At 45.1% G+C, this 72089-nt stretch overlaps 1 protein-coding gene across 6 annotated transcripts; it reads right to left on the reverse strand.

Moving 5' to 3' along the window:
* Positions 1–26905: 26905 nt before the first annotated feature.
* mettl27 (methyltransferase like 27) lies at positions 26906–47544 on the reverse strand. Of its 6 annotated transcripts, XM_041197872.1 has the most exons (7): positions 47459–47544; positions 47221–47306; positions 39457–39577; positions 38411–38539; positions 36093–36228; positions 30913–31005; positions 26906–27221 (listed from the first exon to the last, which is right to left on the reverse strand). In XM_041197872.1, the coding sequence occupies exons 3-7, from the start codon at positions 39574–39576 to the stop codon at positions 26995–26997; spliced, it is 705 nt and encodes a 234-aa protein (XP_041053806.1). In that variant the 5' UTR covers position 39577; positions 47221–47306; positions 47459–47544; the 3' UTR covers positions 26906–26994. The 6 variants fall into 6 exon arrangements, with proteins under 6 accessions (XP_041053806.1, XP_041053807.1, XP_041053805.1 ...); XM_041197873.1 differs by lacking the exon at positions 47221–47306 and having other exon boundaries at positions 47459–47543; XM_041197871.1 differs by lacking the exons at positions 47221–47306; positions 47459–47544 and adding an exon at positions 46860–46923 and having other exon boundaries at positions 36129–36228.
* Between the last annotated feature and the right edge of the window lie 24545 nt (positions 47545–72089).

The following is a 72089-nucleotide window of genomic DNA, read 5'->3' on the forward strand; positions in this document are numbered from 1 at the left end:
TCCTCTTCACCATGCACGTCCAATCCTACTACACCTTCATCCCCCAACAGGATGGTCTGAGGGCTCTCTGCTTCTTCCTTGAACAGAGGCCCAAACAATCCCCTTCCAACACCACTCTCCTTCGTCTGGCTGAACTTGTTCTCTCACTGAACAATATCTCCTTAAACTCGTCTCACTTCCTCCAAATAAAAGGTGTGGCCAAGGTTACCCGCATGGGCCCCAGTTATGCCTGTCTCATTATGGGGTATGTGGAACATTCCTTGTTCCAGTCCTACTCAGGCCCCCTCCCACACCTCTTTCTCCGGTACATCGATGATTGTTTCGGTGCCGCTTCATGCTCTTGTCTGGACCTGGTTAAATTAATTAATTTTGCTTCCAATTTCCACCCCTCCATCACTTTCACATGCTCCAACACTGACACTTCCCTTCCCTTTCTTGACCTCTCTGTCTCAATTTCTGGTGATAGACTGTCCACCAATCTTCATTAGAGGCTCACTGATTCCCACAGCTACCTTGACTACAACTCCTCATGCCCTGCTTCCTGTAAGAACTCACACCTTCCTCTCCCTCCCAGAACCATGATAGGGGCCCCCTTGCCCTCACTTTTCACCCCATTAGCCTCCGCATTCAAAGAATCATCCTCCTCTATTTCTGTCAACTCCAGCATGATGCCTCTGCCAAACACTTCTTCCCTTCACCCCCTCCATTGGAATTCCATAGGGACTGTTTCCTCCAGGACACTCTGGTCCACTCCTCCATCATCCCCTACACCTCAACCCCCTTCCACGGTACCTTCCCATGGAATCACAGAAGGTGCAATACCTGGCCTTTTATTTACCCCCTCCTCACTGTCCAAGGGCCCAAACACTCCTTTCAAGTGAAGCAGCGCTTCATTTGCACTTCCCTCAATTTAGTCTACTGTATTCGCTGCTCCCAATGTGGTCTCCTCTACATTGGAGAGACCAACCGCAGACTGGATGACCGCTTTGCGAACACCTTCGGTCTGTCCGCAAGCATGACCCAGACCTTCCTGTCGCTTGCCATTTCAACATACCACCTTGCTCTCATGCCCACTTGTCTGTCCTTGACCTGCTGCAATGTTCAAGTGAAGCTCAACGCAAACTGGCGGAGCAGCACCTCATCTTCCGATTAGGCACTTTACAGCCTTCTGGACTCAACCTTGAGTTCAACAACTTCAGATCATGAACTCTCTCCTCCATCCTCACCCCCTTTTTGATTCCCTTTCTTCAAATATTTAATTTAAAATTTATATATATATATATTTCCCACCTATTTCTATTATTATTTTTTCAATTTATTTCCATTCGTTGTTTTATCCTCACCTTTTAGCCTATTTCGATCTTTTCTCCCACACCGTCCCCTCCCCCCATCCCATCCCCACTAGGGCCATCTGTCACTTGCTCATTCTGCTTTCTACTCTTAATGTCACCATTAGCATCTCCTTTAGCCAGTATCACCATCATCAATACCCCTTCGACCTTTTGTTTATAACATCTTTTGTAATCTCTCCTTTGCCTCCACTTATCACTGGCCTTCTATGCAGCTTCATCTGACCCACCCTCCTTAAAGAGTATATATTTCACCACATTTCTACTTCTCTTTAGTTCTGAAGAGTCATATGGACTCGAAACATTAACTCTGTCCTTCTCTCCACAGATGCTGTCAGAGCTGCTGAGTTTTTCCAGCAATTTTTGTTTTTGTTTCAGATTTCCAGCATCCGCAGCATTTTGCTTTTATCTTGGAGTAAAGTCAATAGTCCCTCTCTGATTTCCCCCTTTTTAAAACCAATGACTAATCTCTATCCTGCCTTCTGACTACAAAGGGGTTTACTTATCTTCCTGTACCCAGTTCCAACCAAGACCTGCTGTGTATTTCCACCATTGCTTTTCAAAATCACAGTTTATTATTTGTGCAGTGTGTGGGGCCTCTCTTTTGCTAATTCTGACTGGAAACCTGCTCTTTCATTTGTTTTAATGGGGGAAGGGTGCGTCAGATGCTGTGTCAGATTTCCTTTTATGCTGTGGATTGCTGTGGGTGAGGGGTATGTGACTTTTCAGGTTTTTCTGCCTGTCGTAATGCTTTGTTCTAAAGTTAAACAGGCAAAGACAAATTAGGCATTCGAGCTTTAAAGTAAAATTAGCTGAAAGAAATCAATCAAAAAGCAAAAAAGACTACAGCAAAAAGCTGAAAACCTAAAAGCAGAAAATGAATGGAAACAGTAAGCAGGTCAGGTGACAATGTGGGCCCTTCAATGAAACTGGAGAATATTAGATAATTGCAAGACAGAAAATATGTGAGTAGCTGAATGAAGTGGCAGATGAAGCAGATAGAAATGAGAGCAGAATAAATTTGCAAAGGTGTTCATCTGTAATTTGCTCCAGTTTTTACAAAGAATCCACACCAGAACAAGTTTAAACCATCCGCCAGCTAAATTAAACTTTCAATTTCCTGCTGCTTGTTCAGCTAGACTCTTGTTCAGCTAGCTAGACTCACACTTGTTATTGGCTGATAAAGCTTGGGTTATATGGCTACCTGGGCCAGATTTTTACGTCTTGCAGGTGGGCACATGCCGGACCTGAATGGACATGAAATAGCGTAAGATGATGTTGGGCGAGCATCCCACTGTCATCCTGTATGTGAGCAATCTTCAGGGCAGTGGGAGCGTGCGGGTGTCGGAGCCGCACCTGCCAACAATGAAAGTGCCACTTAAGGCCATTAAAAGAGATCAGTCATGATCGTATTGAATGGCGGGGCAGGCTCGAGGGGCTGACTTGCTTACTCCTGCTCCTAGTTCTTATGTTCTTATGTAAAAAGTCAATTGTGCTTGATTTTACATTGCCCACATGATTTCATGCTCATTGCATGGGCAAAGTGGGCAGGTAGAGGATAAAACGGGTGTGCAGCATTGCCAGTGTGAGTAGTGAAGAGTTTAGAGATAGTTTGCTGCTGGTTGCTTATTGAACTTGACAGCTTCATCTCTGTTCTGAGTATTTCTGGGCTTCATTTCAGGACTCATTGATGTCTCCAAGACCGTCAGCGGATTTTGATCATGTGGACCATGCCAAGCACCAAACAGTCTTCTGTTACCCTGGTAATGGGGATTGTGCCCTCCGCTAGTGGCACCTCCTCTGCGGAGGAAGAGAGGGGCAGAAGAGAGAGGAGGCCAGGTGTCCCTATGTAGCTTCCAGAGAAGTGACCTGTGGGAGTAGAGGCGCAGGCACAAGGGCCACAGGACCAGCAGATAGTCCAAGGTGGAAGAGGCCACAGAAGACGCTACTATCCTATTGCCAGGGTTTATAGGCAGCGATGCAGCTACCTCATGTCCAAAGTGCAATGCCAAAGGAAGCTCCATCTCTTCAGGGAGACCATGACCTCCATTTGTCAGATGATTGGGCATAAGCTCAACTCCAACTGTGTGGGTGGACACCCCATGCCAGTGGCTCTGAAGGACACAGTGGCTTCAACTTCTATGCCTCTGGCTATTTCTAGGGGTCAGTGAGGGATCTTTGTGGAGTTTCCCAATCAGCTGTCCACAGTTGCGTCAAGCTGGTGACTAATGCTCTGTTCAGGCGGATAGTGGCATTTATTCATTTCTGTATGGACAAGGCCAGCCAGGCTGAGTAAGCCAGAGGGTTTGCAGTGACTGTTGGGTTCTCCTGCATGTAGGGTGCAATCAACTGCATACAAGTGGCCATCAAGGTGTCAGCAGAACAGCCAGGTGCCTTTATCCACAGGAAGGTCTTCCACTTGAGGAATGTGCAAATATTTTGTGACCATGCAGATTTCGCAAGTCTGTTGAAGGTACCCTGGCAGCTCCTATGATGTTTACATCCTCAGACACTCACAGGTGCCAAGGCTGTTCACTGCTCCAGCTTGAATGGATGGATGGCTGCTGGGAGACAAGGCTATCCCTTTAAAAAGTGGCTTCTGACGCATCTCCGCTACCCAAGAACAGAGGCAGAGTAGCATTATAATAGGAGTCATGCCTCCACAAGTGGTGGTGATAGAGATGACCATAGGTCTTCTGAAGATGCGCTTCCGAGGCCTGGATTGTTCAGGGGGAGCACTTTAATTCCCTCCAAAGCAGGTGTCACAGAGAGTGGTTGCATGCTGCACTCTCCATGATCTGGCTCTGGCAAGGGGGCACCCAATGGAGGAAGAGGATCTTGAGGCAGCTCCACAGGCCACAGGTGATGAATCCAGTGGTGAATTAGAAAAGGAGCTCAGTGACTACATGGAGGCAGACCTCTATATCCTTTATTGAAGCAGGGATACCAGGGGCACCTTGATCCAAAGCTCCTTCAGCTAGGCTGCCAAAGATCTACTACCACCTCATACCAGGGGTGCCGCCTTCATCCTGGATGTTTGAAATGACCCTTTCCTTTGAACCCAAAGTCCACTCAGGGCCTGTGCACTAAAGTTTAGAGCCATTCACGTCCAGCATGAGATACTGGTGTGCCCAGCACCTACAAAACAAGTGAAGCATACTTAGGCCATTTAGAGAAAAGCAAAATTTATATCATGTTAGCACTCACATCAAATGAACATAACAATATATGGTGTTAATGATCACACCTGTAAAGAGATTAACAAAACATGGCAGAACAGAAGCCTCCATGCCTAACATAAACAGGTGGAACAAAACTCAACATTTTATTCATCCTTAAAATTCATGGAGACTCTTGAGAGTAAAGGCAATTAGTTAACTTTGCTTCATTAATGAATGGCTGAATGATTAGATCAAAGATTTAATTCCACCAATGTTTAACTTACTACAATAAGTTAACTGAGAAATTATTCAAATTTTCTGTTCTAACAAACTGAAGCAAGCCTGCACAAAAGTGAATTGTAATGTTTTGGTGGTAAAATGGAGAATACGGCAACTAAAGAAAAGACACGAAGGAGCAATTATTCAAAGAGAAGAAACAGAATTTCTGTTACATTTCCAGCAAGAGGCATGGCAGCAGAGCGAGAGTCCCACTGAGAAAATTCTTGATCTTTAGGATTCACCAAGGATACAATAGCATTTTGGTACGTTACTGGAGTAGTTATCCAGAGAAGATCGGCTGACGTTTCCAGTCGCTGATACGACCATTGTTCCAGTCTCCTGGACAGATTCTGAACATTCTCCCCTGGCAGCCTTCAGGGAGCTGCGTCTGCTGGTTTTAGAGTGCCCACTGGGTTGCCATTGGACCTGGCGCCTGACAGGCGCCTGCCCCTGCCTCGCCTTTCTTGACCATTGAGAAGGCGCATTTCACGCTGGGCAGACCTTAATTGGCCATCCAGCATGAAATCGCGTTTGCAATGTGACCGTGGCCGGGAGTGAATTCCACATCCACTTCCGCCGAGTTGGCCTGCACGTCAAGCATGAAATTCAGGCCCTGGAGTCAGGTGGGAAGAGTCCCAGTGAGAGGCCTATCCCTACATGTGGAATTTGTGAGCGAGACCAGCTGGTCTATAAACAAAAGAGCCCTGGAGTACATACGGATGATCATGTTTGTTAGACGTGTCATATTAGAAATATATTTACAACAGAGATCCTGTTTATCTCCTCACCCCACCCCACCCCCCACCCTCTTTAATCCAGATAGCTATTGGTTTGATCTTTCTCTAGGTATATAGTAGATATAAGGAACTGTTCAATAGTAGCATGGTGAACGGGGTAACTTACTGTAAAATCAAGTTGTTGCTCCCAGCCTTTTTCCCATCCCTGCCCTGAAGCACTCTGTGTGACTCACCCTGCTCTTCACACTGCACTTCCTTTGAAAGACTTTCACATCCAGGACTTCAACAACATGAGAATAGCAATGTCATTATTAGTAAAAATTGTTCATGGCACTTCATAGAAGGGTATTCAGATAAAAATTTACAATGAGTCAAACAAGGAGATATTAGTGTGGTCATAGAAGTATGGTTTTAAGAAGAGTCTTAAAGTGGGTGGTGGGGGCCAAAGTTGGAGAATTTACTAAGGGATTTTCAGGATTTAGGGCCCAGATTATTCATGGCCCAACTACCAATGCTGGACAAAAGGTGTGGGAAAGGCCTTTGACAAGGTGCCGCACTTGAGACTGCTCAGTAAGATAAGAGCCCATGGTGTTAGAGGCAAGGTACTAGCATGGATAGAAGATTGGCTGTCTGGCAGGAGGCAGAGAGTGGGGATAAGGGGGTCCTTCTCAGGATGGTGGCCAGTAACTAGTGGAGTTCCACAGGGGTCAGTGTTGGGACCACAACTTTTCACTTTATACATTAATGATCTAGGTGAAGAAACTGAGGGCATCCTGGCTAAGTTTGCAGATGATACAAAGATAGGTGGAGGGACAGGTAGTATTGAGGAGGTGGGGAGGCTGTAGAAGGATTTGGACAGGTTAGGAGAATGGGCAAAGAAGTGGCAGATGGAATACAACTTGGGCAAGTGTGAGGTCATGCACTTTGGTAGGAAGAATAGAGGCATAGACTATTTTCTAAATGGGGAGAGAATTCAGAAATCTGGAGTGCAAAGGACTTGGGAGTCCTAGTCCAGGATTCTCTTAAGGTTAGCTTGCAGGTTGAGTCGGTAGTTAGGAAGGCAAATGCAATGTTGGCATTTATTTTGAGAGGATTAGAATATAAAAGCAGGAATGTGCTACTGAGGCTTTATAAGGCTCTGGTCAGACCACATTTAGAATATTGTGAGCAATTTTGGGCCCCGTATCTCAGGAAGGATGTGCTGGCCCTGGAGGGGGTCCAGAGGAGGTTCACGAGAATGATCCCAGGAATGAAAAGCTTAACATATAAGGAACGTTTGAGGACTCTGGGTCTATACTCGATGGAGTTTAGAAGGATGAGGGCGGATGTGATTGAAACTTAAAGAATACTGAAAGGACTGGATAGAGTGGACGTGGGAAAGATGTTTCCATTAGTAGGAGAGACTAGGGCCCAAGGGCACAGCCCCAGAGTAAAGGGAATACCTTTTAGAACAGAGATGAGGAGAAACTTCTTTAGCCAGAGAGTGGTGAATCTATGGAATTCATTGCCACAGAAGGCTGTGGAGGCCAGGTCATTGAGTGTATTTAAGACCGAGATAGGTAGGTTCTTGATTGGTAAGGGGATCAAAGGTTACGGGGAGAAGGCGGGAGAATGGGGTTGAGAAACTTATCAGCCATGAATGGCGGAGCAGACTCGATGGGCCGAATGGCCAAATTTCTGCTCCTATGTCTTATGAGTCACAATTGAAGGAATGCCGTGTGCTTGCAGGTTATGGTGGACATCACAGAGATAGGGAAGGGCATGGTCACGAAAGAATTTGAACATGAGGATGAGAATTTTAAACTGGAAGCACTGGGCGACTGGCAGTAAACGTAGGTCAGAAAGCATAGTGTTGAGTGAAATTTTGTGCAGGTTAGGATATGGTCAGCAGAGCTTTGAATGAGCTGTGCATGGCCAAGGCAGCAATGGAATAGATGAGATTGGAGATGACAAAGGCATAGAGGAAGGTTTTAACAGCACCTGGGCTGAAGCAAAAACAAAAGAAAAAAACTTGCATTTATGTAACACCTTTCATGAGGTCATCCCAAAGTGCTTTGCAGCCAGTGAAGTACTTTGTAAATGTAGTCACTGTTATAATGTAGGAGAATGTCACAGCCAATTTGCACATTTCCCACCAATAACAATATGATGATGACGAGTTATTTTTTTTATTGCTGTTCATTAAGGGATAAGTATAGGATAGGACATCAGGAGATTTCCCTCTCCTCTTCAAAGTAGTGCCATGCGAAACTCCTACATCTATCTGAGAGGGCGGACAGTGCCTCAATTAAAGGTATCATCTGAAAGACAGCACCTCCAACTGTACAGCAGTCCCTCAGTACCACTCTAGGGGGTGTCAGTCTAGATTTTGCACTTAAGTATCATGCTTTTCCATTCATGAAGTAGGACTTGAACCCACAACCTTCTCAGAGGCAAGAGCTCTACTACAGGCAGGCTCTACTACAGACAGATTACCATAACAAAAACAAAAATACCTGGAAAAACTCAGCAGGTCTGACAGCATCTGTGGAGAGGAACACAATTAACGTTTCAAGTCTGAATGACTCTTCATCAGAACTAAGGAAAAATAGAAAAGAGGTGAAATATAAGCTGGTTTAAGAGGGGGTGGGACAGGTAGAGCTGGATAGAGGGACAGTGATAGGTGGAGATTGCCAAAAGATGTCATAGACAAAAGGACAAAGAGGTGTTGATGGTGGTGATATTAGCTAAAGAAATGTGCTAATGGTGACATTAAGGGTAGAAAGCAGGACAAGCAAGGTACAGATAGCCCTAGTGGCGGTGGGGTGGGGGGAAGGGATCAAAATAGGCTAAAAGATAGAGATAAAACAGTGGATGGAAATACATTTAAAAATAATGGAAATAGGTGGGAAAATAAAAATAAATATAAATTAGTGGAAAAGGGGGGATCGGAAAGAGGGTGGGGATGGAGGAGAGAGTTCATGATCTAAAGTTGTTGAACTCAATATTCAGTCCAGAAGGCTGTAAAGTGCCTAGTTGAAAGATGAGGTGCTGTTCTTCCAAGTTTGCGTTGAGCTTCACTTGAACATTGCAGCAGGCCAAGGACAGACAAGTGAGCATGAGAGCAGGGTGGTGTGTTGAAATGGCAAGCGACAGGGAGGTCTGGATCATCCATGTTTGTTAGATGTGTCATATTGGAGGTATATCTACAACAAAGATCCTGTTTATCTCCTCCCCCGACTCTCTTTAATCCAGATATCATTGGTTTGCTCCTTTTCTAGGTATACAGTAGATATAAGAAACTGTTCAATAGTAGCATGGTGAACGGCATAACTTACCATAAAATCAAGTTGTTGCTCCCCAGCCTTTTTCCCATCCCTGCCCTGAAGCACTCTGTGTGACTCACCCTACTCTTTCACACTGCACTGCACAGAAAAATTCCCTATTTCTTTGAAAGACTTTCGCATCCAGGACTTCAACAGCAAACAGAACAGCAATGTCATTATTTGAAGAAAAATTGTTTCATGGCACTTCATAGAAGGGTATTCAGACAAAATCTACAATGAGTCAAAGAAAGAGATATTAGTGTGTGGTCATAGTTTTTGAGCCACAGCTAACACCACAGAAGAGGCACCCATGATGATGTTACTGAAGTAGATATAAAAGGTCTGCTCGTTGTGTATTCATTGGGTCAAAATCCTGGAACTCCCTTCTTAACAGCACCGTGGGTGTACCTACACCACAGAGACTGTAGTGGTTCAAGAAGGCAGCTCACCACCACTTCTCAAGGCCAATTAGGGATGGGCAATAAATTTTTGAGTTTTTCCAGGTAATTCTGTTTTTGTTTTGGATTTCCAGCATTCGCAGTTTTTTTGTTTTTATCTCTGTGTTTAATTGACTGCCACTGCTCTTCAAGAAATGCCTACCTCCTTGAAGAAGTTCTGTTCTTCTCTGCGACAAGATTTCCGTACCTCTCTTTTGCCTTGCTCACCTTCATTGCTTTCCATTTCCCTCCTGGTGTTTGACAAGGTGTTTACTAAAACCCGCTTTCATAGCCATATCTCCTTTCTCAGTGACTGTCTCCGTCTCCGACTTACCCAACGTGGATTTCAACTGAAATTCCACCCCTCATGTTTTGAACCCACCCAGGATTACAGGTATCTCCGGGACATAAAACGCTTCTCGGACTGCTGTTCCGGTCACATTCTGAAATCCACACTCAGTGCCGTGCGCTGCCATATGAACACACTCGACCTCTCCCTCCAGCAGCACCACCGTACCCTTTTTCAAAGCTGCGCGTGCCCCCAGTTTCATTTTATTCTTCGGCTCATCCGACGCCTCACCAAGAAACTTTTTTTCTTTCTCTCAAGTGCTAAGGAACGCAAGCTCCAACAACTCATCGACACCAACACCCATTTAGGATCCTCCACCCCTGCCTGTCCCTCCGTCCCCACCCCATCTTCCAATCCCAGCCCCAGCCATGTATTCAACATACCCCCTGACCTTCCCCTCTCCGATGCTGAACGTTCAGTGCTCAGCAAAGGACTTAGTTTCATACGCTTACGCCCTCACCTCAATGAATTTCGGGCTCGGCATGATGCTGAACTCTTCTTCCGCCGTCTTTGTCTCCGGGCTCACTTCTTTGGGCAGGAGTCCTCTCCCCATTCAACGCATCCTTTCACCCACCTCCAATATTCTCCCTCCACCTGGACCCCTCCCTCTGGATTCTTACCTTCTCTTGATCTTTTCATTGAGAACTGTCGGCGCGACATTAGTTGTCTCAATTTCTCTGCTCCTCTCACCCATTCTAATCTCTCTCTCTCTGAACTTACTGCACTCCATTCTCTCAGGTCCAACCCTGACGTAGTCATCAAACCCGCTGACAAGGGTGGTGCTGTTGTTGTCTGGCGCACTGACCTCTACCTCGCGGAGGCTGAGTGTCAACTCGCAGACACTTCCTCCTACCTCTCCCTGGACCATGACCCCACCACTGAACATCAAGCCATTGTTTCCAGGACTGTCACTGACCTCATCTCCTCTGGGGATCTCCCTCCCACAGCTTCCAACCTGATAGTCGCCCAACCTCGGATGGCCCGCTTCTATCTCCTACCCAAAATCCACAAACAGAACTGCTCCGGTAGACCGATCGTCTCAGCTTGCTCCTGCCCCACAGGACTCATTTCTCGTTATCTTGACTCCCTTCTCTCTCCCCTTGTCCAGTCCCTTCCCATCTACATCCGTGATTCCTCTGACACTTTACGTCACATCAACAATGTCCAGTTCCCTGGCCCCAACTGCTTCCTCTTCACCATGGACGTCCAATCCCTCTACACCTCCATCCCCCATCAGGATGATCTGAGGGCCCTTAGCTTCTTCCTCGAACAGAGGCCCGAATAATCCCCATCCACCACTACTCTCCTCCGTCTGGCTGAACTTGTTCTCACACTGAACAATTTCTCCTTCAACTCCTCTCACTTCCTCCAAATAAAAGGTGTGGCTATGGGTATCCACATGGGCCCCAGCTATGCCTGTCTCTTTATGGGGTATGTGGAACATTCCATGTTCCACTCCTACTCCGGCCCCCTTCCACAACTCTTTCTCCGGTACATCGATGATTACTTCGGTGCTGCTTCATGCTCTCGTCAGTACTTGGAAAAATTTATTAATTTTAATTAATAAATTTATTAATTCCAATCTCCACCCCTCCATCATTTTCACGTGGTCCATCTCTGACACTTCCCTTCCCTTCCTTGACCTCTCTGTCTCAATCTCTGGTGATGGACTGTCCACCAATATCTATTACAAACCCACCGACTCCCACAGCTACCTCGACTACAGCTCCTCACACCCCGCTTCCTGTAAGGACTCCATCCCATTCTCTCAGTTCCTTCGCCTCCGTCGCATTTGTTCCGATGATGCTCCCTTCAAAAACAGTTCCTCTGACATGTCCTCCTTCTTCCTTAACTGAGGTTTTCCACCCACGGTCGTTGACAGGGCCCTCAACTGTGTCCTGTCCATCTCCCGTGCATCTGCCCTCACGCCTTCTCCTCCCTCCCAGAAACATGATAGGGTCCCCCTTGTCCTCACTTATCACCCCACCAGCCTCCGCATTCAAAGGATCATCCTCCGCCATTTCCGCCAACTCCAGCATGATGCCACCACCAAACACATCTTCCCTTCACCCCCCCTTATCGGCATTCCGTAGGGATCGCTCCCTCCGGGACACCCGGGTCCACTCCTCCATCACCCCCTACTCCTCAACCCCCTCCTATGGCACCACCCCATGCCCACGCAAAAGATGCAACACCTGCCCCTTCACTTCCTCTCTCCTCACCATCCAAGGGCCCAAACACTTCTTTCAAGTGAAGCAGCATTTCACTTGCATTTTCCCCAACTTAGTCTACTGCATTCGTTGCTCCCAATGTGGTCTCCTCTACATTGGAGAGACCAAACATAAACTGGGCGACCGCTTTGCAGAACACCTACGGTCTGTCCGTGAGAATGACCCAAACCTCCCTGTCGCTTGCCATTTTAACACTTCACCCTGCTCTCTTGCCCACATGTCTGTCCTTGGCTTGCTGCATTGTTCCAGTGAAGCCCAACGCAAACTGGAGGAACAACACCTCACCTTCCGACTAGGCACTTTACAGCCTTCCGGACTGAATATTGAATTCAACAACTTTAGGTCTTGAGCTCCCTCCTCCATCCCCACCCCCTTTCTGTTTCCCCCTTCCTTTTGTTTTTTTTCCAATAAATTATATAGATTTTTCTTTTCCCACCTACTTCCATTATTTTAAAATACTTTTAAATCTTTTATGCTCTCCGCACCCCCACTAGAGCTATACCTTGAGTGCCCTACCATCAATTCTTAATTAGCACATTCGTTTTGATAATATCACCAACTTTTAACACCTATGTGTTCTTTTGTTCTGTTGTTTGTGACATCTTTTGATGATCTGCTTCTATCACTGCTTGTTTATCCCTACAACCACACCAACCCCCTCCACTGCTCTCTCTCTCTCTCTCCCCACCTCCCCCTCACCCCTCCTCCCTCCCCCCCCACACCTTAAACCAGCTTATATTTCAACTCTTTCTTGGACTCGAACTCAAGTTCTGTCGAAGGGTCATGAGGACTCGAAACGTCAAATCTTTTCTTCTCCGCCGATGCTGCCAGACCTGCTGAGTTTTTCCAGGTAATTCTGTTTTTGTTATGGGCAATAAATGTTGGCCTAGCCAGCGTCACTCACAGCCTGTAAATGAATTTTTAAAATCATTGTTTTGCTGTATATTTTATATATTTGATTTGCTTCAAAATGATGTCACTGGTTTCTAAGAGTGCAGCAGGTTTATTTACATGAGTTGCAAAATATTTCTGCAATCACAAAATGTCTTCATTCAAGCCTATCCCAGCTCCAGCTTCTAGCAACTTCTATAGTGTCTGTTTGCTTTAAATCAAGTGTTCACACTCAGGCTTAACCAATCAGGCATAGATCAGTTACCAGACTCTCATAATCAAACATAGAACAATTGAACACTACAGTATAGATGGAGAAAATATGGCCCAGAACTTCCATGAATTAGCAATCACTGTCAGATTGCTCCTCCACTCTCTTTTACTTACCTCAATCAGGAGCTGCACATTTCGCTCCCAATTTTCTGATCTGGGCCTGGTGAAAAATGTGCAATGCAGCAGCTCCAGAGTCCTTCCAGCGCAGGGCAGTAGCATCAGGGGAGCGAAGCCATGCCCCCTTTTTACAGCAGTAGTTGCAGTAAACTGGGTAAGTTCAAAGGTCCCAGCCATTTTGATCAGCCAGGGAGAAGGTAAATGTATAAGATAAGTGGGTGAGAGGTTAGGGTGGTCAGATGGTTAGGGAGGGGTTCGTTGGATGGTTGATGGGGCTGGTCAGGATTGCGGAGGGGTGGGGGGTGTGGTTCAGGCTGATCCCTGAGTTGAACATCAGCCGAGCAGGGTGAGCACATTGACATTTTGACATTCTGAGAATGACCAAAACCTGGCTTGCAGGTGGTGAATCTTTCATGCAACTCTCTTCTTCATATTCAATTTTGGATTGTTCTCTTCCCCCAATGATTCAACTTTCCTTTCTGACCCCCATGCTGGATGATGTTATAAATGGCCCAATCACCTTCCAAAATCTCTGTGCTTCTCCAATTCCGACCTTTTGTGCATCCCTGAATTTAATTGCTCCAACATTGACAGCTGTGCCTTCAGCTGCCGAGGCTCTAAACTCTGGAGTTCCCTCTCTAAACCTCTGTCTGTTCTACCTCCCTCTTAAAACACTCCTGAAAACCTAGATCTTTGAACAAGCTTATGTTCAGCTGTCCTAGTATCTCCTTAAGTGGCTTGGTGCCTAATTTTGTTTGATGACTTTCCTGTAGAGCACGTTGGAAGGCTTTTCTACATTAAAGGCATTATTTAATTCAATTTGTTGTTGTTGTTCCCTCTCCTCAGGCATTATCCTTGTCCCTTTGAAAACTGCTGTTGTTATTCCACCTTATTAAAAAACCTATTCATAACTTGCTAACCATCACTCCATCTCCAACTTTTATTTCCTTTCTAAGATTCTTGAATGTGTTGTTACCTCAGTTTAATTTGTGCCCCTCTCTTTTGAAATATTCTGTTACATGCTCCAATCTGGCATCTACTCCTCTCAGAATCTCAGGTTGTTTAAAGTCATGAATAATATTTTCTGTAACTTTCCAGCATTTTCAACTTGGCCAACCACGTTCCACCCTCTGCCTCTCCTTCGTTGTTCAGCTGCGTGGGACAACCCTAATTCTCACTCTTACCTGTCCAGTCATGGCTGGCTATGTAGCCTCTTTCCACCACTCTTTGTCAAATTTAAAATTCCTCAAGGATCTGGCATTGCCCCTTTTCTCTTCCTGATTGACATGCTGCATCTTGGCAGAAATGTCCTCAGATATCCTTACACAATTTCATCCCTCCAGGACCTCTCCTGAACATGGCTCTGCCTTTGTTCTGTTACATTATTGACTGATATCCATCTTGGATGAGTCTTAACTTCGTTCAGCTAAACACTGACCACACAACCCCCCCTTCCCTCTCCCAAACCTATGTCTTCTTCCAGTATTACAGAAACCCTCAACCCCTCCCCACCATTCATCATTCCTCTGTTTCGTGTCTATTATTCCAAGTCCAAGTTGGTGGCTATACTTTCAATTAATAACAGTACAACAACAAATTGCATTTATATAGCACCTTTAACATAAACTCTCCCAAGGGTGCTCTTCAAATTTTATCAAACAGAAAATTGACACTTAGCCAGAGAAAGAGCAAGTGACCAAAAGTCAGGTCAAGAAGATAGGTTTAAGGAGCATCTTAAAAGACAAAAGAAAGGTAAAAAGGCAGGGCAATTTAGAGGCAGGAGAATTTCAGAGATTAGAGCCTGGACAGCTGAAGGCACTGACACCAATAATGGAGCAATTAAAACCTGGAATGCTGAAGAGGCCAGAATTGGTGGAATGCAAACATCTTGGGGTGGGGGGGTGGGGATTAGGCTGGAGGAAATCGCAGAGATAAGGAGGGTGATACCACCAAGGGATTTGAAAACAAAGATGAGTTTTCAAAATCTAGAAGTTGCTTAACCAGGAGCAAAAGTATGTCAGTGAGCGGGACTTGGGCAACAGAATTTGAATGACCAAAACTTGGCAGAGGGTGGAACTAGGGAGGTTGGCCAGATGTGAATTAGAATAATCAAAAAAGTCTAGAAAGGAAGATTTGAATTTATATAGAGTCTTTTATGACCACAGGATGTCCCAAAGTGCTTTACAGCTAACTAAGTACTTTTGAAGTGCAGTCACTGTTGTAATGTAGGAAATGCACAAGTCAATTTGCACACAGCAAGGTCCCACAAACAGCATTGTGATAACAACACCAACAAATTATATTTTTCTAGAGCCTTTAAAATAATAATGCACCCTATGGTGCTTCACAGAAACAATATAAAACAAAATATGACACCGAGCTACATAAGGAGATATTAGGCCAGATTACCAAAACCTTGGTCAAAGAGGCAATTTTAAAGAGTGTCATAAAGGAGGAAAACAAGGTAGAGAGGTATAGGGAAAGAATTCCAGAGTTTTGGCCCAGGCAGCTGAAGGAACTGTCACCAATAATTAGAGGGATTAATATCAGCGATGATTGAGAGGCCAGAATTAAATGAGCACAGAAATCATAGAGGGTTAAAGAGAAGAAAAAATAAGACTTGCATTTGTATAGCACTCTTCATGACAACATGATATCCCAAAGTGTTTTACAAATACTTTTGAAGTGTAGTCACTGTTGTAATGTAGACGATGCAGCAGCAAATTGGCGCACAACACAAATTTCTGCTCCTCCAGTACTTGATGCCAGACAAGTAGCCTGACACTTTAGAGACAGTTGAATGATCAAGGGAGGTAGAGGTGAGGGAGAGATCTCTCATTCCAGGCCAGAATTTGATGAACATTAAGTTCATGGAGCATAGTAGAGCTGGAGGAGGTTACAGGGTAAGGGAGGTAATAGCCCATGAGGAATTGAACGATTGAGCACGAATGCAGGTCAGTGACTGTCAGGGGTGATGGGTGGGCTGAACTTGATTCGGCTTTGAATATGTGTACCAGAGATTTGAATATGAAGATGGATGATGGAAGACCAGGCTGGAAGGATTTGAAATATTGGAGTATAAGTTCCCTTCAGCTTTGTAGATTGCAAGAAACTGAGTTCTTAAGGAGAAGCTAGCCTGAAGTGTTTGAGCTGTGGGTTCTCTCAAAAAAAAGGCAACTGGCCTGCTTTGTGTTTGTAACATTTCTATTTTTCATTTCAATAAGCTTACATTCTGGTACAGTGCAACACTGACATCTTGTGAACAAAAGTTAAACTACGACAGGTGCTAACATTTACAATGCATTGGGTCCTTTTACATGCACAGTAGTGGGGACCCCTTGGTTCAAAATGAAAAATGTCACAATGGTTATGTTTATGTATGACAAGGCTAAAGATCCTTTGAATTTCCAGGGAAATTTTTTGGTACATAGTGCTGATTCTGGCACTTTCACAATTCATAAAGCTTAAAAGATCAAATGACCATCTTAATAGACCTTCTTAATAAAATAGAAATAAGGAAACTTTGTCTAATAGCGTGAACAAATGCACTCAGTCAAATCACATATTAACACAGGTTTTACATCTACCACAGATTTTTATGCTCCAGCATTGGGCAAATTTTGGTTAATTGACCGTGGAGCAAATTTGAATACCCATTGCTGAATGTCCTATAGGCATAGGTTCCTCCTCACTCTGCTCCTTTCTCAGTGTAACATTAAGCTATACAAGCCTAGGTTTGATTTATAGTTTATGTTAAGCCAGGGCAGCATTTGGGAAAATACAAATTCCTTTAGCATCTCTCAACTAAGGAGAGGGAAGTAGATTGAACACCCTGAGTTCTATGCCTAATTGCTGTCAGTGATCCCAGCTCGAAAGTGTGTGCCTGCTTGTTACTGTACTCGGTTGAAAAGCTTGCTAACCCTCATTGTCTATGCTCACACATGAAAAATCAGCAGTAAATTGAGATATGAGAGAAGTGCTGGTATCCATGGAACCAAACCTCAACGCAAATCGGCATGTACCAGAGAGGACAAGAGATATTGGCAAAGATATTGTCATTGTAATTCATAATACTCAAATTACCTAAAGTTTAGCATGTTGACAAATAGTTGGTGAAATACAAATGTATCTAGCACTATCTAGCTGTAATTATTAGCCACTTTATCAAAATAAAAACATTGGCTGGAAATTTATGCTTCTGCACTTTTACACCCATTCATTTTAAACTGAAGTCATGTGTTGATGAGTGTAGAAGTGGAAAATTTTCTCCGATATTGCAAATGTTAGAATTTATACTAATTCAGATAAAAGATCAATTATCATCATTGTGGGTCTTAGATGAGGTTCTGCTTGGTCAGGATTGATAGAGACTGCTGGAGGAAAGGTAGGCTGTTGGTAAACTTTACCTTTTATTGAACTTTCTACTAATTATGTACACTACAGGCTTAGCATGGAGCTTCACATATCTATCTCAGCATACTCTCTCATGTGATCTTAAATCACTGATGATGTAGACTATTCTATTTACATGTTTAACATTAACCCTCTATACTGCATCTCCCCTCCCAATTCTCTGACTCTATTAGATACATTATTTACATCACCCACATCTCCCCCAAAATCTCTGCCTTCGTCCCTGGTTCACAGGGGTAAGCATTGTGGTGGATTCACGAATCTCCCTGACCTTGTTCTCAACTCTCCCAGAGGTTATATATAGTTCAAGTTCTCCATGTTCTCTCTCGAACTTGGTAGGGTAATATGTGAATCATCACAGACTATTGGCTATCTGTTCAGGTTGTCTTCCTGATCTTCTGGGTAGTTAGTCCATTCCATTGATGTTTGTCTTCTTGTAGAAACAAGTGAGCTTCTGTTTCTTCTCACTATTCCATTTTCAGTATCTATAAGATAAGATCAAGGATTAAAATTTGGCCTTCACGATTGTGGTCACATATCCATACTGATTCACCAAGCTGGAGGTAAATCATGCACTCTATAGCGTTGATTGTAGTTTCTGGTTTGGTTTGCATGATACTCATCCTCCTTCTCCCTTACTCTCTGAATATCTGCTGCTTTGAGATATGGCATAAACATGTGTAGAAGAACAGAAAATTGAGACACTCGTCGTGTTCCCATTAGAAGTTCTGATGGAGCCAAACCACTCTGGAGTGGTGTAAAATGGTAGTTCAATAGGTCTAAGTTGATTTTAAAAAATTTATTCATGGGATGTGGGCTTCGCTGGCTGGGCCAGCATTTATTGCCCATCCCTAATTGCCCTTAAGAAGGTGATGGTGAGCCACCTTCTTGAACCACTGCAGTCCATGTGGTATAGGTACACCCACAGTGCTGTTAGGAAGGGAGTTCCAGGATTTTAATCCAGTGATAGTGAAGGAACAGTGATATATTTCCAAGTCAGGATGGTGAGTTACTTGGAGGGGAACTTCCAGGTGGTGGTGTTCCCATCTATCTGCTGCCCTTGTCCTTCTAGGTGGTAGTGGTCATAGATTTGGAAGGTACTGTATAAGGAGCCTTGGTGAATTCCTGCAGTGCATCTTGTAGGTGGTACACATTGCTGCTACTGTGGGTTGGTGGTGGAGGGAGTGAATGTTTGTGTATGTGGTGCCAATTAAGCAGACTGCTTTGTCCGGGACGATGTCCAGCTTCTTCAGCTTTGTAGGAGCTGCTCTCATCCAGGCAGCGGGGAGCATTCGATCACACTCCTGACTTGTGCCTTGTAGATGGTGGACAGGCTTTGGGGAGTCAGGAGGTGAGTTACTTGACGCACGATTTCTAGCCTCTGACCTCCTCTTGTAGCCACAGTATTTATATGGCTAGTCCAGTTCAGTTTCTGGTCAATGGTAATTGTTGATAGTGGGGGATTCAGTGATGGTAATGCTTTTGAACATCAAGGGGCGATAGTTGGATTCTCTCTTGTTGGAGTTGGTCATTACCTGACACTTGTGTGGCGCGAATGTTACTTGCTACTTGTTAGCCCAAGCCTAGATATTGTCCAGGTCTTGCTGCATTTGGACATGGACTGCTTCAGTATCTGAGGAGTCACGAATGGTGCTGAACATTGTGCAATCATCAGTGAACATCCCCACTCCTGACCTTATGATGGAAGATCATTGATGAAGCAACTGAAGATAGTTACGCCTAAGACACTACCCTGAGGAACTCCTGCAGGGATGTCCTGGAGCTGAGATGACTGACCTCCAACAACCACAACCATCTTCCCTTGTGCTAGGTATGACTTCAACCAGCGGAGAGTTTTCTCCCTGATTCCCATTGACTCCAGTTTAGCAAGGGCTCCTTGATGCCACACTCAGTCAAATGCTGCCTTGATGTCAAGGGCAGTCACTCTCACCTCACCTCGGGAGTTCAGCTCTTTTGTCCATGTTTGAAGCAAGCTGTAACAAGGCCAGTAGCTGAGTGGCTCTGGCAGAACCCAAACTGGCCATCAGTGAGCAGATTATTGCTAAGCAAGTGCTGCTTGATAGTATTGTTGATGACTCCTTCCACTACTTTATCAAAGATGGAGAGTAGACTGATGGGGTGGTAATTGGCTGGGTTGGATTTGTCCTGCTTTTTTGTGTATAGGACTTAGCTAGGCAATTTTGCAAGTAGCCAGATAGATGCCAGTGCTGTAGCTGTACTGGAACAGCTTGGCTAAGGGCACGGCAAGTTCTGGAGCACAAGTCTTCAGTACTATTGCTGGAATGTTGTCAGGGCCCATAGCCTTTGTAGTATCCAGTGCCTTCAGCTGTTTCTTGTTTCATGTGTAGTGGATCAAATTGGCTGAAGACTGGCATCTGTGATGCTGGGGACCTCCGGAGGAGGCCAAGATGGATCATGTACTTCTGGCTGAAGATTGTTGCGAATGCTTCAGCCTTATCTTTTACACTGTTGTGCTGGGCTCCTCCATCATTGAGGAGTGGGATATTTGTGGAGCCACCTCCTCCAATGAGTTGTTTAATTGTCCACCACCATTCACAACTGGATGTGGCAGGACTGCAGAGCTTAGATCTGATCCGTTGGTTGTGGGATTGCTTAGCTCTGTTTATCACTTGCTGCTTACACTGTTTGGCACACAAGTAGTCCTGTTTTATAGCTTTACCAGTTTAACATCTCATTTTTAGGTATGCCAGGTGCTGCTCCTGACATGCTCTCTTGCATTCTTCATTGAACCAGGGTTGATCCCTGGCTTGATGGTAATGGTAGAGCTGGAGGTATGCTGGGCCAAGGGGTTACAGATTGTGTTCGAGTACAATTCAGCTGCTGCTGATGGCCCACAGCACCTCACAGATGTCCAGTCTTGTGTTTCTAGATTTGTTTGAAATCTATCCCATTTAGCATGGTGGTAGTGCCACACAACACGATGGAGGGTATCCTCAATGTGAAGGTGGGACTTCGTCTCCATAATGAATGTGTGGTTGTCACTCCTATCATTACTGTCATGGACAGATGCATCTGCGGCAGGCAGGTTGGTGAGGATGAGGTCAAGTATGTTTTTCCCTCTTGTTGGTTCCCTCACCACTGCCGCAGACCCAATCTAGCAGCTATGTTATTTAGGACTTTGCCAGCTCAGTCAGTAGTGGTGCTACCGAGCCACTCTTGGTGATGGACATTGAAGTCCTCCACTCAGAGAACTTTCTCTGCCCTTGCCACCCTCAGTGCTTCCGCCAAGTGATGTTCAACAGGGAGGAGCACTGATTCATCAGCTGAGGGAGGGCAGTATGTGGTAATTAGCAGGTTTTGTTGCCTATGTTTGACCTGATGCCATGAGACTTCATGGGGTCTGGAGTCAATGTTGAGGACTCCCATGGCAACTCCCTCCCAACTGTATACCACTGTGCCACCACCTCTGCTGGGCCTGTCCTGCCGGTGCAGATGGTGATGGTGGTGTCTGGGACATTATCTATAAGGTATGATTCCGTCAGGATGACTATGTCAGGCTGTTGCTTGACTTGTCTGTGAGACAGCTCTCCCAACTTTGGCACTAGCCCCCAGATGTTAGTAAGGAGGACTTTGCAGGGTCGACAGGGCTACGATTGCCGTTGTCGTTCTGGTCAATGCTGGGTGGTCTGTCTGGTTTCATTCCTTTTTTGTGTCTTTGTAGCGGTTTGTTATAACTGAGTGGCTTGCAAGGCCATTTAAGAATCAACCACATTGCTGTGGGTCGGGAGTCACATGTAGGCCAGACCAGGTAAGGACGACAGATTTCCTTCCCTAAAGGACATTCGTTAACCAGATGGGTTTTTACAACAATCAACAATGGTTTCATGGTCATAATTGCACTTTTAATTCCAGATTTTTACCATCTGCCATGGCGGATTTTGAACCCGGATTTGGATTCACCCCCCACCTCCCCCCCGCACCCCCCGCCCCCTGAAGCATTACCCTCGGTCTTTGGATTACTAGTCCAGCGATGAGATCACTCTGCCATCACCTCCCCATTTTTCTTCAACAAAGCCTTTACAGAATTTCCTCCAAGTAAAAGGTGTGGCTATGGGTACCCGCATGGGTCCCAGTTATTCCTGTCTCTTTATGGGGTATGTGGTGGCCCTTGTTCCAGTCTTACTCAGGACCCCTCCAACAACTCTTTCCTTGGTACATCAATGATTGTTTCGGTGGTGCTTCATGCTCTTGTCTGGATCTGGAAAAATTGATCAGTTTTGCTTCCAATTTCCACTCCTCCATCACCTTCACACGGTCTATCTCCGACACTTCCCTTCCCTTCCTTGACCTCTTTGTCTCAATTTCTGGTGATAGACTGTCCACCACTATTCATTACAAACCTACTGATCCCACAGCTATCTTGGCTACATCTCCTCACACCCTGCTTCCTATGAGGACTCCATTCCATTCTCTCAGTTCCTTCACCTCCGTTGCATCTGTTCCAATATTGCTACTTTCCAAAATGATGCTTAAGGCATGTCTGCCTTCTTCCTTAACTGAGGTATCCCACCCATTGTGGTTGACAGAGCCCTCAACTCCCGCACCTCTGCCCTCACACCTTCGTCTCCCTCCCAGAACCTTGATAGGGACCCCCTTGTCCTCATTTTTTACCACACCAGTCTCCGCATTCAAAGGATCATCCTCCACCATTTCCACCAACTCCAGCATAATGCCACCACCAAACACACCTTCCCCTCACCCCCCTGTCGGCATTCCATAAGGACCATTCCCTCTGGGACACCCTGGTCCACACCTCCATCACCCCCAACACCTCATCCCCCTCCCACGGCACCTTCCCATGCAATCGCAGAAGGGGCAACTCCTGCCCCTTTACCTCCTCCCTCCTCACCATCCAAGGGCTCAAACACGCCTTTCAGGTGAAGCAGTGCTTCACTTGCACCTCCTTCAATTTGGTCTACTGCATTCGCTGCTCCAAAAGCGATCTCCTCTACGATGGAGAGACCCAACGCAGACTGGCTGACTGCTTTGTGGAACACCTTTGGTCTGTCCCCAAGCATGACCCAGACCTTCCTGTCGCTTGCCATTTCAGCATACCATCCTGCTCTCATGCCTACATGTCCATCCTTAGCCTGCTGCAATGTTCCAGTGGAGCCCAACACAAACTGGAGGAACAGCATCTCATCTTCTGATTAGGCACGTTACAGCCTTCCAGACTTAACACTGAGTTCAACAACTTCAGACCATGAACTCTCACCTCAATCCTCACCCCTCTTTTTTACCCCCCTTTTCCGTACTTCATCTGCTTTCAGCTTCTTCATTTACTTCATCCACCTGGGTGAAGTAGCTGGGTGGACAACTCCATAGTCTTCCATGAACTGCTTAAAACATTCGTTTGCAAACTGCGGACCATTGTCTGAAATGACTATACCTGGAATACCATGTGTGGCAAAAATTTATTTTTGTAATTTGATGACTCCTTCCCAGGTGGGACCATGAAGATGTTTAACCTCAATCCATCTGGAGTAATAGTCAACAACTATGAGGAATGACTTCCCTTCGAGCTCGAAAAGGTCCATTCCGAGACGTTCCAATGACCTGGATGGAAATTAGGACACCATCATTGGTTCACCTTACTCCTGGCAATGGATTGCACAGGTGATACAGCTTGAAATCATTTCCTCTAATGATTTTGAGATTCCTGGCTACCGAATGGAATTTCACGCTCAAGCATAGCACTTTGTGATGCCTAGGTGTTGTTGATGTATTCTTTGAAGGATCTCGAGCCTTGAGTACGCTGGGTATGACCAATCTCTCATCATAAATCAGCAAGTCATCCATGACACTTAGATTTCTTCATTGCTCGAAGTATTGCTTCAGGATGAGATTATTTGGACTACAGAACTGGCCACTCATTGATGTAGTATTCCCAAATTATAGCACATTCTTCATCTGCTTTTTTTGCCTTTCAAATTTCATTTAGCTTCTGCGTTGTTGCTGGTAGAAATTTTGTGGTTAATGAGGTATATGACTTTACATCTTCAAATAAATTGTCATCATGTTCAGGCCTTTCAATAGGAGTGCATTTGTCATCAAGCTATTAATGTATAAATTATTGGAAAATATTTTTCTTTTAAAATAGAGGTTTAGTTGGATTAAATTAATTGCATTAAAGCCAGCTAGTCTGGGTGCTTTGATGTGTACTAGTTTTGAGATGTAAACAGAAAGGTAGAGTGTATTTGCATTTTTTAATAGAGCATTCAAGAAGTGGGGTGAATTCTGGCACTTAGAGAGCAGAGACCAAGCAATATGTTTATATTGCTAATAAAATTGGTACTATGAAAAAAGGTTTTATTGTTAGAAGTGGCTGGTGATATAATGAGATTTTACATTCAATGGGCTGTGCTAGGTATAATTTCAGCGGTCATGTGTGTGTAGAGCAGAGGCAATGTGGGATCAAAAGCAGCTGTAAGCCTCCAACTGTTTCCACAGATACCAAAGTGAAAAGAATGTCAATTTGAATTCGTAAGGTGAAAATGCTTTGCCTGGTGGCTGGTTAAGTCAATGGATTGCTGTTGCCTTAATGGAGATTAGTTTGGGAACTTATTAAAAGTTATGATAGTTGTAATTTGTAGCCATGTGTATATATATTTTAGCCTGTGTAAATTAATAAAATGTTTCATTTAGTTTAATGTAAAACCTTGAGAATTGGTGGATTGACTCCTGAATTTAGAGTCGCTTCTCAAACATAACACTTAAAATTATAGGCTATGACAGTTGTTTAAAGTTTCCCTCTGGGATTTTTAAATAACTCAGCTGCACCAACTGCATGGTCATAACACATGGCCATGCTTCCGCTGTTTGCCTTGCTCAAATTTATCCATCTATTTCTTGCTTGTTGCAAGCTCCCCCTCCAGGTAATGAAGCTGTGGTTCCTTTGCTTGCAGTTCATGGGAAATCTTCTGTCTGGTTCTCTCAAGGTTTTCAGCTGGTTCTATTAGGTTCTGGTATTCTCGCTTCAGAGTACTTGTTTCAGTCCTCTCAACATCTCTAAATAAAGTTTGGATATTCTATCCTGAATCTTTCTTCCCAATGCATCTACTTTATAGGTAAGTTGTAGATCTGTGTAAACATTTTGACTTAACAGTGGACACTCTTGGCTTTGGATCACAGGCAAAGTTTCTGTGATTTATCTCCCTTTGTACTGAAGTTTAACAGTCAACAGTCCCTTGACTTTCAGCTGAATGCCTCCTGGATCATGGAGTCGATGGATGGAAGAAGCCTTGCTTTAGCTACTATTCTGTGTCTGAAAGAACTGAAACTCCTGCTTGTGTCTACTTTGAAGTTTGTTTTATGTCTGTTGACCATAATGTCTGTGCTCCAATAGCTCCCATTTGATCCTGTAATTTCTCCCAAGAATGGCACTTTGTTGTCTTTTTCATCTTCAATTTCTTGACTGCTACATGTTTTAATTGGTTTCTCCTTAAATTTCTGTGTTAGGAGCTTTAAGCTGCAGCATGCCAATTTAAAATGTCCTTTCCTCTTACAGGAATGGCTCTCCACATTTTTGGCAGAGCATTCGACGTGCTGGTGCGGCTTTTTCCCACCACAATGAGAACATGAGTTTGGCTACCTGGCTACTTCACTCTTTCCCTGTTTTGGAGTAGGTGCGCAACTATTTCTACTTACTGCACAGTCAATTGTTTTTCTCCACGAGATCTCTTTGTTACCTCACATAAATACCTGATCATGCTTTCTCACTTCTGCCTGCCTTGTTAACTGCACAGCCATCAATACCTTTAAATCCTCCTTCAACTGTAGAAAATCTGATAAAATCCTATCTAAGACACCTATAACAATGCGACTTAGAATTAATTCTTCTTTCAGGGCTCCGTATTTACAATTCACAAAAAGCAGGACCAATCCAACCTGGCCAATTACCGCCCCATCAGTCTACTCTTGATCATCAGTAAAAGTGATGGAAGGAGTCATCAACAGTGTTATCAAGCGGCACTTGCTTAGCAATGACCTGCTCACTGATACTCAGTTTTGGACCTGCCAGGATCACTCAGCTCTTGACCTCATTATAGCCTTGGTTCAAACATGGACAAAAGAGCCGAACGACAGAGGTGAGGTAAGAGTGACTGTCCTTGACATCAAGGCAACATTTGACCGAGCGTGGCATTAAGGGGAGCCCTAGCAAAACTGGAGTCAATAGGGATCAGGGAGAAAACTCTCTGCTGGTTGGAGTTATACCTAGTGCAAAGGAAGATGGCTGTGGTTGTTGGAGGTCAATTATCTCAGTTTCAGGGCATCATTGCAGGAGTTCTGCAGGGTAGTGTCCTCAGCACAACCATCTTCAGCTGCTTCATCGATGACCTTCCTTCCATCATAAGGTCAGAAGTGGTGATGTTTACTGATGATTGCATAATATTCAGCACCGCACCATTTGTAACTCCTGAGATACTGAAACAGTCCATGTCCAAATGCAGCAAGACCTGGACAATATCCAGGCTTGGACTGACAAGTGGCAAGTAATATTTGTGCCACATAAGTGCCAGGCAATGACCATCTCCAACAACAGAGAATCTAACCATGGCCCCTTGACATTCAATGGCATTACCATCGCTGAATCCCTCACTATCAACATCCTGGGGGGGGTTACCATTGACTGGAAATTGAACTGGACTAGCCATATAAATACTGTGGTTACAAGAGCAGGTCAGAGGCCAGGAATCCTGCAGCGAGTAGCTCAACCTCATGACTCCCCAAAGTCTGCACAGCATCTACAAAGTCAGGAGTGTGATGGAATACTCTCCACTTGCCTGGATGAGTGCAGCTTCAACAACATCTAAGAAGCTCTACACCAGGACAAAGCAGCCCGCTTGACCGGCACCCCATTCACAAACATTCATTCCCTCCACCACCGATGCACAGTGGCAGCAGTGTATACTATACAAGATGCACTGCAGGAGCTCACCAAGGCTTCTCAGACAGCACCTTCCAAATCTATGACCTCTACTACCTACAAGGACAAGGGCAGCAGATGCATGGGAACGCCACCACCTGGAAGCTTTCCTCCAAGCCACAGACCATCCTGACTTGGAAACATATCGCCATTCCTTCACTGTCACTGGGTCAAAATCCTGGAACTCCCTTCCTCACAGCACTGTGAGTATCTACACGACATGGACTGCAGCTGTTCAAGGCTGGTCACCACCACATTCTCAAGGGAATTAGGGATGGGCAATAAATGCAGGCCTAGCCATGCCATGACTGAGTAAAAACAAAGTTTTTTAACTTCCCATTCCAATTTAAAAACATTGCTTACATTAGAATAGTAGTTTTCCATCAGCCTGCCAATGCAATGAAATTTAAACTTTTATTGCAGACCAATTTAGTGCCAACAGAATCTTGATGAAGATTTGTTTTAATAATTCTCGGTTGTCATTTTAATCCTGACACATTGATTTTCGGTACATATAAATTATCCCAGAGATGTACTTAGAATCTTGTTCATCTTCATGTACAGATGTTGATTTTTCCCAATGTTCTATTTCTTGCACTCCAACTCTTTCCCATAACCCTTTCTGCTCCATTTTCTCTATTACAGCCTGCAGCTGTTTCTTGTAGAGTTGGTTTGAGGTGTTGGTTCGGGTGGTCATGCACACAAAGCCTCCTGAAGAAGAGAACAAAGTTATATTCTCAGCCTGTCACAACGTTCTGTAAAGTTACTGTTCAAGTAATTTAGCAGTCCCAAGTGGCCCTGAAAAAATTCTTCCTGATTTTCTTCAAAGCATTCATTAATCAGCATTAAAGCATGCACAAATGTGAAAACAGAAACAAACATTCTAAGATTGAAAAAGTACAGATTGGAAAGTGTTTTGAAACAGTAGGCTTCCTGATGGCTTAGTGATTTTGGTGGAACAGGTGGTGCAAAGTATGCCAATATGGGGAGACTACAGTAAGGGACAAGATGTCACAAGTTCAAGTTTCAGTCAAAGGCTGGATGGCCACACAGTCCACTACAATGATGTAACGAATGATCATGATCTAGTTCATGAATGAACCCATATTTGCAAAAAAATTCAAGAGGCATAACACGGTGACCGTTGATCATTGACATGGTCAAAAAGGTGTGACAGTTGTGTTGGGAAAAAGAGGTGGTTTTAAGTAAATAATATTTGTATTTGTGGGTGTTAGGAACACGTTTTAAGTTTAATTTATATTTCTGTATATGTGTGTTAAGGGAGCCTAAGTTTTAGTTTCACTTTAAACTGATGCCTGCAACTCTGAGGCAGGGAGGGGAGTGGGGGAGGGGGGTGGGCAGGGTTTGTTTGTATACCTACATTCTAACGCACAGACTCCCAAGATATCTGCCCTTTTAGCAGTCTTGTGGAGTCCGTGGATATTGTAGGCTGCACTCCCTTTTCAGTTATTTACAAAACCTTTTATTATTGTTTTGTCTGCACTTCAGCCCCACGCTCCTGATCTACGGGCACCCGGTGTGGAGGGGGGGCAGGAGGGAGGAGGACCTCCTCGTGAATCTGCTCCTGGGCCTGGCCAAGTGAGCCATTAACAAGTCCAGGCAGCGGGTGATCGAGGGCGTCGTCCAACCCGACTGTCTGCCCCTCTTCCGTGGCTACGTTCATGGTCAGGTGTCCCTGGAGAGGGAGCACACGGTGTCTGCTGGCACCCTCGAGGCCTTCCGTGGCTAGCAACAGGGGGTTCAGTTGGAAGCTAGATGTTCACAGGAGAGGGAACTGCAGGAAGCAGGTTCCAAAGAATGAATGGAAAAGTCCCAAAACCAGGGAGTGGAACAGGAGAAAGGTCCCAGGAAGGCAGTGAAGTCAAGGCAGAAGAAAAGAAATCCGAACGAGGTCCTGTTCAGTGAAGTTAAAGTAAGGAGAAGGCTCCAAATTAAAGAGAGAAAGCTGCAGGAAACAATATTAAAGCAAAATAGGCTTGTGAGAAGCCAGAAGATCTGAGGAAACAGCCAAAGGTTGGTGACTCTTTACTACAGGCCTGTGAAGCAATGGTGTTCTGTTGGCATGGCTGAGTATCTGCGAGAGAATGCATGGAAGGCGAAGTTTGAATGCATGTAGCGATCCAGGGGAAAGGAACATCAGAAGGAGAGGTTGAAACCATGCAGGTGATTCCTTTTGAAAGATGACCAAGTGAAAATGTTGTTTGAGAGAAGATTCCATAGTGAATTCTTTTGAGCGTTGAGATTGGAAACCCTCGGGAAAAAGCCGGAGTTCCGTGAGACCGGTTGACTCAAGGTATGACTAGCATCTGGAGGGAGTTGATGAAAGATCTATAGCATCTGCTTGGGGTGGCATCTGTCACTTGGTTTTAGAGTCTGATGTGTCTGACCACAGGTCGCCTATTGGTTTATATCAGTGGTGGGCAACCTGCAGCCTGCGGGCCACATGCGACCCATCAGGGTTCTGAGTGCAGCTCACTAGACATTTTGTTGACCACTGCACATGCGCAGGGCTGCCAGATACCACTGGTTTCTGTCCTGGTATTACTAAAGTGATATACATGCAAACCAAGGGCACGTGAAGTGAGGTTCGTGCTGACTGCACATAACATTGGCTGTGAGAACCGTGCGCTCCCTCTGCGTCCTAAAGTGCTGCCTGGGGAGGTGGTGGCATAGTGTTATTGTCACTGGACTAGCATTCTAGAGACTCAGGGTAATGCTCTGGAGACACGGGTTCGAATCCCACCATGGCAGATGGTGAAATTGAATTAAATAAAAATCTGGAATTAAAAGTCTATTGATGTCCATGAAACCATTGACAATTGTCATAAAAACCCACCTGGTTCACTTGTGTCCTTTAGGGAAGGAAATTTGCCATCCTGGCCTACACTTGACTCCAGACCCACAGCAATGTGGTTGACTCTTAAGTTCACTCTGAACAAGGACAACTAGGGATAGGAAATAAATGCTGGCCTAGCCAGCAACACCCACATCCATGAACAAATAAAAAAAAGGTTCAATCGGACCGCCCCACAAATTCTTATTCCTGGGGTCATGGTTAATGCACATACCCGATTTCAGTCTTGCAGCCCACTGAGATAAAGGAGGGCCACACATGCAGCCCACTCACTAGCCTAGGTTGCCCATCACTGGTTTACATGGGCTGTGTACTTACTATGAACATTAGAGTATACGATAGCTTTTGTAATTTGTGTTATCGTTACAAATCTGTATATATCTATAAAGGTATAGTTGTGGGTGAAGGAGTATTGTAATACAGTTCATTTTTTCTTGTTTAATAAATGTTTTATTCTTGGTTAAAAGTTCATCACTGACTCCTGTGACTGTTCAGTAGCTGCCCTCCATGTTTCTAAATGGAAAATAAGAGTTAGGATCTATCAAGCCAGATATCTGACTTGTCCGGTAGTAACATCAGCTGGGATCATAACAGTTGCTCAGGTGAGCAAGATGGGAATGAAGTTGGTGAGGTTAGCTCCCAGGAGTCATGCAGAGTAGGAAGGTTCATTATATGGGAGATTAAGGCAGTTGGGGATACTACTTGCAAGGAGAAGCAATGGGTTCCTCTATGGGCCCTTCAGGGAACTGCAAGATGCACATGGGTAAAGTTTATTCAAAGGGGATTCAAGCTTGGGACAGCAGAAATTAGAAAGGCAGAGGAGTAATGAGGCAAAAATTGGGCTTCTGGGTTAAAAAGATAAACATGCTATCCCAAATATCTCCTCAGTCTCGTCTTCAGACAGATACCTTTGCCGGAAGCTGAATCAAACTGATTTACTCACATCAGCTTGGTACCTCAGCATTGTGCCCAGTGGCTAGCTATCATTCATAATTCTCCTCAATTAGCTCCACACTCTAGGTCACCAGACACCGCATCCATTTCTTCTCTGATGAGCATGGTATTTTAAGACTAACATCTAAATGCAAGCACTATGATTTTGAGGGTTGATGTCTGCTCAGCACTATGGCTAGTAACCTTGGTAACATTGGTTCATTACTTAGGATTGTAGTTAGTGACCAAACTATCAATACCTACTGTCTGCTCAGTGGCCTGTTAGCAACTGGCAACTCAGTCCAAGGTAAGTCGAATATCTGCTGAATGTTGAATGTTAATATGCTCAAAGCACAGGTCAGGTCTAGATTAGCTTTACAGTGACTGTAACAGAATCTTACCAGCACATAGCTTGAATATCTAGTTTATGGCAGCTTAATGTAAAAAATCAGTGTGATGCTAAGCACCCCAGAAAATAAAGAGAAAACTGTGTCATATCTTGCCACTCCTCTTTACTTGGCCAATCCCAACTTAGTCTAATAGAAGATAAAGATAAACTCTTTGGTTTTAGCAAAGGACCTGAAATTTTCTTACCTGGCTTGGTAACTCGATGGAGTTCAGGAAGGATGGTATATGGCACCTGCCCTTCACTTAATGCCCCAACAATCACAGCAACATCATAACTGCCTGAAACAGAATTTAAGAAAAAAGATAAATCCAGATTAATTTCTGTAAAATTTGGCTTTGCACTAGCGAGGAAATAATTTCCTTCCTGATGTGAGAAAACTAGTTTTGCATTAGAAATTAAAGTCGGAGTGCTGGGTAGCACACTGGGGGGCATTTATGATGTAATAAGAACTTCATATTGTAAGTTTTTCACACTCCCTTGTGAATGGATTATTAAAAGAAACCATACTTTATGTCCATTATTTCAATGAGATTTCTCATTGTTGGACTGAACTATTGAGTGTCATCACAAATCCAATTCATATTTTCTTTCACTTTCTTAACTCCTTCATACAGTCGATGGTTCTTAATAATAAGTGAGGTTGTCATTATTAACTGACTTGATCTTAGCAGTATCACCATTCTAATGTCTTCTGATTGGCAAATGTAATTGAAACAATTTTAAATGGTACTCGGTTATACCAGCCACCAAATGTGGCTGTTATAAGTGATCTGGACTCAGACTTGACTTGTACCTCAACCAAGTGGCTAATCTTCATGTGTAACCTTAGGGAACAAGTTTGGGTCAGCTGCTTGACCACAGAAGACAACATAAGGAGCCAAATCTAATGTCACCTGACAATAACATGGCTATACTGTTCAGATTCCATAGTTTAATGACAAAGTTAACTGAAGCACTCCAACTGCTGCCTTGGACAGACTAGGAATCAAATCGGTGACATTTTGAACCAGTGAGTGTTGATAATGATCATTCTACTCTGTTTCATGCCTTGAACAAAGAACATAAGAAATAGAAGTAGGCCATTCGGCCCTTTGAGCCTGTTCCTCTATTCAATAAGATCTTGGGCAGAATTTACTGCTCATCGGGCTGGCATGCGCCCGACCCGAATGAATGTAAAATGATGCACGATGATGTCGGACAAGCATCCTGACATCATCGCGCACTTGAGCAATATTTCGGTTAGCAGGCATGCGCAGGAGTTGGAGTCGCGCTTGCCATTAATTAAGAGGCCAGCTAAGATCCTTAAGAACCCAATTGATGCCAATTTAATGTTGCTCGTGTGATTTTTTGCTTGTCACGTGGGTAAAACAGGCAGGCAGCCCACGATTTGCAAAACCTCATCCATGGGCGGGATGAAAAGGGTCAGCAACATTGTCACTGTGAGTAGTGAGGAATTTTGGAGATAGTTTGCTGCTGGTAGCTTATCAATACTTGGCAGCTTCATCTCTGTTCATTCTTAGCATTTCCAGGCTTCATTTCAGGACTCATTGATGTCTCCAAGGCCCCCTGAGGATTTTGACCATGTGGACACTTCCAGGTATTAGGCAGCCTCTGTTACCCTGGTAATGTTGACTGTGGCCTCTGCTGGAGGCACCTCCTCTGAGGAGGAAGAGAGGGACAGAAGGGACTGGAGGCCAGGTGTCCCAATGCAGCTTCCAGGGGAAGAACTTGTGGGAGGAGAGGGGCAGACACAAAAAGCGCAGGGCTAGCAGGTAGTCCAAGGCGGAAGGGGTCGCAGAAGACACCACTATCCTGCTACCAGGGTTATAGGCGGCAATGCAGCTACCACAATATATCTGAGGTGCAATGCTGAAGGAGGCTCCGGCTCTCAGTGGCCTCCATTTGTCAGATGATCGGATCTGAGATCAGCTCCAACTGTGCGAATGGGCAGCGTCCCTCAATTTCTATGCCAGCAACTCTTTTCAGGGCTCAAGGGGGAATCTGTGTGGAGTGTCTCAATCAGCTGTCCACAGTTGCATCAAGCTGGTGACAGAAGCTCTTTTCAGGTGGGTATTGACTTTCCTTCATTTCCGCATGGATGAGGCCGGCCAGGCTGAGCGAGCCAGAGGCTTTGCAGTGATTGCTGGGTTCCCCCACATCCAGGGTGCCATCAACTGCACACATGTGGCCATCAAGGCGCCAGCAGGTCAGTTGGGTGCGCTCACTAACAGGAAGGGATTCCACTCCATGAATGTGCAGATAGAGTGTGACCACAAGATGGAGATTATGCAATTCTATGCAAGGTACCCTGGCAGCTCCCATGACGCGTATATCCTCATACACTCCCATGTGCCGAGGCTCTTCAGTGCTCCAGCTCAACTGGATGGATGGCTCCTGGGTGACAAGGGCTATCCCTTGAAAAGGTGGCTCACGACACCTTTCTGCCACCCAAGAACACAGGCAGAGCAGCAGAGCCACGCCTCCACAAGGGCGGTGGTAGAGAGAACCATAGGTCTTCTGAAGATGCGCTTCCGATGCCTGGACCGTTCAGGGGAGCACTGCAATACCCCCAGAGCGGGTGTCACTGATAATGGTTGCGTGTTGTGCCCTCTACAATCTGGCACTGGCAAGGGGGGACCCATTGGAGGAAGAGGATCTTGACGCAGCTCCACAGGCCACAGCTGATGAATCCAGTAGAAAGTCAGAAGAGGATCATGGTGAGGAGAACGCTGAGGGTGTGGAGCCACACCTCAGTAACCTCCAGAGAGGCAGGGACACCTTGATCCAATGCTCCTTCAGCTAGGCTGCCAAATAAGCGCTACTGCCTCATGCCAGGGCTGACGCCACCATGCTGGATCTCAGAAATGATCCTTTCCTTTACCCCCAAGATACACTCAGTGCCTGTGCAATAAAGTTTTGAGCCACCCATGTATAGCATTACATACTGGCGTACCCTGCACCTACAAAGCAAATGAAGCATACTCAGGCCAATAACACAAAAGCAAATGTTGGCACTTACAGATTATGAACAGAACAATATCAGTTGTTGATGGTCACCATTAAAAAAAGAAAAAAAGAATTGGAGAACAAAAGATCACCCATGACCAGTCCCTCTTCCACTTATGGTGCTTTAAACTTACATTTAGGGATGCTATGTCTAGGTGCTCTTCCCTCGCTAGCACCGGCATTGGAGACAGCCTGCTGACTCTGGTGTTCTGTTGGCCTTGATGACCTTGGCAGTCGTTCCCTCGCCAGTGAAGCCTCTACTGGCCTCGACTGGGAGAGAGTGGCCAGTGCCACAGCTGGCATCTCCCCAGTTGCTGCAGCCTCATCAGATACCACAGTCACTGGCAGAGTGGTTGCTGCCCTCATCCAGCGCGCCCTGACAGGAGCCCGTAGAGATGACAGGGAGCTCGTACACTGACGTCAGGTCACCATGGACCTCCCTGCTCGCCATTGTTGGATGGACAGCTAGATGGGATACTGAGTGCCTCATCCATCTCACACACAGATACTGACCACCTGAGGTCAGTGCCTGTGTGAGGGCTTGCAGGTGCAAGCGCATCTCCAGGAATCCCTGATTCTGTTCCAGGAGCAATCTCTCCATGAGAGTCACCACTCTCTCAATGGAGGAGGCAGTGCGCTCGGCCGTGAGGGTCAACACAGTGCTCATGCTCAGCAGGGACTCCTCCACAACAGAGACCATGGCATGCATACCCTCGTGGATCTCTGCCAGATCCTCCCGCACACCCCGCTGGACCTCCAGCATCTGATGCCTAATGGACAAGTCCAGAGGCTCATCATCAGCCTTTGATTGAGTATCATCCTGGTCTCCAGCAGTCCTCTGACTGCCGGCGCCCTGGGCACTCTCTGCCTCCATCTATACCTCAAGCGAGTGTGAAGTGCCCTCTCACCAATGTGCACCGACTTAATAGATGCTGATCTACGCCCTCCGAGGCGCTGGTATCTGCATTGGTGCCTGCTTCAGAGAGCGGGTGTGACACAGGTGCTTCTGGAGCCTGATGGTCCTCTGGTGTCAGGAGTAGCTCCTGGAGATCCTGAGATTGGCTGCTTGGTAGCAGATCTAAGGGAGAACAAGGACATGTCATTAGTTAAAGTCATCACACTGTCACTGTGCATACCAGGCACCCTGGTGAGGCAATGGAGATCTGCATCATGGTGCCATCATCTTTCAGTGATCAATGGGGAATCCAGTCTGGAGGCTTCCCTCAATGATGGGACTACACAAGACTCTTTGCACCAACTGAAACTCTCCACTCAGTGCAATGCACTCTTACCTTAGCTTAGCCTGACACCCCAGCCTCTCTACAGCCGGTTGACCAAGGTGCATGGCGCCACTCGAGTTCCAAGGTGTCCAGCTTGTATCTGGAGAGGGTGAGGTGGTGTGGGGGTCCTCCATCAATCCTTGACCTCTCAATATTGTTATGGGATGTCTTCTCCTAAAAGGACAGAGGAGCACTGATTAGTCCACTCTCCATCTGCAGCGCCATTGCGGCCTGACCAGCCCCACCTGAGAAGCACTTTGCAGGGCACATCCGAGTCATGGCCCTCAAGCGGTAATGCAGTCAGTCAAAGCAGCCAGGGCTCTCCCCCTTGGCCAGCTCCGGTGCCATTGTCTGTTGACACTCAGACTTTAACACTCCTGAGCTCCACAGGGAGACGGCCATCTCAAAATGCTTCAACTCGCCCATCCTGAGCGCATCTTATGGCACTGCACCCAGGTGTGTCACACCACATTGTGGCTGCTCAATCAGGCTGCTAATTACTTCCATGCCCTCTTTGTGAGGTGCAATGGCCTCCCCCTCCCATGTCTAGGGACAAGGGTGTCCCTCCTGGCAGCCACGATCTCCAGTGAGGCACTCATCTGAAAAACTGGGGGCTGAGTGCCTAGCCGACTTCACCTCCCACCTGATGTCTACATCTGCATTTGCAGCCATGTCCTTGCAGCAACTCTGCATGGGCAATCTCCCCGGGGTTGCCTGAGCCACTTTTGAACCGGCTGCCGGATCGCCATTGGATTCGGTGGCCGACAATCCCCTTCTTGAACATTCTGCAGCTGGCGTTCATGCGTGGCGAGCCCTAATTGGCCCACCAGTGTGAAATCGCAGTCGCAGCCCGATTGTGGGCGGTGGTCCGTTTTGCGGACACTCCCACTCGCCCCCGCTGAGCCTGCCTGACAAGGGCAAAATTCTGCCTCATGTCTCTAAAACACTACAAAATGACAATGTATTTAATTTAGGCAATGATTCAATCATAAAATAGTAGATCAGACTTCTTAGAAAAACAAAGATCAAAGTAATTGTTGGTCTTAGAAAGATAAATGTGGCTTCAGCTGTTCAGTTACCTGAAGAAGCTGGAAGTGACTCTGCATGCAACATACATTTGTGGAGTGTTTGGTACACTGATTTAGAGCGTGCTAATTCCAACATTCCTTCACTGCCATCCACTCCATGCAAGTTACGAAATCCAAGTCTCTGCAGCTAGACAAAAATAGAGGTGCAAAACAGATGTATGCAGGAAGCAGCCACGTTCGGAATTGGTTACACAACCTGCACTAAACCCAGTTAGTAATGTGATCTACAGCACAGTTTACAACTTAACAGATTTTTTGTGACACAAATGACCTGCAGTACACCGCAGTTCTTCAATTAATGCACAGGTGAGGTACTTATTAGTGCAGGCACTTCAACACAACACGCACATCCTGCTGCCTGATAGAAAAAAAGTTGCATTTATATAGCACCTTCCATGACTTCATTTCCCAAAGTGTTTTACAGCCAAGTAAGTACTTTTGAAGTGTAGCCACTGCTGTAATGTAGGAAATGCAGCAACCTATTTTCATTGAGCAAAGTCAAAAGTGGCATTAGTCAAAACAGAGAAAGTTAAATCTGTCTCTTTTATTCAGTGACAGTGTGTGTTGGTGCCTCTGCACACTGCATCACATCAGAAAATTCATAATTAGTCTTATTCTGTCTAGTACACATGAAGAAGCTGCCAGTTAAGAAATAGCTCATATATTGTATATAACAGGTCAGAAGTGCAAATAAATGTAATTAAGTTGCTTTATGCATGATCTCTAATGGAGGAACGGTAAAAATCTCATAATTGAAATGGAAGGTCTTAAAATGACATGAAGCATAGAAGTGAAATGCCCGACTTTTGTACAAGAGAACTCGGCTCTCATTTTTACACGTTATAATGTGTAAATTGTGCTCCACTAAATGAAAGCAAAAGCAAAATGCTACAGATGCAGAAAACACTGAAAAAGCTCAGCAGGTCTGGCAGCATCTTTAGAGAGAGAAACAGAGTTAGTGTTTCAAGTCCATATGACTCTTCTTCAGAGCTAAAGAGAAGTAGAAATGTGATGGATTTTATACTGTTTAAAAGGCTTGGAGCAGGTGGAACAAAACAGAAGGTCAGGGATAGGTGGGAGCTAAGGAGAAATTTGACAACGATATCATGGACACAGGACAAAGGAAGTGTTAATGCTAGTGTTAAAGAAGATAGTGTTAAAGATTAAAGAAGGTGCTGATAGTGGCATAAAGATAAGAGAGCAGAATGTGTTAATAGCAGAACAAGGGTCAACGCTCTGTGAAATCAAAACATAAAAACAAGTAGCAGATGGCCCTGTTGGGGTGGGTTGGGGAAAGAGGGAAAATAAAAATAAATTTTTTAAAATGTAGAGGAGACCACATTGGGAACAGAAAAAACTGTGCCACTCAAAAATAATGCTTTCCTTGAAGAATTATTAGTATAATAGTTAGTATAATTGCACAATAACTTGCATTTGCATTGTGGCTTTATCAAGCGAAAATGTCCCAACGTGCTTCAAAGGAGCGCAATCAGACAAATCAGGGGATATTAAAATGGGTGACTAAAAGTGTGTTAAATGAGGAGAATGAGGTAGAGAGGTTCAGGGATGGAATTACAGAATTTAGGGCTTATAATGTTTGAGGCATAGCTGCTAACGCTGGACTAAAGGGAACGGCGATGCCAGAGTTGGAAGAAATCAGAATTCTTGTAGGACTGGAGGAGCTTATGGAGATAGGGAATCTAGAAGTGATGGAAGGATTTGAAAATAAGAATTATGAAATCGATGCTTTGATGAGGTGATGCCAATGTGCATGAGCACAGGGGTGATGATAAAAGAGACTATGTGCAGATTAGGACAAGGGCATGTTAGACATATACACACCATGAAAGGAAAGGCATATAAAGGGTAGAATGGGCATGGGAGGGCTGGGTGAGATGGAATTAGTCAAGTATACTAATTTGACCAAAAATGTTTTACAGGAAAGATGGAATGGTATGGGATGGGGTTGGCATCAGATGGGTGGCAGGGGAAGGATGGAATGACATGGGGATGGCTAGGGAGGAATGGATGCAATGATGTAATTGGTTAAGTATGCTAATTTTACTGCAACTGTTTGCAGGTCTCTGCTAGTATGCTAATAAGTCAACAAGTGCAAAGTCAGAAACCCGATGCCTCAGGGACTCTTCCTATCATCCGAGTGCCCCAGTTTGAAAACCTGTGATCTATATTACAGGGTTACCTTGTATTGAATATCAGAAGCAACCAGATAATATATAATGGAGCATTTAAAAACCCCGAAATATGGTAAGAACTACAGAACTGCTCCCTAATAATGACAATGTAACAACCTGTACAGCGACTAGTCCTGTTCCGCAGGCTACGTCCAGGACCAGTGCTTTGTCACGGTCTTCATTCAGTACTGCTGCTAGGCTTTCTGCAGCCAAGAGAGGAGCACGATAATCCAGAAACATCACATCCTGCAGCAGAAACAATTGAAAAAGCAGCCAGTAATTTCAACACTGTACAGATTCAGATGAAGGCAGTCAGTTTATATGTCCTCAGCCCTTCAGAATACAAACTTTGCCATCTGCCCATTATGGCAGCTACCCATTTCTTAAATGAGTAGAGTCCTGTTCACAACCATCTTTCCTAGCAAATTATTTCCACTGATTCCATTCTATGAATATATCTTTCTGTGCCCAAAATTCATCCTTCATATCACTGAGCTGAGGCTTTCCGTTTTTCAGGTTTACTTTCTATATCCTGCCATGCATCTTATAAAACTCAAAGATCCATGTAACTATTCTTCCTGACACAGGATGAGATCACATCTGGAGTACCATATTCAGTTTTCGTCTCCTTACCTAAGGAGGGATACTCTTGCCTTCGGAGGAGTGCAACAAAAGTTCACCAGACTAATTCCTGGGATGAGGGGATTGTCCTCTGAATGATTGAGTGAACTATGTCTATAGACCCTAGAGTTTAGAAGAATGAGAGGTGATCTCACTGAAACATATAAAATTCTTAAGGAGCTTGATAGGGCAGATACTTGGAGTATGCTTCCCTAACTGGAGAATTTAGAACTATGGGTCAAAGTCTCAAAATAAGGGCTTGGCCACTAGCACTGAGATGAAGAGCAATTTTATCACTGAAAAGAATATAAATCTTTATAATTCTCTATCACAGAGAGCTTTGGATACTCAGTCATTGAGTAAAAGGGAATCAAGGGATAAATGGATAGCACGAGATGGTGAAGCTGAGGTAGAAGATTACCCATGATTTTAGAGGATGATGAAAAGGCCCGAGGGGCTGAATGGCCAAGTCCTGCCCCTATTTGTTATGTTTTTTATGATTCCCTTTCTTGATCAGCCATACAGTTCCCTTGTTACATTACCTGTTCATAGAGTTCAGACCAGCTATCATAAAAGGACATTTTGTCTTCAGCTGTGGACTCTTTATGACAAGAGAAAACCATTCTCTGTGCATCTGCAAATGTTCTTGGATTGGCTGCCATTCTGGAAATAAAACAGAGAGCTGCTCTGAAACAATTTATCCATTTGACCTTTCACAAACTGAGCAGCAATTTAATTTCATTGAAACTAAGTTATGCATCCACTGTAGACACGGTTTCATTCTGTTAAATACAGATCATTTTGCACTGAAATTTATGGAGAAATAGACTGTGCAGTAGTCAAATCCTAGTAATTTTTACATTTTAAATAATTATACTTATGAATAGCATTTATTCTTTGCAGCAAAATGAACAAAATTCATTAAAAGCAAATAATAAGGCTCAAAACCACAATTTTCTCCATAAAATGGAAAATAAATCGAACAGATAAATGTATGTATACTATCTGGAACATAAGTAATTTTGTAGTGCAAACTAAAAAGAAGCAAATTCTATGCATTTCATCAAACTGCAGCAAAATAAAGACTGTTAATGGCAAAATGACTACTTAAGACATATCCTAGGCATTTCAAAACTGCAGATATCAAGAAATGATGCAATACAGAAAGAATTGGAACTGAATTGAACAATGTAATACTGGATAGAATCACCAAAATGCAACTTAAGATAGTCTGGATGTGCAAACAAAACGACTGACAACATAGTGGCAAAGACTTAATAAGCAGAATGAATAAAACTGAAAGGAAGAGAACAAATTCATTGGTTGGACAGCACCATGGATATATTAGAGCCAAGATATTTAGTTTGTTGAAGGCAGTTAATTACTTCCAATGGCAAAACTTTATTGGCACACAACTTATCTTGGAAAGAGAAAATCACATAGGACAGAATCTTCTGGTTAGTGTGCGGAGGCAGGCCCCGCATGCTGACACATAAAATGGCGTGCGGCGATGTCAGGCGTGTGACCGGTCACTGCAGGTCATTCTGATCTTCTGTTCGGCAGGCGCACACCGGAGTCGGCTGCATGCCCGCCAAACTGTCAAAGTCCTGTTAAGGCCATTAATAAACTAATTAAAGCAAATGTCAGGGCTGCAGTCCAACCTTAAGGTTGGCAGGCAGGCGAAGAGCCCAGGCGGCCTTTGCATTTCTCATGAAACCTCATCCACAGGCGGGATGAGGTTTTATGATGGGTTTATTAATTAATTTTTTAAATTAAAATTCATAAACATGTCCCAGCTTATGTGACAACAGTCTACCCATTAATTTTTAAAAGAAATTTAAACCGATAGCAGATTTGTTAATTATTTATAACTCTTTCAAATGGTATACATTCAGAGCTCTCCTATCTAGTTAACAGTACTCCTAAAAATCAGATTAATATGAAATGGAAAAAGCGATTCAGCCTACAGTTTACTCTTTCTATTCCAATTTGAGTGAAAGCTCCAATATTCCTTAAGCATATTAAACACTGTTCAGTCATTTCCTATGGCCCAGGGCCCATATAAAAAGTAATAACTGCGTCCTGGGGAATTGCTTTTTTATTCATTCTTGGAATGCAAGTATCCATGGCAAATCCAGCATTCATTGTCCATGCCTAATTGCCCTTGAACATATGGGTGTGAGCTACTTTCTTGAACCGCTGAAGTCCATGCGGTTTAAGTACACACAGAGTGCTGTTAGAGAGGTAGTTCCAGAATTTTGACCCAATGCCAGTGAAAGAACAATGATATAGTTCCAGGATGGTGTGCGACTTGAGGGGGTCTTGCAGGTGATGATGTTCCCTTGCATTGGCTGCTTTTGTTCTTCTACGTGGTAGATGTCGCAAGTTTGAAGGTGCTGTTGAAGGAGTATTGGCTAATTTCTGCAATGCATCTCGTAGGTAGTACACACTGCTGCTATTGTAAACCAGTGGTGGAGGGAGTGAATTTCTAATGTGCTCATTGGGGTGCTCATCAAACAGGCTGCTTTGTTGTGGATGTGTCAAACTTCTTGAGTGTTGTTGGATCTGCACTCATCCAGGCAAGTGGAAAGTATTCCACCACACGCTTGATTTGTGCCTTGTAGATGGTGGACAGGCTTCAGGGATTCAGTAGGTAAGTTAGTCTTTGCAAAATTTCCATGTACTTGTAGCCACAGTATTTATTTGGCTGGTCCAGATAAGTTACTGGTGAATGGTGACCCCCAGGATGTTGATGGTGGGCAGTTCAGCAATGGGAATGCAGTTGAACATTAAGCGCATATGGTTAGATTCTGTCTTGTTTGAGATGGTCATTATCTGATACTCGTGTGACACAAATGTTACTTTACACTTATCAGCACAAGTTGGAATATTGTCCAGGTCTTGCTGCATATGGGTCAGTATGGGCGTCTACTCTCTCCCCCACTACCCATTCTCCTGCTCAGTAAGGGCCTCTTCTGTCTCCCCCCTGCCCCATTCTCCTGTTTGGGAAGTGTCTTTTCTCTTCCCCACCCCACCCCTCCCCGTTCTCCTGTTCAGTAATGGCCTCTTCTCTCTCCACCCTCCTTCTCCTGCTCTGTAAGGGCTTCTCCTCTATCACCGTTCCCAACTCTCCCACTCAGCAAGGGCCTTTTCTCTCTCCTCCCAACCCTGTTTTCTCCCACTCAGTAAGGGCCTCATCTCTTTCTCCCTCCCCCACATTCTATCGAGAAACGTAAGATGGGACTGTAAAAGCTTCTATAGGTCTGTAAAAAGGAAACGATTAGCAAAGACAAATGTGGGCCCATTATAAGCAGTGATGGGAGAATTTATAATGGGTAATAAGAAAATAGCGAATTTAAGCAAATACTTTGTGTCTGTCTTCAGAGGAAGATACAAAAAAACCCTCCTAGAAATACTAGAGAACCAAGGGACTAGCAGGAACAAGGAACTGAAAGAAATTAGTATTAGTAAAAAAAAATTGGAGAAATTAAAGGGACTGAAAAGTGATAAATCTCTTGGACCTTAGAGAGTGTTGATAGGGGTGGCTGAAAAGATGGTGAATGTGTTAGCGGTCATCTTCTAAAATTCTACACTCTGGAATGATCCCTGCAGATTAGAAGGTAGCAAATGTAATCCCAATATTTAAGAAAGGAGGGAGAAAGAAAATAGGGAACAACAGACCTGTCAGCCTGACATCAGTAGTAAGGAAAATGCTAGAATCTATTATAAAGCATGTTATAACTGAACACTTAGAAAATAACAGTAGGATTGGGCAGAATTTGACAAATCTGTTGGAATTTTTTGAAGATGTAATTAGCAGAATAGACATGAGGAACCAGTGGACATGGTGTATTTGGATTTTCAGAAGGCTTTCGATAAGGTCCCACACAAGATGTTAGTAAACAACATTAGAGCACACGGGATTGGGGTAATATACTGATGTGCATTGAGAATTGGTTAATGGACAGAAAACAGAGTAGGAATAAACAGGTCATTCTCAGGTTGGCAGGCTGCGGCTAGTGGGATACCACAAGGATCAGTACTTGGGCCCTAGCTATTCGCAATCTATATCAATAATTTGGGTGTGGGGACCAAGTGTAATATTTCCAAGTTTGTTGGTGACACAAAACTAGATAGTAATGTGAGCTATGAGAAGGATGCTAAGAGGCTTCAAGGGGATTTAGATAGGCTAACTGAGTGGGCAAGAGCATAGCAGATGGAATATAATGTGAAAACGTGAAGCTATCCACTTTGGTAGAAAAAACATAAATGCAAAGTATTTCTTAAATGGGGAGAGATTCGGAATGATTGGTGTCCAAAGGGACCAGGGTGTCCTTATTCATGAGTTACTGAAAGCTAGCATGCAGGTGCATCAAGCAATCAGGAAGGCAAATGTATGTTCGTCTTTATTGCAAGAGAATTTAAGTACAGGAGGAAGGAGTAAGAGCTTTGGTGAGATCACATCTGGCGTATTGTGTACAGTTTTAGTCTCCTTACCCAAGGAAGGATATACTTGCCATAGAGGGAATGCAATTAACGTTCTGATTCCTGGAATGGCAGGATTATCCTATGAGGAGAGATTGAGGAGACTGGGCCTGTATTCTCTAGAGTTTTGAAGAATTAAAGGTGATGTCATTTAAGCACAAAATTCTTACAGGGCTCCACAAATTCGATGCAGAAAAGACATTTCCCCTGGCTGGGACGTGGGTCCAGAGCCAGGGGCATAGTCTCATAATAAGGGGTAAACCATTTAGGACTTAGATGTGGAGGAATTTCTTCACTCAAAGGATGGTAAATCTTTGGAATTCTCTATCGCAGAGGGCTGTGGAGGCTTAGTCGTTGAGCATGTTCCAGAAAGAGATCGATTTATTTCTAGATAGTAAAGACATAAAGGGATATGGGGATAGTGCAGGAAAATGGCGATGAGGTAGAAAATCAGCCATGAACTAGCTGAATGGCAGAGCAGGCTCGAGGAGCCAAATGGCTTACTTCTGTTCCTACTTCCTATGTTCCAATATTCACCCACTCAGCAGGGCCTTTTCCCTCCCTTCCTCACTATGCTCTTGCTCAGTAAGGGCCTCTTCTCTCTATGCCCCACCCCCCCATCCATTATTTTCCCACTCATTAAGGGAGTCTTTCCCCCGCTCCCCTCCACACCCCCCCCATTTGACCGCTCAGGAAGGGCCCATCCCCAGCTGCCACATTCTCCTGCTCAGTAAAGGGCCTCTTCCCCCCACCCACCCATCATTCTCCCACTCAGGAGGGGGCCTCTCTCTTATCTGCCCATTCTCCTGCTCAGTAAGGGCCACCCTGCCGCTACCCCGATTTTCCTGCTCAGGAAGGGCCAGACCAGGCCACCCACCCTCTTCCCTTGCTCAGGAACTGCCAACCCCCAACCCCCATTCTCTCACTCAGGAATCACCACCTCACCCCTCATTCTCTCACTAAGGCATCGCACCCCAACCCCCCACCCCGCCCACTACCCCTCATTCTCTCGTTCAGGAATCACCCCCTATTCTTTTGCTCAGGAACCACCAAACCCCACCCCCCATTCTCTCACTCAGGAATCACCACCTCATCTCTCATCCTCTCACTAAGGCATCGCACCCCAACCCCCCACTACCCCTCATTCTCTCGTTCAGAAATCATCCCCTATTCTTTTGCTCAGGAACCACCAAACCTCACCCCCCATCCTCTTGCTCAGGAATTGCACCACCCCCCCCTTCTCTCGCCCAGGAACCACCAACCCTCACCCCCTCTTCTCGCTTAGGAATCACCCCCTTTGCCCCCCCACTAATCCCTTGCTCAGGAATTCCCCCTCCCCCATTCTCTCACTCAGGAATTCCTCTTCCTCATTCTCTCACTCAGGAACTGCCAAACCCTAACCCCTCCTCCATTTCTCACTCAGGAACCGCCAGCCCCCAGCCCCTCCATCTTTTCTCGCTCAGGAATCACCCCACCTTTCTCGCTCAGTAATTGCCCCCACCTCCCATTCTCTTGCTTAGGAATTCCCTCTCCCCCATTCTCTCGCTTAGTAATTCCCCCAACCCCATTCTCTTCACTTAGGAATTCCCCCACCCCCATTCTCTTTGCTCAGGAATCCCCCCACCCCCATTCTCTTTGCTCAGGAATCCCCCCACCCCCATTCTCTTTGCTCAGTAACTGCCAACCCCATCTCCCTCCTCCTTTTCTCAGTCAGGAACTGCCAACCCACAACCCCTATTCCTTTTCTCACTCAGGAATCCCCCCCTCATTTTGTCACTCAGTAACCATCCCATTTTCTCGCTCAGGAATTGCCTCCCCCTTCCTCACTCAAGAATCACCCCCTCCCCTTTTTCGCTCATGAATTACCCCCACCCATTTCTCACTCATGAATCGCCCCCCCTTCCCCACTCAGGAATCTCCCCCCACCCCACCCCTCATTCAGGAACTGCTAACCCCACCCTCCATTTTCTCATTCAGGAACCAAGAACCTCCACCCCCCCGTCTTCTCACTAAGGAATCGCCCCTCCCTTTCTCGCTAAGGGATCACACCCCCTCCCCACTACCCCCCCATTCTCTCAGGCAGGAACTGCCAAACCCCACCCCCTCTTCCTTTTCTCACTCAGGAATCGCTCCCCCCCTTCCCCCACCCCACCCCCCATTCTCTCACTCAGGAATTCCCCCTCCCTGGTTCTCTCACTCAAGAATTACCTTGTCTATTCTCTTACTCAGGCATTCCCTCCCCCCATTCTCTTTGTTCAGGAACCGCCAACACCTCCTCCCTTCTCCTTTTTTCATTCTGGAACTGCCAACCCACACCTCTATTCCTTTTCTCGCTCAGGAATCTCCCCACCCTCACTTTCTCACTCAGGAACCACCTCCTCCCTTCCTCGCTCTGTAATCAGCCCCCTTCTCGCTCTGGAATCGCCCAGCCTCCCTTTCTCACTCAGGAATTGCCCACCCCCCCCCCGTTTCTCGCTCAGGAATCGCCCCCCTCCCCTTTCTGGCTGAGGAATTGCTACCCCCCCCCTTTCTGGCTGAGGAATTGCCCCCCCTCACCCACCTTCCCCTTTCTGGCTGAGGAATTGCCCCCCCCCTTCCCCTTTCTAGCTGAGGAATCGCTCCCCCACCCCCCTTTCTAGCTCAGTAATCACTCCCCCTTCCCTTTCTGGCTCAGGAATCGCCCCCTCTTCCCCTTTCTGGCTGAGGAATCCCCCTCCCACCCACACCCACCTTCCCCTTTCTGGCTGAGGAATTGCCCCCCCCCTTTCCCCTTTCTGGCTGAGGGATCGCCCCCCCTTTCCCCTTTCTGGCTGAGGGATCGCCCCCCCCCCTTTCCCCTTTCTGGCTGAGGGATCGCCCCCCCTTTCCCCTTTCTGGCTGAGGGATCGCCCCCCCCACCTTTCCCCTTTCTGGCTGAGGGATCGCCCCCCCTTCCCCTTTCTGGGATCGCCCCCCCCCTTTCCCCTTTCTGGCTGTGGGATCGCCCCCCCTTTCCTCTTTCTGGCTGAGGGATCGCCCCCCCTTTCCCCTTTCTGGCTGAGGGATCGCCCCCCCCCCCTTTCCCCTTTCTGGCTGAGGGATCGCCCCCCCCCCCCTTTCCCCTTTCTGGCTGAGGGATCGCCCCCCCCCTTTCCCCTTTCTGGCTGAGGGATCGCCCCCCCTTTCCCCTTTCTGGCTGAGGGATCGCCCCCGCCTCCCTTTCCTACTCAGAAATCGCCCCCACCCCTCCCCTCCCCTATTCTCTCCTCAGGAAGGGGCCTCATCTTTCCGGAAAACCTTTGCCCCTCACGCTGCCTTTCAAATCCTGGCGATCAGGCGCGCGACCCTAACCGTCACCAGCGAGCCACCCTGCTCTGCTCCAGATCGCCATGGCCGGTTGTTTTAAAGAGTGGATCAAAGCCCTAAAGACAAAAAAACTGCGGATGCTGGAAATGCAAAACAAAAACAAAAACAGAATTACCTGGAAAAACTCATGATCAAAGCCCTACTCGTGTATTCCGTGTACTTCCGCATTCTACCACTTGAGGGGGGAAAAAAAAACAACCCGTCACAAATCTCTAATAACCACTGCAAGTAAAGTGAGTTTGAGTCTGCTTCACAAAGTCATTTGATGCAAGCTCAGCTTCAAAGTAACGTATGCACGACAAGCGCCTGCACTCTCCACCGCTGTCAATTCCAGGATTTCTTAACTGCGTCCAATGGTAAGACTTACCATGAGATCGCTCTCAATACAGAAATATATCGAGAAAATGTTGCTAAATAAAACATGTTGCTAACTCCCCCAATCTTGAAATAACTCGAAATTGGGGCCGTCCCATTACCTTTGTCTTTTAGCAGCCGTTCTATTTATCCATTTGGAAAGCCGCTATCTTTTCCTGAAGAATGTGACAGTAGATAGGCCTACCAGCTGCAGGAGAGAAAGGCTGTTAGATTCAAGATTCATCCAAGTCTTTAGAGTGAATGATATATTAACGGAAAAAAAACCCCGAGAATTAGAGCTAGTGCTGGAACCAGCGGCTTTGGTTGTCACAGATTCTTTGGAGTAAACTTTAGGATTACCTATTTAATGATGATCAAGTGAACAACAGCTCGTCGACATAGCTTCATAAGGGGTTGTCTGCCCAACTTTATTGTAGGAAGTGACATGTTGAGTGTATTTAGGGATGCCATGTGACTTGGCTTTATTTAAAAGCACTCACTAAGTTGTGTACAAAAGCTTGAAGCGGTGGAGATTCAAGATGCCACCTTGGAATGGACAAAAATTGGGGAAGTACCAAGCAGCCTTCAATCCTAATTAACACGAAATGTTTGCAACACCCATTGACATGCCTGATAATTCTATGTTTGCGTAGTCAGGAAAAGGCCCATACATAGATATAGCCATGTGTCCTACACGACACGTTTTATCTGAAATGCTTTGTTTAGTTATGACCTGATTAAATGTTGCTAAATTCAAGGGTGTAAATAAATATTCTCTTTGGCTCAACATTACTTGTTGCTGCAGTAAATGGACATTGCATTCTCTATGATAAAAGCAAAAAACTGCGGATGCTGGAAAGCCAAAACAAAAATAAAAATACCTGGAAAAACTCAGCAGTTCTGGCAGCATCTGCGGAGAGGAACACAGTTAACGTTTCGAATCCGTATGACTCTTCAACAGAATTAAGTAAAAATAGAAAAGAGGTGAAATATAAGCTGGTTTGGGGGGTCGGGGGGGCGGGTGGAGGGGTTGAGCTGGATAGAGGGCCAGTGATAGGTGGAGTAATGCCAAAAGATGTCATAGACAAAAGGACAAAGAGGTGTTGAAGGTGGTGATATTATCTAAGGCGTGTGCTAATTAAGGGTAGAAAGCAGGACAAGCAAGGTACAGATAGCCCTAATGGGGGTGGGGTGAAGAGAAGGGATTGAAATAGGCTGAAAGGTAGAGATAAAACAATGGATGGAAATACATTTAAAAATAATGGAAATAGATAGGAAAAGAAAAATCTACATAAATTATTGGGAAAAAAGGGGGGATCGGAAAGGGGGTGGGGATGGAGGAGAGAATTCATGATCTAAAATTGTTGAACTCAATATTCAGTCCGGAAGGCTGTAAAGTGCCTCGTCGGAAGATGAGGTGCTGTTCCTCCAGTTGGCGTTGAGCTTCACTGGAACAATGCAGCAGGCCAAGGACGGACATGTGGGCATGAGAGCAGGGTGGAGTGTTGAACTGGCAAGCGACAGGGAGGTCTGGGTCATGCTTGTGTGGACAGACTGAAGCTGTTCTGCATTCTCTATGATGAACAATACCAATTTCTTACCCAATATTTAGTTAAACAATAACGTGATCTTGAGATTATAGCATAAAAACCTTTTGTGTAATCCTATAATCTCTGAGATATTATTTGACTAGACACCGGGCAATAAAGGTAGCTCGCTCATTTGATTCTGTATTTTGCTGGAAGTAGGGCCGAGGGGGAGGGGGGTGGTGGTGGTGGAATCATGGGCCCTGATGCTTCCCCTGTTTCCAGCCCTCTTACCCCACCCCTTTAATCCTCAACAGCTTCTGTCAAATGCCTTTGCAATGCACTTTGGGTCCTATAGAATGGAATAGAGCAGCACATAAGGTGGCATTCAGCCCATCGAGTCTGCACCAGTTCTTTTGAAGAGAAATCCAGTCAGTCCTACCACTCCCATTGCCCCCCCTTCCCTTAATTTTTTTTCTCAACGATTTATCCAATTTCCTTTTGAACACTAATTTGAATCTGTATCGACAACAATATCAGGGGAGTGCATTCCAAATCCTAACCACTAAGGTTCGTGTAAAGGTTTTTCCTTGCGTCACCTCTGGTTCTTTCACCAATCAACTTAAATTAAGTCAAATCTGGATCTTCTAATGATTGATCCTTCAACCTTTGGGAACAGTTTCTAAACCCTTCATAATTTTATACACCTCCATCAAATCCCCTCAGGCTCTTTGGCTGTAAGGAGAGCAACCCCAGCTTCTCTGTAATCCCTCATCCCTAGAGCCATTCCAGTAAATCTGTTCCGAACCCTATACAAAGACCTACATCCTTTGGGTGCCCAGATTTGAGAACCAGAGTCACAGTGTGGTCGAACTGTTTTATATAGGTTCAGCAAAACTTCTTGCCTTTTGTAATCTATGCCTCTACTTATAAAGCCCATTGAAAGCGCAGGTTTCAGTATGATACAGTTTACAGCCACAGCTTTGTCAGACAATTACACAAAACTTGGTCATTCATATTATGCAACCAGCTCCACTTCTTTGAACCTGACCCTATGTAATATCGGTACAGAAACATCCAAAAGACTTGACTCTCACAAGCGCCACAAACAACAATCCCATGTACAAATAAGAATATCTTGAACTAACAGGGACATATTCTTGGCACGTGACTCCTGGTTCCACTTCCAAGTTTAAAAATAGCAAAACGTCCCAGTAAACCAATTTACCTCCAATAATGTGCTATTTCTATCACACATGTGGGCTTTGTTCACAGAAAAATTACAGTTTGTATTGAGTGATAAGTATTTTCTCATTTTAAATTGAAATTAACCACACTTACAAATGCCCAGTGTGGAGCATGTGATAGGACAGCAAAGTACTACAGGTGCTGGAAATCTGAAATATAAATGGAAAATGCTGGAAATACTCAGCAGACCAGGCAGCATTTGCAGAGAGAGATACAGAGTTAAGGCTTCAGGTCCATAATTGGCACTAGTTCTGACAAAAGGTCACTGACCCTTGTTTCCCTGCCTCCAGACATGCTGAGCATTTCCAACACTTCCCATTTCTACCAAAAATAACCCCTTTTGCCAGCCCTCCAAAAAGCAATCAGAATTCTTGTGAGCATCTCATTCCCCTCAGCAAGAAACCCAGCATTAGCTGCCTGAGATCTGGTTTGACACAACGATAAACACGAATTTAAAAAAAAGTTAAGGTAAGTCACTGGTGAATTGTGGAGGGAAAAAAAAAATCAATGTCAAGGCAATATATTGATAATTTTAAAACGTGAGAAATTCATAAAAATGACCATTAAAAAATGCCAAGTGGCAGAGCTAATTAATAAAACAGTTTTTGCCTTTTTGCTTAAGAAACAGAGCTAGAAGACAGACTAGGCCCCAAGTCCTGGTCACCAGGGAAAGGGCTGGAGACCGGGGCTGAGCTAAGAGGTTGGCTTTAACTAACACTGACATTGCATATGCCTCTTGTGACACACACTCTGAGCTGGCCTTGGCAGAATTCATACGAAAATGTGGGCTGGAAGGGGCTGCCTTTCAGCCTGGGTTTTTTTCCTCCTGGACTTAGAAAATAATTGCAAGCCAGGACCATTTTGAGGTCCTGACTCTGTTCAAGTCACTGGTGACTTGGAAACCACTCTACCTGAACTGCAACATTGAACAACAAGCTTTGAGAAGGATGTGACTGATCTTTCTACCCTTTCCTATGGCTTGTGCAGAAACTGCTTAAGTTCTTTTTGTTTCCCAGACTCAAGACATCTCCTTTCCTGCTTTATCCAGTACTTTTGTTAATATTACTTACACACATGTATTACTTACACACATGTCAACTGTCAGCATTTTACAGCCTTATAATAAAATATTATAATACAATATAATAAAAAAATTGACTTTAAAAACTAAGCTAAAACTTTGTAAATAACTTTTAAATGATGAAGCAATTTTTGCTTTCAACTTCTTCCCATCATCGGACCCTAATTAATCTACACATTGTTGGAAATTCAAGCTTATTTTTCTCCTTTCAGCAATTTCAAACTGATCAATTCTTTTCAATTTTGTTCCTCCAACAAACTGGGCTAAAATGGGATTGTGGTTTTCTTGAGAGTGGGGGAGGGATGTCATTATTTGTGACCTATCTGCACCCATGCAGATCGAAATGGTGTCCACGCAATTTTCATTTGCCCACTCCATCTGCATCATTGTAGCATTGGGCCAAGGCAGCTGCAGTGCTGCATTCTCTTCAGCTGAGCTGCTTGTGGGCTCTGCACACAGCAGAAGGGCTGGCCAAGGCTCAGGAGAAGGGATGCACTGGCACTGGTCCACCTGTCAGGTAGATTTCCAAGGAGCAGTCAACTAGGATGCCATGTAGGAGTGCTGTCGAATTAGGGACAGCGGCCAGGTTTCAGAGTCGGGATGTGCATTCAGTGTTTCCTGTGGAGATGGCTGTCTGCCACCTGGCAAAGGGTGGTCCTGCCAGTAAAGCAAAAACTGCAATTTGACCCTGGGGCCCTCCCCCATGAGGCCATGGGCCCTGGTGTTTTGCACCTTGGGCATACCTTTCTCCCGAACTTTGCTGGAGAAAAGGAGGGAAGATATTGCACAAGATGTCTGTTTGCAGGCTGCTTCTGAACAGCTTTTGAAAAAGCATAACTTGCAAGGGATACTGAGAGACTGATCAAGTGTTTCTATACCTCCTTGAATAATATTCACACTTACATACTCCGTGTAATTATCTGCAAGAGTTTGGATTAAAATTTCCCTGAAGTTTTACTGTAGCCAATTAGTATTTAGAATCTATTAGTATAATCAGAAACTGCGGCTGGGATATTCCATGCTTGCTGGTGTCGGGTGTGTTTGGTGGCGTGAGTGGACAATATGGCGTGATCGGTTTCACGAAGGCGTGAAACCAGTTTGCGATCGTCCGCTCAGCCCGCCAATGGTGGGCCACGTTTCCTGACATCGGACATTGGGAACCTCATTGTAATACATATATGATTATTAGGCCAGCCTGTAAGAATTGTCTCCCCCCCACCCCCACCGCTGGATCGTCTGCCCACGTCGACGGGAAAACATGCCGACGTGTTTCACAACAGCACGTAAGTGACGTGCACCTGACGGGCTGCACTTCGCTCAGGACTTCAAGGTTTATTTGCCTATCTTGTTTCAGTTAGCACTTGCAGCCATCAGTGCCAGGCCTCGCAGACAGCATCACATTACTTTTAGGGGGTCTTGCAGCAGGACTCTACTTACCAGATCAGCCATATGTGGGTGGCTTTTCACTGCTGCAGGGCTACAGCTTGCTCGACGAAAGGGGAGAAGTTGCCTCAGGGAAGGGGAGAGGCTGAAGGACGAGGGCTTTACTGGGGAAGGAGGATAACTCAGGATGTGTGTGGGGCACATTTAGATCTGTGCAAGTGGCCTCAAGATGTTAAGGGCTGAGGAGGCAGTCTCCAGAGGGGGTGAGGCCAGATGGACATGTGAGGGTTTGTGTGTGAGAATGGGTGGTGATGTCCCATGAGCTGGCAGTGAGTGAGATGCCAGTGAATGTGAGAGTTTAGAGTGATGAGATGGTTGCCATAGCCTGGCTGCATGGATGAGATCATTCGTCCTCTATCTGCATTGGATGGTCAATTTCTTCTGTGCAACATTGGCACTGATCGCCACTGCCATCGCCTACCAAGCTGGAGTGATACATCAAGAAGATATAATAATGTATGTCTATAATGTTATTGGAAATTATTTTAAAATAGAGGTTAGTGGTGTCTTTGTCTATGTGTGTGTGTATGTGTGTGTGCTTTAATTGTATTAAAGCCAGCTAGTCTAGAGGCTTTGATGTATTGAAGAGAAGTTTGAATTGGTAATTAGATAAACAAGGAATAGGTGAGGTGTATAGAGGGAAATTTGCATCTTTAAGTAGATCATTCGAAAGAGCGGGTGAAATATTACACCTAACCAGGTGAAGCTCAGAAATAATGTTTATATTTTTCAAAGCTTACTAGTAAAGTGGGTATTATGAAAAGATTTTATTGTTAGAAGATTTAAAGTTAAAAAACCCTAGTGACAATGAGAATTTGCATTCAGGAGGAAAGTATTTATAAAGGAAGAGAAGGCTGTTAGTAAAAGGAGGAGGGATTCTAAGATCTAAAGACTCTAGCCTGTAAGCCTCAAGTCTGTCTGCAAGGATTCAGAGCTGAAAGAAACTCATTTTCAATATGACTGTCCAGGGTGTGCTTTGCCAGGGGTTTGTTTAAGTCTATGTATTTTACTGTTGCCTTAACAGGGGTGCAACTGAGAGTCAGATTAATTAGAGGAGTTTTGTAGTTCTTATAGTAGTAATTTTGTAGACATATATGTGTGCTTACAGCTTACAATCTTTCTTGTATTAATAAATGTTCAATTTTGTTTTATTAAAAAAACCCTAGTGGCTTGGTGGTCTTTTTACTACTGAATTTAAAGCCTGCATCTCAAAACATTACAAAAATGGGTATGGCAGTTGTTTCAGGTTTCTCTCTGGGATTTGAACAACTCAGCCTTTACCAACCTGTGTCTTAATAGATAATGTAGCTGCCCCTCCTGCAGCCAGAGCGGGGGTAGAGGATGTCACAATGGGCCTCCACAGCATTAAAAAGGTTCTTGAGGGCTGCAGTCGTCTTGGCTTTCGGGGCCATGTCTTCTTTGCCGCAGTCCTGGGCTAGAAGCACAGAGTGCGGCTGTACTTTGAATATGGTGCCTGGCGTGATGAAGTAAAGGCATGGCAGGCAAATTGGAGCCTGCCCACCCACCATTGAAATGGTGTGTATCCCGGGAATGCATATTTAATGCAGCGGGTTTGGAATGATACAGCGTGAAAAGCTGACATTGCGGCCGGCAGGTAAAACACCATTTTATCCACCCGCTACTGCACTTGGTGCAAATCTGGGATGATTCCACCCTATGAGTCCACCATACAAGGCACAAGTCAGGAGTGTGATGGAATACTCTCCAATTGCCTGGATAAGTGCAGCTCCAACAACACTCAAGAAACTTGACACCATCCAGGACAAAGCAGCCTGCTTTACTGGCACTCCATCACAAACATTCACCCCCTCCACCACCGACACAGTGGCAGCAGTGTGTACCATCTACATGGTGCACTGCAGGAACTCTCCAAGTTTCCTTGGACAGCACGTTCCACACCCATGACCATCTAAAAGGACAAGTGCAGCAGACACACAGGAACACCACCATCTCAAAATTCCCCTCCAAGCCACTCACCATCCTAACTTGGAAACCAGGGGCCACAGTCTCAGGACATGGGGCAGGCCATTTAGGACTGCAATGAGGAAAAATTTCTTCACTCAGAGGGTGGTCAACCTGTGGAATTCTCTACCACAGAAGGGTGTGGAGGCCATATTACTGAGTATGTTCAAGAAAGAAATTGATAATTTTTTGGATATTAGGGGTATCAAGGGTTATGGAGAGAAAGTGGGAATATGGCGTTGAGATAGAGGATCAGCCATGATCATATTGAATGGTGGAGCAGGCTCGAAGGGCCAAATGGCCTACTCCTTCTTCTAGTTTCTATGCATCTATATCGCCGTCCTTCTCTATCGCTGGGTCAAGATCCTGGAACTCCTCCCTAACAACATTATGGGTGCACCTACACCACATGGACTGCCACGGTTTAGAGTGCAGATCACCACCACCTTCTGAATTAGGGATGGACAATAAATGCTGGCCTAGTCAGCAACACCCACATCCCATGAATGAAAAAAAAATTCTTCCCTGTAAAATTCAGATCAACAATTCAATCTACATTTTTCCCAAACTGCTGGTGATTGTCTGATTAACAAATCCTGGGAAATGTGTCATTTGCATAAAAGGGGCAGATGCCATTTATTGCATATTGTGGGTTGGTGCCAGAGAAGTCAATGGTAAGGTTATATTAGCCACATAGTTGAATTGTTTTGTAAATGCATTGATTTCTTTCTACCCACTTTCCTAACATCGGTTGATTGTTTTGTGATTAATTATCCTTAGATTGGGCCCCTAATTCCACCATTGCTATAGTCACTCTGCCTACTGCATGCAGATGTACTGAAAGAAAGATAAAACCTACATTTATACAGCACCTTTCATGATGTCGATTTCTATGGTTCTATGGTCTCAAATTGCTTTACAGCCAATTAAATCCCTTTGAGTTGTAGTCACTGGTATAATGTGGCAATGCTATCAAATGGCAGAGCAGCTCAGGGGGCTGAATCGTTTACTCCTGCTCCTAATAAGTATGATTGTATGTTAATCAGGGTGGTTGAGCTTAGCTGGGCTGCATGGTCTTCATCATCCATAATTATCTTGTGAACAGAAGGTAGAATCCTGCCTGGAGTTCTGTTTATGTTGTTGCTGATGCATGTTTACTGTGTTTCACACTTTGTGGTGTGAAATTGCCAGGGCAGGAGTGTATAATGTGCTCACAGTAAATTAGTAACCTGTTTTATCCTGCACATGATTCTCAAAAGTCTTTTCCATTGACTTCAATCTTGTCCTTTTGTTTACTTACCTATTATTCCATTGCATCTTGGTGCTGTTTAGAGCTTTTTGAGGAAGGAAATATCATGGTAAAGCTGTGTTGCACAGTGAATATTGAAAATATATTGTAGTAAGAAGCAGCTATCAGCAGAGTCTTCAGACTTGCTGATCAAGAAAATAGATACATTTGTAAATTATTCAGTCTTTGTCCTCTGGCCTCTGATAAGTTGTGTCACACAAATACACCTGAGGACTTCAATGCTTCTCACTGACAGCACAGACCTATGTTGTTCAATCATTCCACTTTTTTGCTCAGGAGTTATTTGATCTTGCTATCTTGTGAGATTACTGATAAAATAAAGTCCAATTGCACCCCTATGAAGTAATTATATTGAATTACATCATGCACCCATGCAGAAGAAAGTCTTCTAATTGTTCTGTGAAACACAGAATGGAAAACATCTTGTGCAGTTTATCTGGGTTGCAAGTAATGAATTTTCCCCCAAATATGAATTTACTGTTACTGTCCATATGGGCATTATCACTTTACTAATAGTTTTCTGTGATTGGTGAATCTTGAATGGGAGAAAAATATCATGCAGGATTGAGGGGGAGGATTTGTAAGTGCCAGGCAAGGACAAGAATCCATTTGTCTGTGATGCCTACTGTGGTAAAATAGCCTGGCAATACTGTTTGGATTCACACCATGACCATTTAGTTGTGGTATCTGAGAGCCAAAGTCCTTTAGAAATTAACCCTGTAACAGGCAATGCCTTCAGGAAAGACAATGGAGGAAACTTAATTGTGGTGCCTAATTTCTTAATGTACTCTTGTCAATTAAAAAATCTTAAAATATGTTTTGCTCCATTGACTGAAAGAATCATTCATCTCCACTGGGTGGCAGGAGAGCCTCACAAAGCATAATGGGTTCAAAATTAGAGCTGTTAAAAGATTGAGTATTGCAGTGATTAAATATCGGTGCATAAGATAAAGTTATTCTCCTTGTGTCCATTGTTTTCCTCTTCAAGGATGCTCATAGCAGCCTTGTATGGTCACTGGGAAAGCAGTTAGAATGATCCATTTGGACTCCTGGCATTCCAAACAGCTGATTTTGGCATGTGGTAAAGCCTGCTATTAAACAGCCTGCAGAATGCAGGCCCAACACACAGCTGTGTCTGGTGCACTGGCTGACACAGAACCTGGCTCCTTGTGCACAGCAACCTGGGAACAATTTTCTTTTGTATGATTTGTGCCAGAAATAAAATTGATTGTCACTAAAGAATGTACTGGGTAGAACTGGACTGTTTGTTGGGAAAAGCTTGAAATGTTCAAAGGAAAACTTGTAACCAGTCCAGTTAGTGGAATAATTGACACCAAAATTGCAATAATTCCGTGGAGTGAGGACAATCTCTGAGAGTGTTGAGGTTAGTTTATGTTTTAATTGCATAATGATGTTACTGTTGAGACTGCACAGGTAACTCAACAAGAAATTGGCCTATATTCACAATTTTGTTTGGACAGAGCTGTGGTCAGCATCTATGCAACATCAACAGTAAGTTTTCCATCAACAGTAATGTGAGGAAGGAGAACTTTGTTGAAGAGAAAATGGCTTCGTTGAAGCTACAGTGACTACAGATTGAGACATTTTTAATTTAAAAGATTTTTTCTGCAGTGACCCTGTCATTATTAAGAACTCAGGTTCTTGTCTCCAGCAAGTATTTATTGCTTATCTTTACAGTTAGGACACTTTCATATCACTTTTGAATTGTGGCTACGGCAAAAAAAATCATAAGCAGACCAGTCTCCTTTGCACCAAATCATGACCTTAATGTGTGCTGTATGTGGGTTAAAATACCTGGTTTTTTCCTCGAGATCGCCTGGAATGCTGACAGTGTGACCTTTCATCAGAACTGAAAAAACCATACTAGGTGCTAGGTCGGGTGTTGGAGTGAGGCAAAGATGTGCATTTCACTGAACTGGTTTGAGACATTTGTGAACAATTTCTTCAGCAAAATAATCAGTATTTTTTAATTCAATAATTATGGAAATTTTAATTCCCTAATAAAATGAAAAATAAACTCTTCACTGGTTATAGATATTTGTTTCTCACATGCTGCAATTACATAAATAAATCTCTACAGTTAACATAAGGGAGCATCCCTTCGGCTTTACAGTCCATTCATTAAGTTGATGATTTTTAAAGCACTGGTCAAAAAAATGCACCAAACTTAGAAAAAGTCTAAATTAATTTGCTTTTTTTTTTTAAAAGCAAATTATCTCTGCAACATTAGAGTTACTAAAAGGTTCTGCTAAAAATCAACATGTTTTAACTTAGGAGTTGTTCTCTGAACTTTTCCTCAAACACGAATTTTGGTTTGGTCCTTGCAAAATTTTTGCTTTTTCAATTATTAATTTTTAAGTAGTTGTTCCTGAACTCTAAAATAAACACGTAAAAGATAATCATTTAGAATGTTTTGCAAAATATATAAAGATTAAATAGCATGTAACTTGCATTTTCTGAAAAAATCTTTGAATTTATTGACATGAAGTATTATTGTGGCAAGCTGCATTGTTAGTTAAATTCCATCTGTACCCCTTAACAACCTCATAACCTTGATTTCACCTACTTAAAATCTCTGGATGCAACAAAGTGGGTGTTGCCTTATGGGCAGAGAATACTTATTAATATTGGCAAACGGCAATTCTATCCATGCAGTTTAGTTTGAGGATTCCTGAACATGACAATGGGTTCAGCAGGTACCAGACATAGGTTTCAAAACTCTAGTATATATCTTCTCTTTCCGTTTATCTGACATCCAATACGGATAAGCAGAAATTTCCTCCAATTAAATGTTGGGAAACTGAAGCCATTGTTTTTGGTTCCCTAGCTACCAACTCCATCCATTACTCTGGCAGCAGTCTGAGATTTAGCCAGTTTGTTCACAACTTCGTTGTCATATTTGACCTTGAGATAAGCTTCCGATCCCATTTTTGCACCATCACGAGAATAGTCTATTTTCACCTCTGACATCTCCCAAATTCACCCTTCTCAGCTCATCTGTTGTTGAAACCCTCATTCATGCCTTTGTTACCTCTAACCATGATATTCCAATGCATGCCTGGCTGGTCTTCCACATTCTACCTTCTGCAAATTTGAAGTAATCCAACACTGTTAGTCGTGCCTCAACTCACACCAAGTTCTGTTTACCTATCATTGTGTTCTCCCCGACCTACATTGGCTGCTGGTCAAACAATTATTTGATTTTAAAATTTTCATCCTTGTTTTCAAATCCTCCCTATCACTGTAATCTCTCCAGTCCCAAAATATTCTGGGATATCTATGCTCCTCTAATTTTGGCCTCTTTAGCATTCCTGATTTTAATCATTCCACCATTGGTGATTATGCCTTCAGTTGCCTAGGATCTAAGCTCTGGAATACACTGTTACAGCTCTCTGCCTCTCTACCTCACTTTCCTCCTTTAAGACACTTCTTAGAACTACCTCTTTGACCAAGCTTTTGGTCATGTGATCTAATAGCTCTTATATTGCTGAAAAATGAGATGCTTTCAAAGCTTTGTCTTGCACATCAGGAGAGATTTGCAAGAACACCCATTCTAAAGGGAACAACAATTTATGCCACACGAGAAGAGAGTGCTGATTGTTGGCAAGTGGACTCTGATTGGTAGAGGAGTTGCCAGGTATGTAAGTTGTAAGTCCCAATGACTGGTGGATCATATCAAACAGCATATCCCTTTAGCTGTTTGCAACAGGACAAGTATGACTAAGTCCAACCAGCCTCTACTTGTAAAGCAGAAAAAGAGTGTTATTGGGTTCACATGACATGAAAAGAAATCCAAAACTTTACTCTTTGTCCGTATTTAAAAAAAACTGTTGATCCAAAAAGGATGGTTGTTACAAGTCACATGATCATTGGACTGGCCCTTTGTTCTGGGAGCTACCACCAGGAGTTACAAGAACAAAAGAATTCCTCTCTCAGCTTGTGGAATCTCACCTCATTGTACAGGACCCCTGTAATCAATGAAAGCACAGGAAGTGCAAATGAACTGGCTCCCCAACTTGAACTATCACAAAAGAGAGAGATCGAAATGCATTACGCCTGCAGTGCTGTTAGCAGACTCATCTCACATCTAGGACTACCCAGGGCCATTTCAAAAGGGTACCATCAAGGGAACAATGGAATTCTGGCCAGAAGCACAGAAACTGATTGTTAAACTGCAACCATTAATGGGCCATGTCACATGACCCAGGTCTCTAGCTTTTAGGACTATGTTATGTTCCTTCTGTTGGGTCCCTTTGCTTGCAAACACTGTTGCACGCCTATCCACTGGTGGGGGAGTTGGCAAACAATTTACTGCAGATGAAAAGACCATATAAGATGAAGCACATGCTGTTTATTTACACATGATACAGCACTAACCCCATGTGTGCTTCTCAAACCAGACCCTATTCTAAACTACTGCTTAACATTGTAGCCTGCACTACACAGCAATTGGGTATCACGTGGTCAATCTGCTCATGTTCTTTTAAAAGGCGTATTGCACCTCAGATTACCACAGACAGTTTTAACATTACATCTTTGGTCTCACAGGCAGACTGTTGTTTTAACATCAACTGGAAAGGACTCCAGCGCCCGGCTGAACAAGCAGTTGGTTACCATCTCAACTCCTTAAAGCCTGATTGATTTTTAAAAAAGTCTCTGAAGCAACATATATCCACGTACACAGAGCCCTGTCCTTTGCAAACAGAAAGAACATATCACACGTTGTGCCTTTTTCAACTAAACAAAAACTTGGGGGATAACCATTCCTTGGTTCATTCACTTGACCGATCAGAGTTGACCTATTTGGTTTGAATTTAAACAAAAGTTTGGCAGTTAAATGTTCCGTGGTGCATTCAACTGGCTAGAAATTTTGCAATTTGAAATGAGAGAACACAAACTATTTAAAAATGCAAGACCGTCTTCCAAAGTGAAGGTGAAAAAGAAACCACCCTCAGGGGAGTGTGATGGAAGAGACATTAAAACGAAAAGTGCTAGATATCGAAACAGTGGCTGCCACAGACAGACCCACCCAAAACCCCTCGGAAATATACAAAGGGTGAAATATAACAGGCCGGGCTGCGGCCACTGCAGAGACATTACAAGAATGTTTTCAATAGAGGAAGCGGGTTGAAAGCTGGGCTGTCTCCCTCTCTCTATTTTGGAACAAGTGTGTAAACCAGTTTGGAAGCCAATGTTACTAGAAGTCCATCAGCAGACTGAGAACTCGTATTAATTGCAAGACCTTCTACATCTTATTGCATCTACAAAACCAGCTAATTTAAATTGGCAGAAACATTTTAAAATCTACAGCTCAAGGACAATCAAAGGACATTTAACTATGTTCTTTTAACTTTAAGTTGGACTCTAACTTCTCTTATTTCTGCGAGACATTGCGTTTTATTTTTTAACCTCTGGCTCAGTTGTTAATAAATTTGTTCTCTTTGACTCAAGGAACTGTTGTTTGATCGGCTCCTTATTGCTCACAGCTTAAATAGTTAAATAAATTTGGAAAAGGCATATCCATGTGAAAAAGAAACTTAAACCTCTGTTGTGACCAACTGTGGAGGTTGAATACAGGGGAACCTGTTCACCCGTTTTCACCAGGTTATAACAATGGCAACGCCTCTACCCATCAGAGTCCACTTTCCAACCAATCAGCATTCTCTTGTATAAATTCCCTTTAGAATAGGTATTCTTGCAAATCTGCCCTAATGAGTGCAAGATTGAAAAGCTTTGATGACATCTCTTTTTTCAGCAATACTCAAATTCTGTACTAACAAGTGATTAACTCATATGGCTGTGTCATATTTTTATTTTGTGTGAAGTTAATCTTGGGACATTTTATTCTGTTAAAGGCACTATATAAATACAATTGTTGCCATGTGTGCATGCTCCTAGTTTTTCAGTTTTTCCATCCAAAATATAAATCTTTTCTCTTACACACCACCCTACTATCTTAAACAAACACCACTTTCTCTTCTCACATCCTCTCTCCCAGATATATTCACATATATCTTTCCTCCAAATCCCCCACATCTTTCTGCTTTCAAACATGCTTGCCTTTATCGCCTCATACATATACTTACATTGTGCTAAACAACCTGAAATTACTACATAGAAACAATGAGTCCAAGGTGGTATTTATGGTTCAAAAGCAATAATCCTAATCTGTTTGCTGTAAAATAAATCTTTAATCTTGAAAATATTTTCATTTTTTCCTCTTGATATCTTTTGTGGACAGTAATTCAACATTACTGCATCCTTTTTCACATTTGACAAAGAATACCCCCGTAGACTTATAGTAAAGCATGCTGGGAATTTCTATCCACAGTATTTTCAAATGTTGATGTAGTAGCCTCTATAATTAACAGTTCTGAAATCTTGACTAAGGGAAGACTGTAGCTTTTTCAGAGGCAGAGATCTCTTGTTCAAGCCTTTTTTGTTTTTACAGCTACTTGGACCATTTTCTTTGGCTTTGCATGCCCCACCTTTTACTGACAAGTTTTACATATGAACATATGAATTAAATTAGGAGCAGGAGTAGGCCACTTGGCCCCTCGAGCCTGCTTCTCAGCCCTACATTTCTGCCTACCCCTGATAACCTTTCATCCCCTTGTTAACTAAGAATCTATCTAGCTCTGTCTTAAAAATATTCAAAGACATTGCTTCCATTGCCTTTTGAGGAAGTGTGTTCACGACCCTCTGAGAAAAAAAGCTTCTTCTCATCTGTCTTAAATGACCGACCCCTTATTTTTAAGCAGGGACCTGTTTTGCTGATAAGTTAGTGATTTCATAAATTCTAGCTTGTTATTCATATTTTTACTTCCATTATGCCATTTATTTAATTTGTACATATCTTACCTGATTTGTTGCTTTTGTTGCTGTTTTATGAAAATATTGCTGATAAGTTGGATGATACAATGTTTTATACATACAAGAATGTTGTTCCATATAAAGGGGTGTCAGACATATAGCCTGTCATATAGTTTCAACAAGGGTGCTTAAGGTTGCCAGGTGTCCTGAAATATGGGACATTGATATCCTACATGCTGCCTATTACAGCCTGGGAGAACTGCACTCTTTTAAACTTGGTCTTGCAACTTTGGTCTACACTCCATGATCTGGTCCTTGCTCACCTTCCCAAGAAGAATCAAAATTATAAAAATATTTTTTAGTATGGACTTGCCTTCTGATGGGGCTTTGCAGACAACAGAATGAACTTTTCCTCACGATGGAGTACCCCTGGTTGTGGTGGTCTGACCAATGATAGGGCCAGGACCTTTCATTAGCCTGTGTTGGACCGCCATCAGTAATGGCGGACTGGGGCAGATGTTTCTGAACATGTACGAAGATGAGTCACCTTATAGATTTGGGGCCAGTGTTATCCAATAATGATTTTATTATGGAATAATTACAGCAAAGGAGGCCATTCAGCCCATCATGTCCATGCTCACTCTCTGCAAGAACAACTCACTTAGTCCCATTCCTCCTTTTCCCTGAAACCTGCAAATATTTTCTTTTGATTATTATCCAATTCTCTTTTAAAGACCTCAGTTGAATCTGCTTGCATCATACTCTTAGACAGTGCATTCCAGATCCCAATCACTTGTTGCGTAAAAATGTTTTTCATGTTACCATTGCTCCTTTCGCCACTTGGCTTAAATTGGAGCCCTCAGGTTCTTGATCTTTCCGTCAATGGGAATAGTTTCTACCTACCTACTCTATACAAACCCTTCAATTTTGAACATCTCTATCAAATTCCTCAATCTCTTCGCCAAGGAGAAAAGCCCCAGATTCTCAAATTTACCCGTGTAGTTCTCACCCCTGAAACCATTCTTGTGAATCTTTTCTGCATTCTCTCTAATGCCTTCACATTGTTCCTAAATTGTGGTGCCCTAAACTGGGCATAATACTCTTGTCGAGGCCGAATCAGCATTTTATATAGTTTTTTCATATATTTCTTACTTTTGTACTCTATGTCCCTGTTAATAGGACCCAGGATCCTGTATACCTTATTAACTGCTTTCTCAAGCTGTGCTGCTATCAATGATTTGTGCACATATACCCCCAGATCCTTCTGCTCCTTTACCCCCTTTATAATTGTAGCCTTTATTTTGCCTTCCTCGTTTTTCTTACCAAAATGAGTCACTTCACACTTTTCTGTATTAAAAACTTTATCTGCCGCTTGTCCGGCCATTCTACCAGCCTATGTCCTCTTGAGATTTAGCACATCTTCCCTCAGTCCACAATACTTCCAAGTTTTGTGTCATTTGCTAATTTTGAAATTGTGCCCTGCCCAAGTTTAGATGATTATGTGTTTGAAGGAAAGCAACGATCCTAAAATTCACCCCTGGGGAACCCCATTAATTTTGTACCCTCCTTCAGTCTAAAAAGGAAAACTATTCACCACTGCTTTAATGTTCTGCCAATTTCATATCTATGTTGTAACTGTCCCTTTTAATAGGCTTAAAGTTAAAGCCTGTTATGTTGCACATTTTTTGGGAAGTCCATTTACACCATATCAATCATATTATACCCCTCAAGATTGTTATCTCATCAAAAACCTCAAGTTAGTTAGGCATCTCTTCCCCTTCACAAATTTGTGCTGGCTTTCCTCAATTAATCCACATTTGTTCAAATGATTGTTGATTTTGTCCCCAGTTATTGGGCAGAATTTTACTTTCCCCATCAACGGTTTGTAGCTGGGAGGTGGCTGTAAAATTCTTCGCATGGTTTTCCCACTGAGCTCTCATCTACAATTTTATGGTGGGATGGGTGAGGCCTAGGCCAGCCACCTGCCCTTGCTCCAATTGAGGCCCTTGTGGCCAATTAAAGACCACTTAAGGGTCGTTTCCCACCCAGCCATAATTTTCAGGCTGGCAGGAGGAGGAGGAGTTCAGGGGTTGTGGGGCGGGGGGGAGGGGTGGTGGCGGTGCGTGAAGAGAAGCTGAAAAGTTATCCTGATCAGGCCTTGGCCTGGAAGGGGACAGCACCTCCATCAACAGCCTCCTTTTAACAATCGGGCACCCCCAGAATATCTCCCCACTGATCTCTCGACCAACACCCCTATCCCATTCTGCACATGCCCCCAGGCCTCACCTCCCCTCCCCACACTGAGACTGACAAAACTTGCTTGGTCCTGGATTCCCAGGTCTTAGTCTCTGGGGACTGCTTGTAGTCCCAGTCCTGGCCACTGGGCCTTCTGGCACTAGAGAGTCAGATTGGACAGTAGCTCTGAGACAGGACTTCCAGCTGAGTAAGGGGTAGAAGTCCTGCCTCCAGACAATAAACACATCTTGGAGTGTGAAATGGCTGTGCAGCAGCCACTATCAGCAGGGATGTATTTGCTACTGATTTTTCAGATGGTGGGAAGGGAAGCTCTGCCATCTGAAAAATTCTGGCCATTATTTCCAAAAGCTTTCCCACCACTGAGGTTAAACTGACTGGCTTGTAGTTCTGGGCTTATCCTTACACCCATTTTTGAACATGGTGTAACATTTGCAATTCTCCAGTCCTCTGGCATCATCCCTGCATCTAAGGAGGATTGGTAAATTGTTGCCAGTGCCTCTACTTCCTTATCTTAGATGAATCTGATCAGATCCTGGTGACTTAACAATTTTTAAGTCCAGCCAGTCTAATACCTCCTTTAATCAGTTTTTAGCCCATCCAATGTGCCAACTACTTCCTCTTTCGCTATGACTTGGCCAGCATCTTCTTCCTTGGAAAGGCACTCATTTAGTAGTACCTCAGCCATGACCGCTGTCCCCATGTTTAAATCCCCTTTTAAGATTCCTAATCAGCCTCACTTCTCCTTTTATCATCCTTTTACTATGTATATACCCTTAGAAGACTTAGATCCTTTTATGTTAGCTGTCAGTCTCTTTTCAAACTCTTTGCTTCCCTTATTTGTTTTTCTCTTCCCCTCTGAATCTTCAATTTTTAACCTGGGCCTGAATTTTACATTCCGACGTCAGGTGTGTGCCTGACCCGAATGCACGTGAAATTGTGCAAGATGACGTCGTACGTATGTCCTGATGTCATTGTGCAAGCATGCAATATTGAGTTCGGAGGGCACGCGGAGTCGGAGCCACAATCGCTGACAATTATAGGGCCAATTAAGGCCATTAAAAAGCCTATGATTTTACGTGTTGCCTGTGTGGTTTTTCCACTTGTTGCACGGGCAAAATGGGCAGGTGGGCAGCACATTTTTAAAATCAAATTGTCAGCCAACAATGGGATAAAATGGTCTGGAGCATTGCCATTGTGAGTGAGAGAAGTTTAGGCGATAGTTTGCTGCTAATTGCTTACTGAAACTTGACAGCTTTATCTCTTGTTTTTGAGTTTGTTTTTGCATTACTACCCTACATCTCAGGACTCATTGGTGTTTCCAAGGCCCCTTGAGGATCTATACCGTGTGGACCCTTCTGGTCACCAGACAGTTTTCTGTTTTTCTGGTAATGGGGATTGTGTACTCCACTGTGGCACCTTCTGAGGATGAAGAGGGGGGCAGAAGGGAGAGAAGGCCAGGTGGCTGAAGGCAGCCTCCAAAGGAGCAACTGGTGGGAGAGGCACAGGGAGCACAGAGCAAGCAGGGAGTCCAAGGTGGAAAGGGTCACAAAAGATGCCATTATCCTGCTGCCAGAGAGAGTGTACAGGGCCAGGTGCCTTCGTGAACAGGAAGCGCTTCCACTCCATGAACATGCAGATAGTGTGACCACAAGATGCGGGTTCTGCAAATCTGTGCAAGGTACCCTGGCAACTCCCATGATGCATAAATCCTCCGACACTCACAGGTGCCATGGCTGTTCATCTCTCCAGCTCAGTTGGATGGATGGCTGCTGTGTGAAAAGGGCTATCCATTGAAGGTGGCTTATGATGCTTGTCTGGTGCCCAAGGACAAAAGCAGAGCAGATATGATAGGAGTCATGCCTCCTAGGCAGTGATAGAAAGGACTTTTGGCCTGCTGAAGGTGAGGTTCAGATGCCTGGACCAATAAGGGGGCATACTGCATAATCGTCCAGAGCATGTGTCTCAAAGTCATTGCATGCTACGCTCTCCACAATCTGGCTCTGGCAAGGGGCACCCACTGGACGAAGAGGATTTTGAGGCAGCTGCGCAGGCCACAGGTGATGACTCCAGTGGTAGATCAGAAGAGGATCTCAGGGAAGAACATGGTAGGACATGGAGGCAGACGTCTGGAACTTTAAGGGAGGCAGGGACACCAGGGAGACCTTGATTCAATGCACCTTCAGCTAGGCTGCCAAGGCACTGCTTCCACCTCATGTCAGGGGTGCCGTCTTCTCACCAGATGTTTGCATTGACCCATTCCATTGAGTTCAAAGTTCACTCAGTACCTGTGCAATAAAGTTTAGAGCCCCTCACATCCAGCATGAGATACCGGCATGCCCTGCACCTATAAAACACGTGAAGCATACTCAGGCCATTAACACAAAAGCAATATTTATATGCTTGCGGCACTTACAATGAACATTATAATAAAGGTGTTAACAGTCAACTTAACAAATAATGGCAGAACAGAAGAAGATCACCCCTGAAAAGTCCCTCTTGTGCTCACAACAATTTAGACGAATGTTTGCGAGTGTGGTATCTTGGTGCCCCGCCGCCCCTCCCCCCCAACTTGCTGGCAGCAGCATTGGAGGCAGCATGCTGACTTGGGTATCGTGTCAGCCCTGATGGTCGACCTCTGGCTGGCAGAGCCTGCACGGCTACTGCCTGTGAGGGTGTGTCCAGCGCCATGGCTGGGCATTCCTCAGTCAGTGCTGCCTAATCAGATAGCACAGTCACTGGCAGAGGGGTGGAGGAGCTGCTACTGCCATCTAGAGCACCCTGAGCAGAGCTCGCAGGGATAGCACGAAGCTTGCCTGCCAACATGAGGTCAGTCTGGAATGCCCTGCTTGCCATTGATGGATGGGCACCTAGCAGAGAAATTAGGTGCATCATCCACCTCTCACTGGCAGTGACTTCCTGAGGTCATTATCTGTCAAGGGTCTGAGCATAATCCCAGAGATCCCTGCTCTGTTCCTGGAGCTGCCTTTCCATGAGAGTCACCACTCTCTCAATGGAAGAGGCATTGTGCTCGGTGCTCAGGATCAATGCAGTGCTCATGCTCTGCATGGGTTCCTCCATGACAGAGATCATGGTACGCAAACCCTCAGGAATCTCCGCCAGATCCTCCTGCAGATATCCAGCACCTGCTGCTTAATAGATGACTCCAGAGGCTCATCATCTGCCTTGGACTCAGCATGGTCCTGGTCTCCAGCAGTCCTCCCAACTGCCGGCACCCTGGGTGCACTGTGCCTCCACCAGCTCCTCATGCTAGTGTGCTGTGCTCTCCCCTCTGTGCACTGACAATCTAATGCCCACTGGAAGTGCTTGTAGCTGCGCTGATGCCTGGTGCAGAGAACGGGTGTGACACAGGTGCACTGAATGGGCACTGGTTCTCTGGTGTCAAGTGTGGCTCCTCGGGGTCCTGCAATTGTTTGCTGGATAACAATTCCAGGGGAGGAAAACAACATGTCAGTAGGATCAGTCATCACACTGTCACTTTGCATTCTCAGTGGGCTGGTGAGACAATGGAGATCTGCATCATGATGCCATTGTCATTCAATGAACAATGGGGACTGAAGGTTTGAGGTTTCCATTTCACATGAGATAATGCAACAATAATTACACTGACACTCTCGCATCTGTGCACTGCACTCTTACCTTCGTCAGAGCTCCTGCCTCTCCATGACTGGTGGACCAAGCTGGGTGTCAGCTCTCCATCTCCAGAGCTTCCATCTCGTACCTCAAAAAGGTTTGGGGGAGGCCTTTGCCTGGCTTTGATCTCTTGATGGTGTTATGGTTTCTCTTCTGAAAAGGACAGGAGCATTTATTAGGCCACTCTCTACTTGTAGCACCATTGCAGCCCAGCCAACCTCACCTGGAGGAACATCTTGCAGGGCACATCCAAGTCATGGCCTCAATGCACAAAAGTAATCAGGCCAAGCAGCCAAAGCTCACTGCCTTGGCCGGTGCCAGAGAGAGTGACAGTTGGCACACAGATGCTTACATCCCTGGGCACCATGGGGAGGGGGGCAGCCAGCTGTTGAAACCGATCCTATTGTGCCCAGCAAGTGCAGATGTCATTGCTATGCCACACAATGTTTCTTCCTTAAAACTCGCCAGCTCCCTCTGTCCCCTGGCAGCCTTCAGGGAGCTGCCTCTGCTGCTTTTGAATCCACCACCGGGTTGTCATTGGACCCGGCCCCCAATAGGCTGTCGCCACCCAACCAGCCCTTTTGACCAATGAAAAGATGCATTTCTCACTGGGCGGGCCTTAATTGGCCACCCAGCATGAAATTGTATTGAAAACGCCACTTCGCCTGGGAGCAGCGGATTATACATCTGCTTCCGGGCCCCCTGACTTGGCACGCATGACAAGGGTGAAATGGAAGTCCTGGTTCTTAATTCTTTTTTTTATTCATTCAGGGGATGTGGGCTTCGTTGGCTGGGCTAGTGTTTATTGCCCATCCCTAGTTGGCCTTGAGAAGGTGGTGGTGGGCTGCCTTCTTGAACTGCTGTAGTCCATGTGGTGTAAGTTCACCCACAGTGCTGCTGGAAAGAAGTTCCAGGATTGACAGAGAGAGCGAGAGAGAGCGAGAGAGAGCGAGAGAGAGCGAGAGAGAGCGAGAGAGAGCGAGAGAGAGCGAGAGAGAGCGAGAGAGAGCGAGAGAGAGCGAGAGAGAGCGAGAGAGAGCGAGAGAGAGCGAGAGAGAGCGAGAGAGAGCGAGAGAGAGCGAGAGAGAGCGAGAGAGAGCGAGAGAGAGCGAGAGAGAGCGAGAGAGAGCGAGAGAGAGCGAGAGAGAGCGAGAGAGAGCGAGAGAGAGCGAGAGAGCGAGAGAGAGCGAGAGAGAGCGAGAGAGAGCGAGAGAGAGCGAGAGAGAGCGAGAGAGAGCGAGAGAGAGCGAGAGAGAGCGAGAGAGAGCGAGAGAGAGCGAGAGAGAGCGAGAGAGAGCGAGAGAGAGCGAGAGAGAGCGAGAGAGAGCGAGAGAGAGCGAGAGAGAGCGAGAGAGAGCGAGAGAGAGCGAGAGAGAGCGAGAGAGAGCGAGAGAGAGCGAGAGAGAGCGAGAGAGAGCGAGAGAGAGCGAGAGAGAGCGAGAGAGAGCGAGAGAGAGCGAGAGAGAGCGAGAGAGAGCGAGAGAGAGCGAGAGAGAGCGAGAGAGAGCGAGAGAGAGCGAGAGAGAGCGAGAGAGAGCGAGAGAGAGCGAGAGAGAGCGAGAGAGAGCGAGAGAGAGCGAGAGAGAGCGAGAGAGAGCGAGAGAGAGCGAGAGAGAGCGAGAGAGAGCGAGAGAGAGCGAGAGAGAGCGAGAGAGAGCGAGAGAGAGCGAGAGAGAGCGAGAGAGAGCGAGAGAGAGCGAGAGAGAGCGAGAGAGAGCGAGAGAGAGCGAGAGAGAGCGAGAGAGAGCGAGAGAGAGCGAGAGAGAGCGAGAGAGAGCGAGAGAGAGCGAGAGAGAGCGAGAGAGAGCGAGAGAGAGCGAGAGAGAGCGAGAGAGAGCGAGAGAGAGCGAGAGAGAGCGAGAGAGAGCGAGAGAGAGCGAGAGAGAGCGAGAGAGAGCGAGAGAGAGCGAGAGAGAGCGAGAGAGAGCGAGAGAGAGCGAGAGAGAGCGAGAGAGAGCGAGAGAGAGCGAGAGAGAGCGAGAGAGAGCGAGAGAGAGCGAGAGAGAGCGAGAGAGAGCGAGAGAGAGCGAGAGAGAGCGAGAGAGAGCGAGAGAGAGCGAGAGAGAGCGAGAGAGAGCGAGAGAGAGCGAGAGAGAGCGAGAGAGAGCGAGAGAGAGCGAGAGAGAGCGAGAGAGAGCGAGAGAGAGCGAGAGAGAGCGAGAGAGAGCGAGAGAGAGCGAGAGAGAGCGAGAGAGAGCGAGAGAGAGCGAGAGAGAGCGAGAGAGAGCGAGAGAGAGCGAGAGAGAGCGAGAGAGAGCGAGAGAGAGCGAGAGAGAGCGAGAGAGAGCGAGAGAGAGCGAGAGAGAGCGAGAGAGAGCGAGAGAGAGCGAGAGAGAGCGAGAGAGAGCGAGAGAGAGCGAGAGAGAGCGAGAGAGAGCGAGAGAGAGCGAGAGAGAGCGAGAGAGAGCGAGAGAGAGCGAGAGAGAGCGAGAGAGAGCGAGAGAGAGCGAGAGAGAGCGAGAGAGAGCGAGAGAGAGCGAGAGAGAGCGAGAGAGAGCGAGAGAGAGCGAGAGAGAGCGAGAGAGAGCGAGAGAGAGCGAGAGAGAGCGAGAGAGAGCGAGAGAGAGCGAGAGAGAGCGAGAGAGAGCGAGAGAGAGCGAGAGAGAGCGAGAGAGAGCGAGAGAGAGCGAGAGAGAGCGAGAGAGAGCGAGAGAGAGCGAGAGAGAGCGAGAGAGAGCGAGAGAGAGCGAGAGAGAGCGAGAGAGAGCGAGAGAGAGCGAGAGAGAGCGAGAGAGAGCGAGAGAGAGCGAGAGAGAGCGAGAGAGAGCGAGAGAGAGCGAGAGAGAGCGAGAGAGAGCGAGAGAGAGCGAGAGAGAGCGAGAGAGAGCGAGAGAGAGCGAGAGAGAGCGAGAGAGAGCGAGAGAGAGCGAGAGAGAGCGAGAGAGCGAGAGAGAGCGAGAGAGAGCGAGAGAGAGCGAGAGAGAGCGAGAGAGAGCGAGAGAGAGCGAGAGAGAGCGAGAGAGAGCGAGAGAGAGCGAGAGAGAGCGAGAGAGAGCGAGAGAGAGCGAGAGAGAGCGAGAGAGAGCGAGAGAGAGCGAGAGAGAGCGAGAGAGAGCGAGAGAGAGCGAGAGAGAGCGAGAGAGAGCGAGAGAGAGCGAGAGAGAGCGAGAGAGAGCGAGAGAGAGCGAGAGAGAGCGAGAGAGAGCGAGAGAGAGCGAGAGAGAGCGAGAGAGAGCGAGAGAGAGCGAGAGAGAGCGAGAGAGAGCGAGAGAGAGCGAGAGAGAGCGAGAGAGAGCGAGAGAGAGCGAGAGAGAGCGAGAGAGAGCGAGAGAGAGCGAGAGAGAGCGAGAGAGAGCGAGAGAGAGCGAGAGAGAGCGAGAGAGAGCGAGAGAGAGCGAGAGAGAGCGAGAGAGAGCGAGAGAGAGCGAGAGAGAGCGAGAGAGAGCGAGAGAGAGCGAGAGAGAGCGAGAGAGAGCGAGAGAGAGCGAGAGAGAGCGAGAGAGAGCGAGAGAGAGCGAGAGAGAGCGAGAGAGAGCGAGAGAGAGCGAGAGAGAGCGAGAGAGAGCGAGAGAGAGCGAGAGAGAGCGAGAGAGAGCGAGAGAGAGCGAGAGAGAGCGAGAGAGAGCGAGAGAGAGCGAGAGAGAGCGAGAGAGAGCGAGAGAGAGCGAGAGAGAGCGAGAGAGAGCGAGAGAGAGCGAGAGAGAGCGAGAGAGAGCGAGA

This window comes from Carcharodon carcharias, chromosome 10 (genome assembly GCF_017639515.1).
Source record: "Carcharodon carcharias isolate sCarCar2 chromosome 10, sCarCar2.pri, whole genome shotgun sequence".
Classification (NCBI taxonomy): domain Eukaryota; kingdom Metazoa; phylum Chordata; class Chondrichthyes; order Lamniformes; family Lamnidae; genus Carcharodon; species Carcharodon carcharias.

Coding starts and splice junctions, on each gene's coding strand:
- mettl27 (XM_041197870.1), bottom strand. CDS start 46,912: ATGCGGAAGTACACGGAATACACGAGTAGGGCTTTGATCATGAGTTTT. Junction 39,578..46,859: donor TTGATCATGAGTTTTTCCAG/GTAATTCTGTTT, acceptor TTTTATTTCCAG/AATGGCAGCCAATCCAAGAA. Junction 36,229..38,410: donor CAGGACTAGTCGCTGTACAG/GTTGTTACATTG, acceptor ATTTTTGTCTAG/CTGCAGAGACTTGGATTTCG.